Source organism: Salvelinus sp. IW2-2015, linkage group LG15 (assembly GCF_002910315.2).
Source record: "Salvelinus sp. IW2-2015 linkage group LG15, ASM291031v2, whole genome shotgun sequence".
NCBI classification, from domain to species: Eukaryota; Metazoa; Chordata; class Actinopteri; order Salmoniformes; family Salmonidae; genus Salvelinus; species Salvelinus sp. IW2-2015.
The window spans coordinates 15804715-15862557 of NC_036855.1; the positions used below are offsets into that span (position 1 = coordinate 15804715).

General features: G+C 44.6%; 1 protein-coding gene across 1 annotated transcript; it reads left to right on the forward strand.

Moving 5' to 3' along the window:
* Positions 1-19488: 19488 nt before the first annotated feature.
* On the forward strand, positions 19489-42524 carry LOC111974285 (protein crumbs homolog 1-like). Its single transcript, XM_024001964.1, has 13 exons — positions 19489-19744; positions 25098-25793; positions 26035-26230; positions 26835-26974; positions 27582-27767; positions 27941-28054; positions 31481-32473; positions 32703-33262; positions 33444-33609; positions 34278-35139; positions 35251-35367; positions 40180-40306; positions 40561-42524. The coding sequence occupies exons 1-13, from the start codon at positions 19675-19677 to the stop codon at positions 40780-40782; spliced, it is 4449 nt and encodes a 1482-aa protein (XP_023857732.1). The 5' UTR covers positions 19489-19674; the 3' UTR covers positions 40783-42524.
* Positions 42525-57843: the final 15319 nt, after the last annotated feature.

A 57843-nucleotide genomic window follows, 5' to 3' on the forward strand; every position in this document is an offset into this window, starting at 1 on the left:
TTAAGGTGACTTAATAATCAATTGAGGTAGAGAAGCAAATGGAAAATTGCATGCTGCTATAACAGCCTCCACTCTTCTGGGAAGGCTTTCCACTAGATGTTGGAACATTGCTGTGGGGATTTGCACAAGAGCAATAGTGATGTCGGGCACTGATGTTGGGCATTTAGGCCTGGCTCGTAGTCGGCGTTCCAATTAATACCAAAGGTGTTTGATGGGGTTGAGGTCAGGGCTCTGTGCAGGCCAGTCAAGTTCTTCCAAACCGATCTCGACAAACCATTTCTGTATGTACCTCGCTTTGTGCACGGGGGCATTGTCATGCTGAAAAAGTAAAGGTCCTTCCCCAAACTGTTGCCACAAAGTTGGAAGCACAGAATCGTCTAGAATGTCATTGATGCTGTAATGTTAAGATTTCCTTCACTGGAACTAAGGGGCCTAACCCGAACCATGAAAAACAGCCCCAGACCATTATTCCTCCACCAAATACAGTTGGCACTATGCATTGGGGCAGGTAGCGTTTCCTGACATCCACTAAAACTCAGTTTAGTCTGTTGGACTGCCAGATGGTGAAGCGTCATTCATCACTAGAAAACACGTTTCCACTGCTCCAGAGTCCAATGGGGGCAAGCTTTACACCACTCCAGCCGATGCTTGGTTTGCGCATGGTGATCTTAGGCTTGTGTGCGGCTGCTCAGCCACAGAAACCCATTTCATGAAGCTCCAACAAGCAGTTATTGTGCTGACGTTGCTTCCAGAGCAGTTTGGAACTCAATAGTGAGTGTTGCAACCGATGACACGATTTTTAGTGCTATTGGTCAGTTCCAATGTTATGAGACTGATGGGTTCTGACACATATGATTTGTTTACATAGTAGGTGAGGTGAAATAGCGTGGCAGGTTACGGATGAAATAGCGTGGCAGGTTAGGATGGAAGATAGCGTGGCAGGTTAGGTGAAATAGCGTGGCAGGTGGTGAATGAGCGTGGCAGGTTAGGTGAAAGTAGCGTGGCAGGTTAGTGTGAATTAGCGTGGCAGGTTAGGTGAAATAGCGTGGCAGGTAGAGTGAAATAGCGTGGCAGGTTAGTGAGATAGCGTGGCAGGTAGTGAATAAGTGGCAGGTTAGGTGAATTAGCGTGGCAGGTTAGGTGAATAGCTGGCAGGTTAGGTGAATAGCGTGGCAGGTTAGGTAATTAGCGGTGGCAGGTTAGGTGAAATTGAGTGTGCCAGGTTAGGTGAAATAGCGTGGCAGGTTGGTGAATTAGAGGTGGCAGGTTAGGTGAATAGCGTGGCAGGTTACGTGAAATTAGCGTGGCAGGTTAGGTGAAATAGCAGTGGGCAGGTTAGGTGAATTAGCGTGGCAGGTTAGGTGAAATGCGTGGCAGGTATAGCGTGAATAGCGTGGCAGGTTAGGTGAAATAGCGTGGCAGTTAGGTGAATAGCGTGCAGGTTAGGGTGAAATAGCGTGGCAGGTTAGTGAAATAGCGTGGCAGTTAGTGTGAAATAGCGTGGCAGGTTAGGTGGAAATAGCGTGGCAGGTTAGGTGAATAAGCGTGGCAGGTTAGGTGAATAGCGTGGCAGGTTAGGTGAAATAGCGTGGCAGGTTAGGTGTAATATAGCGTGCAGGTTTAGGTGGAATAGCGTGGCAGGTTAGGTGAAATAGCGTGGGCAGGTTAGGTGAATAGCGTGGCAGGTTAGGTGAAATAGTGGCAGGTTAGGTGACAATAGCGTGGCAGGTTAGGTGAAATAGCGTGGCAGGTTAGGTGAAATAGCGTTGCAGGTTAGGTGAATGGCGTGGCAGGTTAGGTGAAATAGCGTGCGTTGTGAATAGCGTGGCAGGTTAGGTGAAATAGCGTGCAGGTTAGGTGAAATAGCCGTGGCAGGTTAGGTGAAATGGTGGCAGGTTGAGTGAGAATAGCGTGGCAGGTTGAGGTGAATAGCTTGGCAGTTAGGTGAAATAGCGTGGCAGGTTTAGAATGAAATAGCTGGCAGGTTCGGAGACTGAGTTAGGTTAAGAAAAGGTTTAGGGTTATTATCACAAAAAACAAGCGTATCTCTGTGAAATTCAACGGAGCACTGAGTTACCTACCTCATCACCTTACTGTTTTTATTTATTTACTTTTCTGCTCTTTTGCACACCAGTATCTCTACTTGCACATGATCATCTGATGATTTATCACTCCAGTGTTAATCTGCTAAATTGTAATTATTGCTCCTATGGCCTATTTTATTGCCTACCTCCTCATGCCTTTTGCACACAATGTATATAGACTTATTTTTTCCCCCCTACTGTGTTATTGACTTGTTTATTGTTTACTCCATGTGTAACTCTGTGTTGTTGTCTGTTCACACTGCTATGCCTTATCTTGGCCAGGTTCGCAGTTGTAATGAGAACTTTCTCAACTAGCCTACCTGGTTAAATAAAGGGTGAAATAAAAAAAAAATAAAAAAATAAAAGTGTATACAAGCTTTTTATTTTCAAAGCCTTTTACATGTAATTCTGCTCGTGTGTCATGTTCACTTTAGCTTTTTGCAACCCGCAACAACTTTGAAGAGGACAACCACGAAAATGTAAAATCCTCAAAAGTTGTTATGAGAAACCAGCACCGCTTATTGTCAGCAGAATTCTGTGCTTGCTATGTCTAGGTTACGACATCGATCTTTTGATATAATGTTACAATGATAGTGTTAGAAAAAGACCCCACTGAACGATTCAGAACACAAATAAATCATATTTGTCTCGATAAAATGTATTTTATAACATAGAATTGAAATGTCATCTTCTGTGTGGACACCCTAATCAGAGGCTCAATACTCTGTGAGGTGGCAGCACTGCAACTACTGAAGTAACTTAGGAGAAGAAAATACGATTTTAATGGCGAGAAAAACATTCTCCTTCTTCAAAGTGTAGCTGCTGTGGATGTAATCAGATTAATGTGAGACAACAAAGGTAATGTTGGATTATATATCCAATGGGGTCTGAATGCCCTCCAGTCTTCTGCTGTTCCTGCATTCTTCTGTGTTAAAATGAAAAAGAGGAAACTATGAGCCAGTGGAGCTGAGGGTCACAAGGCGTACGGACCTCTTTGAGATGTCAAAATTTGTTTAGGTCAGGCTTGAATTGAAGTTCAGCAACTTTTCTAAGGTCTTCCATGTGAATATGTTGTGTGTGTGTGTCTGCGTGCACGTGTGTGTTTAGGAGAGGACAGTGCAGAGTGTGTGATTGAGCAGGCAGATTAAGCCCAGACTGGGCCTTTATAAGAAGTCTCATAAATCCTGGGGGTTCCCCATCTCTAAGAAAGGTGGGCAGTGTCAGATGGCACTTGGTCTTGAAAGCTCAGCCCCAGAGGCCATCACTCTTTTTCTCTCAGCATCACTCATGCATGCTCTATTCCGCTCTCAATGGCAGTAAAAGTGTAGTAAAAGTGTTAATAAATTCAGTGGCATGAGATCATAGCAGAGGGAAGTCGGGGTGCTGAAAATCTGATTTTGATTTTTTAAAATTAATAATAAATAAATACATACCACAAAAGTAGTGCACTGGGCATTTTAATTAGTCCTGTCATTAGTGTTATTAGCAGACCGATATGCTTTCTGCAGTCTGCCCCCCCCCCGCCCCCCCCCCAAAAAAAACTACTTTCCATGGCTATGCATGAGATACGCAGCAATTAAACCTGTATTATTGCTTAATGACGGAATTAGCTTAGTTGGTCATCACCTCCCCATACTCATCCTCCACCCCCTGTAAACGACCCCCACTGTTAAAAACCTGCTTGTTATAACAGCAAGCCAGAATTCAGTCACTGGTCTTCCTGTAGCGATTCTCTCAATATTACGGTGCCAGTGCCACCATATCACAGACAGCAGCCTATAAACAGGAAGCCGTCATTGATTCACAACATTTCCATACAATGCTGCTGTAAGTCAGAGGTGCTTTGGGCTTCCCTGTCACAAATGGTAATCTCAGAGGCACAGGAGCAGAGGGGATGTCATGCGTATGCCGTGTCACACGGCATGTGTGTGTTTAATCAAAGTCTAATGGTCATGTTTGTTTGCTCACAGACCACCTAGTTTAAAAAAAGGGTTTTCTCTCTAAAGCCTCTTCTCGATCACAGCCCAGCAGCCCAGCCCAGCAGCCCTATGGTATATGCGACTGGTAAACTGGAAACTCCATAGTGGCAGACACAGATTTGTTGTGCTGCCCAGCACTAATCTGGTAGTATACTGTTTTATGGTGTAGGATACTACCCTTATCATGGTTACCCCAAAATTTCCTGGTGGGACTGGGCATTAGTGCAGTATAGCTTTTCCGTAAGTACATCACTTCTCTGCAGTAGATCTTGTTTCACTAGTTTATTTTTAGCAGGCTAAAACACTGATAAGCTCCTGACTTATCATGTCACACTAATTAAGCTGTTTATATTGATCCAATAACCAACATTTAGACCCTATGTGGAACCAATGTTTATAGACTTCAGATAATAACTTCATCGCCTTTATTATTAAATTATATAACACGTGTTCCCCGGATTTCAGCAGTTTTATTAAATTCCTGTCTTTTTACTCAGAGACTAGGAAGGCACATCTACCTCATCAATCACGTCTGCCCACAGGACCCTTCACCACATATAAAAACAGTGTCTGGGGTGTGGTCTATCGACTGAGGAGGACCTACCAGGCACAGCTATAAATCTAAGATAAAGCATTTTGGCCAGGGGTCCTACAATTAACAAACATCCTCTTAGATAAGGCGTTTCACACTAACCTGAAGATTAAACATAAGTAACACAAGTAATTTAAATAAAGTTTTCAAATGTTCCAATTACCATAAGAACTATTTTTAAAAAACGATAATTTTTCGAGATCTAAAGGGACAACTAGTCTATGATCTTGAGAATGTTTCTAACTTTAAAACATCCACTCTAACAGACCAAACATTTCAGAATGCTTAAATGCTTCTTCTTCATGATTTCTTCCATCTGCGCTTGGCTCATTACTGAGTTGGGCCGAACAACTGACAAACTGGGACTGTCTTTGAGTCCCTCTCTCTTTTGTCTTGGTGCTGATGAAAGCTGCAAGACGTGCACTGTGATCCTGCCAGGCAGTAATGGCTGAGATTGTGCTGTCTTGCAGTGACCCTGGTCTGTCACTCTGTCACTCTTCAGGCTCCCATACTGCAGGTTGGTGGTTGCGTGTCGCTGGGATGAATGGAGCTAGACTTATCTCTGGCCTGCTCTGTGGCCAAGTGTTTAATTAAACTCTGTGTCATTCCAATCCCAGTATTGCTGTAGTTAAGCCTGGCCTGGGCTTAGGACGCTCTGGGGTGTGGAGGGGCTACCCAGCTGCCATGTGGGGCCTGGCTCTGTCCCGCTAGGTGTTTGAGAGCGCGGTGGGATAAGAGCCCCACTCACAAAGGCAGCCGGCTAGCCATTGATGGACCCCTCCGAGTTACTCATTAAACCTGGACTGACCTCTCTCCACTCCAGAGACTGTTGTAAGGCTAGTGCAGGAGGCCTAATAGTGACATTAAGGTCTGGCTTAACACATTTATAAAAGAGGCAGCGGGATACTTTTGAGAGAAAAATCTTGTTAAAGTGGGTTCAGTTATCATGGTCTACTTTGATTCATAAACAGGAGCAGGTGCATGTTGTTGTTGGTCCACACTGCCATAAAACTACACTGAACAAAAAATCTAAACACAAAGTGTAAGTGTTGGTCCCATGTTTCATGAGCTGAAGTAAAAATATCCCAGGAATTGTGCCATATGCACAAAAATCTAATTTTTCTCTCAAATGTTACAATCACTGTTAGTGAGCCTTTCTAATTTGCCCATGATAATCCATCCACCTAACAGGTGTGGCACATCAGAATCTGATTAAACAGCATAACCATTACACAGGTGCACCTTGTGCTGGGGACAATTAAAAGGGCCTCTCTAATATGTGCATTTTGTCACACAGCACAGTGCCACAGTAGCGTCTAAGTGTTCAGGGAGCATGCAATTGGCATGCGACTGCAGGATGTCCACTAGAGCTGTTGCCAGAAAATGTAAAGTTTATTTCCATACCACGAGCTCTAACGTGTTTAGTTTAGAGAATTTGTGCAGTACGGTCCAACGGCGCTCCAACCGCAGACCACGGTATGGCATTTGTGTAGGCGAGCGGTTGTGCTGATGTCAGAGTGTTGTGACATGAGTGGCCTGAGGGTGGGTTGATGGTTATGGCAGGCATCAAGCTACAGGCAACAAACACAAGACGCAATTTATGATGGCGATTTTGATTGGATTGTGCAGTTGAATGCACAAATAAATACCAATGACAGAGATCCTGAGCGCCCATTGTGAGGCCCATTTTCCTGTATTGTAGTCGCTGTGACAACAGATGCATCCATCTGATTTAGAGGCCCAAATGATTTATTCTCCTCAACTTATGAAACTGTACTCAGGTGCAAATCAAATTTGAAATTGTTCATGTTGCGTTTTGTTTGTTTCAGGAAAGTCTGATTTTAATTAAACAGTGGGAGAGAGGAATGAAGAGAGAGGAGGAAAGGAGGACAAAGGGCGGTGATGGAGTAGAAAGAGAGAGTGCTATAGAGAGGAGAAAAACGAGTCCATGTCAGTGGGAATCCAGGCCAAGTTTTCTTTTGCCTCTCTTGCGGGGTTTTTTTTACGGGTGTTACTCTGCCATGTAGCGTCTAAGCCAGCAAGCTCTATCCCCAGAGAGCTCACACAACACACACTCACCGGACTACTGACTAGACTACCAATGCAGTGGAGAACGGCCAGCACGAATTCCAGCTAGACTTCTATTAGAGCAGGAGAGTGTGGATCGGGCAGTGGACCAGGCTTATGCTGGGCGGGGACCCTGTGGAGGAGTGACAGGCAGCAGTTTCTCAGGCTGGACGTTACGGAACCCAGTGGGTCCCATTCACTGCCATGAGTTTGGGAGGTTTCTTTTCAGTCCCACAAGAACTTTTGCTGCTCAGCATGATAATGTTCAAACTGGGTAGGACTGTTGATCAACTACGAGGTGTAATGGTTACTACATTATTCGGGCGTGTGGTTTTGTGGAGTGTGATAGTTGAGAAGTTGTGTGATTCACTGTGTCATGTGTGGAGTATTAATTCGGGAAAGTAGTGAATGGTGAAAAATGTGGGGGTGCGGTGATGTGGTGTGGGTGTATCTGTGTGTAGGAGGATTAGGACAGGGCTGTAATAGGGCCGATAGGCGGGGTGGGAAGATGTTGACAGGGAGGACAAAGGTTGGTTAGAGGGCCAGCCGGGCAGGAACAGGTTGTGAGTTGATGTTAAGCTGATTGCAGTCTCCCTTTTCAATAGTTATTTTTCTTTTAATTATTAGTACGGGTGGGTCCATATTATATCCTATGGGTATAACATCTCTTTAAGGAACCAAGATAGACTTTGCACCCAGAGCACGAGGCTATCAAACAGTGTTGTAACATAGCATTACATAAAACAAGAATTTGTTGGTAAAAACGTATGTCCACTATAATTTACATCCATTACTATGTAAGACGATTGAAGATATAGATTCGTTCTGAGCCTGTATCATTGAATTGAATTCGTCGGGTTCGACAATGGCGAGACTAACACGGGTTGAGATAATTGGCTTTTGTTTAATTTAATCTCTGATTAACCCATGTCTGGTCTGATGATAGAAGCATTAAGATAGTAGAGAGATGAAGACGAGGAGGGATTGGTGGAGGTGGGAATTGGGGGTGCCGGTTGGGGTGGAGGAATATTTTGAACCCCACGTAATGATTTGCGGTTGGGGTGACCCCATTTTTGCCTGCGGCCCTGTGGTGAAGCGTCGTGAAAACCTCGTTTAGAATTTGGACCAGAGACTGACAGGACGGACGGGCTAGAGCAGGATTGCATGCAAGGGCATTGTTACCCATCACCATCGTGACGGCGTTAAGAGTCTGCACCACTTTTTTTGTCTAAACTATAATGGAGACGAGCAGGCAATCTTCGGAGAGTGTGTGGAAAAACAAACAGATATATTTAGATTTCGGTATGGCTGATGGAAAAGTATCTACAATATTGAATCAACAATTGTTTCATATTAAAATACTATCTTGACGACAATATGGGCTCCTTTAATGTTTAACCACACAAAACCACAAAACCGGGTTACAAATCTCTGACTGACATCCACAGGATAACTGTGACTAAACGTTGAGGAATTTGTGCTTTTAAAGCGAAAGTGATTCACCACAGTGTAGCCTTTTGAGAGTGGATGGAATACAGTTTAGGAGGAAGAAGCTCAACACTGGCATTGGCTTGGCTAAGCAGTCCCCGTGTGGTGACCAAATAGATTCCTCAACTAGAACTTGTGTGTAGAGCAGGAAGCGTCCGGCTCACATTGAGTCATGCATCATTGGTCCATATCCACAGGTGGTGGGTTTCGAGATTGGACATTTGACTTTGGAGTATATGTATGGTGGTAGTGTATGTTATGTTGGCCTGATAGACTGACTTGTTTGGTAACTGTCACGGGGCGGGAAAGAAGTTCTCTTGATTATTTCATGAAACTATTAATCAGTCTATTATCTTCTGCTGCGTTCGGTCCCACACTGTGTAAGGGAATGCTCTGACAGACTTCACTCTTAGAGTTGGGGCGGATCCATCTCTGCAGCAGCACAGGTGACGAAACTCTCTGTTCTTTTACTCTACCTTGGCGTACCTAAGTTAGGATGTTCCCATGAAAGTAACTGGCTCTGCTCTGTGTTTATCTGCATTCCTGGGAGTCAAGTGCTCTCGTGCAGTGCAAGTGCAGGTGAACAGCGCCGTAACTGACCATAACCATGATTTTATGAACTGTTTCATGACGACGGAGCGCAATGACATCAACCATCTGGAATGTTTCAGCGAGATGACTGGTCTGGCGTACAGGATAGACCAGTCAGGAGACCCGCCCACTGTTCACTAAAACCATTCACCCCCCCACACTAGCTACTAGTCTTGACTATGGGGTGAGGGGGGGTTGGTTTTCCCCCCATATTGGATGGGGTGTACCAGCATACACTACACGTACTTAAGCATCTTTAGTCTGGTGATAAAGGCGCGCTTATATACATCTGAGTGCACAAAACGATTAGGAAAAACCTTTCCTGATATTGAGTCAGAACAGCCTCAATTCGTATCGGAGGGGCATTGGACTCTACAAGGTGTTGAAAACTTTTATTCACAGTGAGTACTGGCCCATGTTGACTCCAATGCTTTCCACAGTTGTGTCAAGTTGGCTGGATAGTCTTTGGTTCATAATGTTTTGTATATCAGGGTGTATAGTACAGATATTACCCTGTTCTGACATACTGCTCTTCCCCCAGGATATCACTACGGGCAGCCGTTTGGGAGGAGCATGCTTCTGGCGGAGTACGACTGGGCTACCACTCGCTGAGTATTTTGCCCTCTGTGACGGAGTACGCTGTTCCTAATGTTTTGTACATCAGTGGGAAAATCTGTTGCATTATTGATTTAGGTCTGGAGATGAGAGTGTTAGACATGTGTGCATGTTAAACACACTTCTCTTAATATAAAAGGGGAACACCATGAGTTAAGGGAAAGACTATGTGGGTTGAGGTTGGAGTAGGAGACACTGATTAAACTGGGGCTGAAACCAACATCTCCAGGTGTCCTTGGGGTAATCAGTGCATTAGTAGAGAACAGGGAGGTGTTTCGCAGACAGATTTACAGCAGCGGTAAGCAGGACTGACTGACAGCAAGTAGACTGTGACACATTGCCTACAGTAGGACATATCAGTGGGTCAGTGGTCTCCAACACTTGTCATGGAGAGCCAACAAGGTTTTGTGCTGGGCTTTTGCCAATAACACCAAACTTGATCACACCACAACTAATCTTGTGTTTGATGAAAGTTGATTCATTGAAATCAGGTGCTGAACTCGATCAAAAAGCCGCCACCCTGCAGCTCCCAGCACTATGGGTGGTTCCATTATAGTAACAGATAGTGTTAGGGGTGACACAGGAATGTATGGAGATTGTGCTAAATGGGTATGGGGATGGCAGGTAGCCCTAATGAGTATAGAGATGTCTGGGACGTCTGTAAGATCGAATCCCCGAGCTGACAAGGTAAAAAACAGCTCGTTCTTTCCCCTGGAACAACGGCAGTTAACCCACTGTTCCTTAGTGCCGTTCATTTTGAAATATTGAATTTGCTTCTAACTACTTGCCTGGTATAATAAATGCGTGTAGGTTTTACTGATGGTAGGGATAGGTGTTTTATAAAGGAGGGGTGACTTAACAACCCACTGGCATACGACTGGTTGTTTCAACGTCATTTAAATTAAATTACGTTCAACCAATGTTGGAATTAGACAATGAATTTGACGTCTGTTGCCCAGTGGGAAGGGACGAGAAGATAAGCTTGGTGACGGAAACAACTCTCATGTAAACATATGTTAAAAATCCCTTCTAATACTTTGTTAAATAACAAATTAAACAATACCAGTATACTTGAATAACTTCTGATAAGCCAGTTCGATTTACTTTAGTAATCATTAATCAAATCAGGATTTAAGGACAACATACACATTCCATTAAACGTAAAGTTTTTATGGGGAAACACATTATCAGAACTCACAACAGCAAAATTACATTTGACATTTTAGTCATTTAGCAGTCACTTTATCCAAAAGCAATCACCTTATCAATCTAGATAAATACATCTTACAGTTAGTGCATTTATCTTAAGATAGATTAGATAGATGAGACCAACCACATAAGGATGATAGATGATAGATAGATATAGATGAGACAACACTAGTATAGATTAGATGATAGATAGATAGATTTGAGACAACCCATGAAAGATAGATAGGATGATAGATAGATTAGATGAAAGACAACCACATAGATAGATAGATGATAGATAATAGATGAGACAACCACATAAGATAGATAGATGAGCATAGATAAGATGAGACAACCACATAAATTAGATAGTGATAGATAGATAGATGAACAACCACATAAGATAGATAGATATATGGATAGATAGATGAGAAGCAACCACATAAAATAGATAGATGATAGATAGATAGATGAGAAACCACATAAGATCCCACGTACGATGATAGATAGTAGATGAGACAACCAACATAGTACATGTTTCTTCAATGAAGCAGCTAACAGCAGAAGTCACTACTCTTTTGAAGAGTGTGTTTCAGATGTTTTCGGAAGATGGGAAGGGTATTCTAGCTCAGGGGAAGCTGGTTCAGCCCATAGGGTGCCAGGACAGAGAAGAGGTTTGACTGGGCTGAGCGGGAGGGGTAGGAGGGCCAAGAGACCAGGGAGTACTTGGGTTGGGATGTAGGGTTTGAGTAATAAGCCTGAAGGTAGGAGGGGCAGTCTCCCAGTTGTCCTCTTCATATTCAAATAATTTTAGACACTGTAAGCTTTATTCTTTCATAAAGGAAATTCTTGCAAAGATAGTGGTTTGCTATGTCCTCGAACAAACTATTGCGGGAAATCGAAACCAGGGTCAAACAGTCTGTGATTATTAAACTAAAGTGAATCCGACAACCTGATGCTTGTGTTATTGACGAGGCCACCTGCGGTCTGAACCAAGTTAGAGAAGTATGTCAGAGTGGAAGGGAACTAAATGATGAAGTCTCAAGTAAGACAGCTGCTGTTTACAGATGATTGTGTAATGAAGTTACTCCTAACACCATCTGCCTGTGTTTTCACTGTAGAGATATGAGACGAGAGGGGAGTGGGGCTTTTTACTCTTATTTGGCTCATCATATTATGAAGTAGAATTGTCTTACTTTCTCAAAGCGCGCTTCTCTCTGATATAACTGAAGGGACCAAAGGGTATGCTGATAGGTAAGGATGCTCACAAAAAAGTTACGTGTATAGCTGGAGCAGGTGTATCAGTCTATAATGAGCTTGTAGGATAGTCACAGCCTATAAAGAACTTAAGTTTAAAGGGGTCTGGCTCATTACTAGTGCTTATCTCGATTTCGGTAATAGTCTACTGTGCAATATATCAACCTGTTCAGGCCTCCAAAGAAAAATGAAACTATAACTGTGTCATTCTCTGAGAAATTTGACACAGGTACTGCTGGAGCGCAAGCAGAGGCATGCAAATCTGTTGTCAGTTTATCATCTGTGAGACCTGTCTGTGCACGGTTTCAAATATAATTCTAGATGAAATCGTCTTTGGAGGCTAGGTATCACCTGGCTTTAGGCTATATGTGGTACTATCATGTAAGCCTCTGTTTTCATAATGTTAGCCTATTCAGAGTGGCCTACTATCCAAAAATCAATAGTTCTATCATTCAGACACATACGGAGTAGCAGCAATGTGGTGTTCAATGTAGCCTTACAATTTCCGTGGAGACCTTTTGAAAAAATATTGCAGAGGCTTGACATTAACCTCTGTTTATCCACTATGTCCTTCAGACAAGGACGGTGACTGCCAACATGTTGTTTGATAGCAAGAAACCACTTTACAAAATCAAAGTCCTATTTATGTTGATCAAGTTCTACCTACATTGAGGAGAAATCAAATATTAGAATACGATAGTGGCACGACAATACTGCTAGGGTGAACTGACAGCTGGCCGATGCGATGATGTGTGACGGTTATAGTAGTCCACTACACTTGTTTATGGAAGTACAGGGTGAAGTCATGCCTGTCCAATAATCAAATAGAATTCCTACTTGATTGCTTTCTAGACCTACAGATAAATATATCTTGTTATAGTTAGTTTTCACACCTAAGTACTTGCATAGGTTTCGTTTTTTTTGGTTTTCAGTAGTTGCATTGAAATGTGGGCTAAACTTATTGTCTTATTCCCACTGTAGAGGGATAATGCTTGAATAGTGTCTAGACTAAAGGAGGAAAATTAGAAAGTTGAGCGATGTAGTTCAATCTCGTGCTTCTCTGCTGGCGGCTGGAGTGTTTCTCTGCACGTGCACTGTTGCAGTCCCAGGGAGCTGTGTGACCCACAAGGTGCACAGTGTAACCGTTTACCAGACTTACCCACTGATTTTCTCACAAGTGTGGGGATTTGCCACAAGAGCAATAGTGATGTCGGGCACTGATGTTGGGCATTTAGGCCTGGCTCGTAGTCGGCGTTCCAATTAATACCAAAGGTGTTTGATGGGGTTGAGGTCAGGGCTCTGTGCAGGCCAGTCAAGTTCTTCCAAACCGATCTCGACAAACCATTTCTGTATGTACCTCGCTTTGTGCACGGGGGCATTGTCATGCTGAAAAAGTAAAGGTCCTTCCCCAAACTGTTGCCACAAAGTTGGAAGCACAGAATCGTCTAGAATGTCATTGTATGCTGTAATGTTAAGATTTCCCTTCACTGGAACTAAGGGGCCTAACCCGAACCATGAAAAACAGCCCCAGACCATTATTCCTCCACCAAAATGTACAGTTGGCACTATGCATTGGGGCAGGTAGCGTTTTCCTGACATCCACTAAACTCAACCATCTGGCAGTCTGTTGGACTGCCAGATGGTGAAGCGTCATTCATCACTAGAGAACACGTTTCCACTGCTCCAGAGTCCAATGGTGGCAAGCTTTACACCACTCCAGCCGATGCTTGGTTTGCGCATGGTGATCTTAGGCTTGTGTGCGGCTGCTGAGGCCACAGAAACCCATTTCATGAAGCTCCCAACAAGCAGTTATTGTGCTGACGTTGCTTCCAGAGGCAGTTTGGAACTCAATAGTGAGTGTTGCAACCGATGACACGATTTTTACGTGCTATTGGTCAGTTCCAATGTTATGAGACTGATGGGTTCTCGACACATATGATTTGTTTACATAGTAGGTTAGGTGAAATAGCGTGGCAGGTTACGGTGAAAATAGCTTGGCAGGTTAGGATCGAAATAGCGTGGCAGGTTAGGTGAAATAGGCGTGGCAGGTTGAGGTGAAATAGCGTGGCAGGTTAGGAGTGGAGGAGATGTAGCGTGGCAGGTTAGGTAGGAATAGCGTGGGGCAGGTTAGGTGAAATAGCGTGGCAGGTTAGGTTGAAATAGGCGTGGCAGGTTAGGTGAATTAGCGTGGCAGGTTAGGCTGACAGTAGCGTGGGGGGCAGGTTAGGGTGAATTAGCGTGGCAGGTTAGGTGAAATAGCTGGCAGTTAGGTGAAATAGGCGTGCAAGGTTAGTGTAATTAGCGTGGCAGGTTAGGTGAAATTAGTGTGCAGGTTAGGGTGAATAGCGTGGCAGGTTAGGTGAATTAGAGTGTGGCAGGTTAGGTGAATAGCGTGGCAGGTTAGGTGAAAATTAGCGTGGCAGGTTAGGTGAAATTCTAGCAGTGGGCAGGTTAGGGAATAGCGTGGCAGGTTAGGTGAAATGCGTGGCAGGTTAGCGTGAAGTAGCGTGGCAGGTTAGGTGAAATAGCGTGGCAGTTAGGTGAATTAGCGTGCAGGTTAGGGTGAAATAGCGTGGCAGGTTAGGTGAAATAGCGTGGCAGGTTAGGTGTGAAAATAGCGTGGCAGGTTAGGTGAAATAGCGTGGCAGGTTAGGTGAATAAGCGTGGCAGGTTAGGTGAATAGCGTGGCAGGTTAGGTGAAATAGCGTGGCAGGTTAGGTGTAATTAGCGTGGCAGGTTGGTAGGTGTGAATAGCGTGGCAGGTTAGGTGAAATAGCGTGGCAGGTTAGGTGAAATAGCGTGGCAGGTTAGGTGAAATAGTGGCAGGTTAGGTGAGGAATAGCGTTGGCAGGTTTAGGTGATAGCGTGCAGGTTAGGTGAAATAGCGTTGCAGGTTAGGTGAATTAGAGCGTGGCAGGTTAGGTGAAATAGCGTGGCAGGTTAGGTGAAATAGCGTGGCAGGTTAGGTGAAATAGCGTGGCAGGTTAGGTGAAATAGCGTGGTAGGTTAGATGAAATAGCGTGGCAGGTTCGGAGATTGAGGTTTAGGTTAAGAAAAGGTTTAGGGTTATTATCACAAAAACAAGCGTATCTCTGTGAAATGTCAACGGAGCACTGAGTTACCTACCTCATCACCTTACTGTTTTTATTTATTTACTTTTCTGCTCTTTTGCACACCAGTATCTCTACTTGCACATGATCATCTGATGATTTATCACTCCAGTGTTAATCTGCTAAATTGTAATTATTYGCTCCTATGGCCTATTTATTGCCTACCTCCTCATGCCTTTTGCACACAATGTATATAGACTYATTTTTTCCCCCTACTGTGTTATTGACTTGTTTAYTGTTTACTCCATGTGTAACTCTGTGTTGTTGTCTGTTCACACTGCTATGCCTTATCTTGGCCAGGTCGCAGTTGYAAATGAGAACTTGTTCTCAACTAGCCTACCTGGTTAAATAAAGGTGAAATAAAAAAAATAAAAAAAATAAAAGTGTATATCAAGCTTTTTATTTTCAAAGCCTTTTACATGTAATTCTGCTCGTGTCATGTTCATTTAGCTTTTTGCAACCCGCAAACAACTTTGAAGAGGACAACCACGRAAATGTAAAATCCTCAAAAGTTGTTATGAGAAACCAGCACCGCTATGTCAGCAGAATTCTGTGCTTGCTATGTCTTAGGTTACRACATCCGACTTTTTTGATATAATGTTAATGATATGTTAGAAAAAGACCCCACTGAACGATTCAGAACACAAATAATCATATTTGTCTCGRTAAAATGTATTTTATAACATAAGGAATTGAAATGTCATCTTCTGTGTGGACACCCTAATCAGAGGCTCAATACTCTGTGAGGTGGCAGCACTGCAACTACTGAAGTAACTTAGGAGAAGAAAATACGATTTTAATGGCGAGAAAACATTCTCCTTCTTCAAAGTGTAGCTGCTGTGGATGTAATCAGATTAATGTGAGACAACAAAGGTAATGTTGGATTATATATCCAATGGGGTCTGAATGCCCTCCAGTCTTCTGCTGTTCCTGCATTCTCTGTTGTTAAAATGAAAAAGAGGAAACTATGAGCCAGTGGAGCTGAGGGTCACAAGGCGTACGGACCTCTTTGAGATGTCAAAATTGTTTAGGGTCAGGCTTGAATTGAAGTTCAGCAACTTTTCTAAGGTCTCCATGTGAATATGTGTGTGTGTGTGTGTCTGCGTGCACGTGTGTGGTTTAGGGAGGACAGTGCAGAGTGTGTGATTGAGCAGGCAGATTAAGCTCCAGTCTGGGCCTTTATAAGAAGTCTCATAAATCCTGGGGGTTCCCCATCTCTAAGAAAGGTGGGCAGTGTCAGATGGCACTTGGTCTGTGAAAGCTCAGCCCCAGAGGCCATCACTCTTTCTCTCAGCATCACTCATGCATGCTCTATTCCCTCTCAATGGCAGTAAAAGTGTAGTAAAAGTGTTAATAAATTCAGTGGCATGAGATCATAGCAGAGGGAAGTCGGGGTGCTGAAAAATCTGATTTGATTTTTAAAATTAATAATAAATAAATACATACCACAAAAGTAGTGCACTGGGCATTTAATAGTTCTGTATTAGTGTTATTAGCAGACCGATATAGCTTTCTGCAGTCTGCCCCCCCCCCCCCCAAAAAAAAAAACTACTTTCCATGGCTATGCATGAGATACGCAGCAATAAACCTGTATTATTGCTTAATGACAGAATTAGCATTAGTTGGTCATCACCTCCCCATACTCATCCTTCCACCCCCTGTAAACGACCCACTGTTAAAACCTGCTTGTTATAACAGCAAGCCAGAATTCAGTCACTGGTCTTCCTGTAGATTCTCAATATTACGGTGCCAGTGCCACCCATATCAAGGAACAGCACCTATAAACAGGAAGCCGTCATTGATTCACAACATTTCCATACAATGCTGCTGTAAAGTCAGAGGTGCTTTGKGCTTCCTGTCACAATGGTAATCTCAGAGGCACAGAGCAGAGGGGATGTCATGGTATGCCGTGTCACACGGCATGTGTGTGTTTTAATCAAAGTCTAATGGTCATGTTTGTTTGCTCACAGACCACCTAGTTTAAAAAAGGGGTTTTCTCTCTAAAGCCTCTTCTCGATCACTAGCCCAGCAGCCCAGCCCAGCAGCCCGTATGGTATATGACTGGTAAACTGGAAACTCCATAGTGGGCAGACAGATTTGTTGTGCTGCCAGCACTAATCTGGGTAGTATACTGTTTTATGGTGTAGGATAACTACCCTTATCATGGTTACCCAAATTCCTGGTGGGACTGGGATTAGTGCATATAGCTTTTCCGTAGTACATCACTTCTCTGCAGTAGATCTTGTTTCACTAGTTTATTTTTAGCAGGCTAAACACTGATAAGCTCCTGACTTATCATTCACATAATAAGCTGTTTATGTTGATCAATAACAACATTTAGACCCTATGTATGACCAATTGTTATAGACTTCAGATAATAACTTCATCGACTTTATATAATTATTATAAACACGTTTCCCGGATTTCAGCAGTTTTATTAAAATTCCTGTCTTTTTACTCAGACTAGGGAAGAAGATTACCTCATCAATCACGTCTGCCCACAGACCCTTGACCACATATAACAAACATTGGTCTGGGGGTGTGTCTATGACTGAGGAGGACCTACCCAGGCACAGCTATAAATCTAATGATAAAGCATTTGGCCAGGGTCCTACAATAACAAACATCCTCTTAGATAAGGCGTTTCACACTAACCTGAAGATTAAACATAAGTAACACAAGTAATTTAAAATAAAGTTTTCAAATGTTCCAATTACCATAAGAACTATTTTAAAAAACGATAATTTTTCAGATCTAAAGGGACAACTAGTCTAGTGATCTTGAAATTGTTTCTACTTTACAACATCCACTCTAACAGACCAACTATTCAAATGCTTAAATGCTTCTTCTCATGATTTCTTCATCTGCCTGTGCTCATTACTGAGTTGGCCGAACAACTGACAAACTGGGACTGTCTTTAGGTCCTTCTCTCTCTTTTGTCTTGGTGCTTAATGAAAGCTGCAAGACGTCACTGTGATCCTGCCAGGCAGTAATGCTGAGAGGTGCTCTGCTCTGCAGTGACCCTGTCTGTCACTCTGTCACTCTCAGGCTCCCATACTGCAGGTTGGGTTTGCGTGTCGCTGGGATGAATGGAGCTAGACTTATCTCTGGCCTGCTCTGGTGCCAAGTGTTTAATTAAACTCTGTGTCATTCCAATCCCAGTATGCTGTAGTTAAGCCTGGCCTGGGCTTAGGACTGCTCTGGGGTGTGGAGGGGCTACCCAGCTGCCATGGGGGCCTGCTCTGTCCCGCTAGGTGTTAGAGCGCGGTGGGATAAGCCCCCCACTCACAAAGGACCCGGCTAGCCATTGATGGACCCCTCGTATACTCATTAAACCTGGACTGGACCTCTCTCCACTCCAGAGACTGTTGTAAGGCTAGTGCAGGAGGCTATAGTGACATTAAGGTCTGGCTTAACACATTTATAAAAGAGGCAGGGATACTTTTGAGAGAAAAATCTTGTTAAAGTGGGTTCAGTATCATGGTCTACTTTGATTCATATCAACAGGTGCATTTGTTGTTGGTCCACACTGCCATAAAACTACACTGAACAAAAATCTAAACACAACATGTAAAGTGTTGGTCCCATGTTTCATGAGCTGAAGTAAAATATCCCAGAAATGTTCCATATGCACAAAAAGCTTATTTCTCTCAAATTTGTTTACATCACTGTTAGTGAGCATTTCTAATTTGCCATGATAATCCATCCACCTGACAGGTGTGGCACATCAAGAATCTGATTAAACAGCATAACCATTACACAGGTGCACCTTGTGCTGGGGACAATTAAAGGCCTCTCTAATATGTGCAATTTTGTCACACAGCACAGTGCCACAGACGTCTAAAGTGTTGAGGGAGCATGCAATTGGCATGCTGACTGCAGGAATGTCCACTAGAGCTGTTGCCAGAAAATGTAAAGTTAATTTCCATACCAACAGCCTCAACGTCGTTTTAGAGAATTTGTCAGTACGTCCAACCGGCCTCCCAACCGCAGACCACGTATGGCATTGTGTGGGCGAGCGGTTTGCTGATGTCAATGTTGTGAACATAGTGGCGTGGGGTTATGGTATGGGCAGGCATAAGCTACAGGCAACAAACACAAGACCATTTTATGGATGGCGATTTGAATTGATTTGCAAGTTGAATGCACAAAAATACCATGACGAGATCCTGAGGCCCATTGTGAGGCCCATTTTCTGTATGTGTCTGTGACCAACAGATGCATATCTGATTAGGGCCAAATGAATTATTCTCCTCATATGAACTGTAACTCAGTCAAATCAATGAAATTGTTGCATGTTGCGTTTATGTTTTGTTTCAGAAAGTGAAATAAAGTGGGAGAGAGGAATGAAGAGAGAGGAGGAAAGAGGACAAAGGGGTGTAGTAGAAAGAGAGAGTGCTAGAGAGAGAAACAGTCCATGTCAGTGAATCCAGGCCATGTTTTCTTTGGCCTCTCTCTGCAGGGTGATTACTCTGCCTTACTCTAGCCAGCCAAGCTCTATCCCCAGAGAGCTCACACACACACACTCACACTACTGACTACTGACCAAGCATGGAGAGGCTGCAGCACACTTCCAGCTAACTTCTATTAGAGCAGAGAGTTGATCGGCTGGACCAGTATGCTGGGCGGGGACCCTGTGGAGGAGTGACAGGCAGCAGTTCTCAGGCTGGACGTTACGGAACCCAGTGGGTCCCATCACTGCCATGGAGTTTGGGAGGTTTCTTTTCAAGTCCCAAAGAACTTTGCTGCTCAGCATGATAATGTTCAAACTGGGTAGGACTGTTGATCAACTACTAGGTGTATGAATACTACAATATTCCATGTGTTGTTGTGAGTGTGAATAGTGAGAAGTGTGTGTGCACTTGTATGTGTGAGTATTAATGGGGAAAGTAGTGATGTGAAAATGTGTGTGTGTGTGTGTATCTGTGTGTAGGAGATAGGGACAGGGCTGTAATAGGGCATTAACAAGGTGGGAAGATGTTACAGGAGGACAAGTGGTTAGAGGCCAGCTGGCAGACAGGTTGTTGTAGTTGATGTTAAGCTGATTGCAGTCTCCCTTCAATAAGTTATTTATTCTTTAATTATACGGCTGGTCCTATTTATCCTATTTATACATCTCTTTAAGAGAACCAAGATAGACTTGCCCCAAGAAGAGAGCTATCAAACATTTGTAACATAGCATACATAAAACAAGAATTGTGGTAAAACGTATGTCACTATAATTTATCATCCATTACTATGTAAGACGATTGAAGATATAATTGTCTTGAGCCCTTATCATTAATTAATTCGTCGTTCACAATCAACTAACACGGTGAGATAATTGGCTTTTGTTATTAATCTCTGATAACCCATGTCTTCTATGATAGAAGCATTAAGATTAGTAGAGAGATGAAGACAGGAGGGATTGTGGGGTGGGATTGGGGTGCCGTTGGGTGGAGGATATTTTGAACCCCACCTAATGATGCGTTGACCCATTTTTCCTGCGGCCCTGTGGGAAGCGTCTGAACCTCGTTAAATTGGACAGACTGACAGGACGGGACGGCTAGAGCGGATTGCATGCAGGGGCCATTGTTACCCATCACCATGGTGACGGGTTAAGAGTCTGCACCACTTTTTGTCTAAACTATGAATGGAGAGAGAGGCAATCTTCKGAGAAGTGTGGAAAAACAAACAGTATATTTAGATTTTATGGCTGATGGAAAAGTATCTACAATATTGAATCAACAATTGTTCATATAAAATACTATCTTGACGACAATATGGCTCCTTTAATGTTAAACCCACACGAAACACAAACCTTTAAATCTCTGACTGACATCACAGGATAACTGTGACTAAACGTTTGAGAATTTGTGCTTTTTAAAGCGAAGTGAATCACCACAGTGTAGCCTTTTGAGTATGAATACAGTTTAGGAGAAAKCTCAACACTGGCATGGCTTGGCTAGCAGTCCCCTGTGGTGACCAAATAGAATTCCTCTAACTAGAACTTGTGTTAGAGCCAGGAGCGTCCTCTCACATTAGTCATGGCATCATTGGTCCATATCTCACAGTGTGGGTTTCAATTGACATTTGACTTGGAGTATATGTATGTTATGTATGTTATGTTGGCTAACTATTGTTGGTAACTGTTATCACGGGGCAGGGGAAAGAAGTTCTCTTATATTATAACTATTAATCATCTATTATCTTCCTGCTGCGTTCTCCCACACTGTTAGAGGGATGCTCTGACAGACTCACTCTAGAGTTGGGGCTGGGATCCATCTCTGCACAGACAGCTGACAACTCTCTGTTCTTTTACTCTACCTGCGTACTAAGTTAGGATGGTCCCATGACAAGTAACTGGCTCTGCTCTGTGTTTATCTTCATTCCTGGGGTCAAGTGCTTGGTGCAGTGCAGTGCCAGAGAACAGCGCCGTAATCTGCCCATAACCATGATTTATGAACTGTTTCATGACACGGGAGGCAGCAATGACATCAACACATTGGAATGTTTCAGGGATGACTGGTCTGGCTGTAGCAGGATAGACCAGTCAGAGACCCCCACTGTCTAAACCATTCACCACCCCCCACACTACTACTAGTCTGATATGGGGTCCATGTGTACCAGCTACACTACACTACTTAAGCATCTTTAGGTCTTATAAAAGCGCTATATACACTGAGTGCACAAAACATTAGGAAAACCTTCCTGATATTGAGTCAGAACAGCCTCAATTCGTCAGGGGCATGGACTCTACAAGGTGTTGAAACTATTCCACAGTGATACTGGCCCATGTTGACTCCAATGCTTTCCACAGTTGTGTCAAGTTGGCTGGATGTCCTTTGTTCTTAATGTTTTGTATACTCAGTGTATATACGATATTACCTTACTGACATACTGCTCTTCCCCCAGATATCACTAACGGCACCTTTGAGAGCAATGCTCTGCAGTACACTGCTAACCRCTCGCTATTTGCCTCTGTGACCAGTACCTGTTCCTAATGTTTTGTACACTCAGTGTAAATCCTATGCATTATGATTATGTCTGGAGGATGAGAGTGTTAACATGTGTGCATGTTAAACACACTCTCTAATATAAAGGGAACACCATGAGTTAAGGGAAGCTTGTGGGTTGATGGGTTGAGAGTAGGAGAAACTGATTAAACTGGGGGCTGAAACCAACATTCCAGTGTGTCTGGGGTATCAGGGCATTAGTAGAGAACAGGGAAGGTGTTTCGAACAGACAGATTACAGCAGGGGAAGCAGACTGACTGACAGCAAGTAGACTGTGACACATTGCCTTACAGTAGGACATTATCAGTGGTCAGTGGTCTCCAACACTTGTCATGGAGAGCAACAAGTTGTGCTGGCTTTTGCCAATAATCACAAACCTGATCACACACAACTAATCTGTGTGATGATAAGTTGATTCATTGAATCAGGTGCTGAACTCGATCAAAAGCCTGCCCACCCTGCAGCTCTTCAGCACTATGGGTGGTCACATTATAGTAACAGATAGGTGTTAGGGGTGACACAGGAACTGTATGTAGATGTGCTAAATGGTATGGGGTGGCAGGTAGCCTAATGGTTAGAGTGTTGGAACGTTGTAAGATCGAATCCCCGAGCTGACAAGGTAAAAAAAATCAGTCGTTCTTCCCCTGAACAAGGCAGTTAACCCACTGTTCCTAGGCCGTCATTGAAAATATGAATTTGTTCTTAACTGACTTGCCTGGATAAATAAATGGCAGTCGTAGGTGTTACTATGGATAGAGGGATAGGTGTTTTATAAGGAGGGGTGACTAACAACCCACTGGCATACACTGGTTGTTTCCACGTCATTTAAATTAAATTACGTTCAACCAATGTGGAATAGACAATGAATTGACGTCTGTGCCCAGTGGGAAGGGACAGAGAAGATAAGCTGTGAGTGACGGAAACAACTCTCATGTAAACATATGTTAAAAATCCCTTCTAATGAACTTTGTTAAATACAATATAAACAATACCAGTATATTGAATAACTCTGATAAGCCAGTCGATACTTTAGTAATCTAATCAAATCAGGATTTAAGACAACATACACATTCCATAAACGTAAAGTTTTATGAGGAACACATTATCAGAACTCACACAGCATTTACATTTGACATTTTAGTCATTTAGCAGTCACTTTTATCCAAAGCAATCACCTATCAATCTTAAGATAAATGCACATCTTACAGTTAGTGCATTTATCTTAAGATAGATAGATAGATGAGACAACCACATAAGATAGATAGATGATAGATAGATAGATGAGACAACCACATAAGATAGATAGATGATAGATAGATAGATGAGACAACCACATAAGATAGATAGATGATAGATAGATAGATGAGACAACCACATAGGATAGATAGATAGATGAGACAACCACATAAGATAGATAGATGATAGATAGATAGATGAGACAACCACATAAGATAGATAGATGATAGATAGATAGATGAGACAACCACATAAGTACATGTTTCTTCAATGAAGCAGCTAACAGCAAAGTCATACTCTTTGAAGAGGTAGTGTTTCAGATGTTTTCGGAAGATGGGAAGGGATTCTAGCTTCAGGGGGAAGCTGGTTCCACCATAGGGGTGCCAGGACAGAGAAGAGGTTTGACTGGGCTGAGCGGGAGGGGTAGGAGGGCCAAGAGACCAGAGGAGTACTTGGGTTGGGGTGTAGGGTTTGAGTATAGCCTGAAGGTAGGGAGGGGCAGTTCCACAGTTTTGTCCTCTTCATATTCAAATATTTTAGCACTGTAAGCTTATTCTTTTCCATAAAGGAAATTCTGCAAAGATAGTGTTTGCTATGTCCTCAACAACTATTGCGGGAAATCGAACCAGGGTCAAACAGTCTGTGATTATTAAACTAGTGAATGACAACCTGATGCATTGTGTATGACGATGGGCCATGCGGTCTGAACCAAGTTAGAGAAGTAGTGGTCAGAGTGAAGGGAACTAAATTGATGAAGTCTCAGGTAACAGCTGCTTTTACAATGATTGTGTAATGAAGTTACTCCTAACACCATCTGCTGTGTTCACTGTAGAGACTAGAGAGAGAGGGAAGTGGGGCTTTTTACTCTTCATTAATAAGASAGTGCTCTGTAAGCGCCTCAAAATCAGAGACAAAGGGAGAGGTCAAAGGTACTGTAGCTGGTGTATYAGTCTACTAATGAGCTTGTAGGATGTCACGCCTATAAGAACTCTCAGTGCTACTACTTGGTAATCTCATTGGCAATGTTCCCTCCAAAAAATGTAGGCACTGAGCAAATTTCAGGTCTGCTGAGCGCAAACTTGAACCTTCTGTGCGACTTCTGGCACGGGTTTATTGTGAACACTGAGGCTGTACCCGCTTTAGGCTACTGTGGCTATTTGATCATAATGTAGGCCTATCAGAGTGGCCTACTATCAAAATCAATAGTTCTATCATTCAGCCTACAGTAGCAGCCAATGTGTGTTGTTCAATGTAGGCCTACATTCCGTGAGACCTTTTGAAAAAATATGCAGGGCTTGACATTAACCTGTTTATCCACTTGTCCTTCAGACAAGGAGGTGACTGACAACATGTTGTTTGATGCAAGAAACCACTTTACAAAATAAAGTCCATTATTATCAGATCCACATAGGACAATTTGGACATTTGCATATAGGGATACTGCAGYTCTGATTGGTTATGTCACACTTGTCTTTGGAGTACRGGCTGAGTCATGCCTGTCAATTCAATAGAATCCTACTTTGGTGCTTTCTGCCTACAATAAAATATCTTGTATAGTTAGTTTTGCAACACTAAGTCTTGCATAGTTCGTTTTGTTTCAGTATGTTGCATTGAAAGTGGCTAATATTGTCTATTCCCACTGTAGAGGGAAATGTTGATAGTGTTAACTAAAGGGGAAAACTAGAAAGTTGAGTGTAGTTCAATCTCGTGCTTCTCTGCTGKGGCTGATGTTTCTTCTGCACTGCAGTCCCAGGGGAGCTGTGTGCCCACAAGTGCACAGCTTACCAGACTTTACCAGTGATTTTCTCACAGCAGTTTCCTCAAGTCAAACTTTGGAGCTTGATAAGGTCTACTCATTCATGTTAAATACTGAGTCTTTTATTTCTTGCAAACAGGTATACTGTGCACAGCAGCAGACCAGTGTCTGTCATCCCCGTGTCAGAATGGAGGTACGTGTTTGGACTATATGGGTAACTACACGTGTCTCTGCCCCAGATGGCCAGTCCACTACACGGGGAAGGAGTGTAAGGAGCTGTACGACCCCTGTGTCTACGATGCCCCTTGCACCAACTGTACCAGCACACTGGGCACAGGGRTCTACACCTGCCACTGCCTTGTCGGCTTCGCAGGGACCAACTGCACACTCAACATCAGCAGGTGTTTGAGCAACCCATGTAAAGGGGATGTCAGGTCTCACTGTGTGSACAGGGTGGACGGCTACACCTGCCACTGTCCCCCTGGCTATGGAGGAGAAGAGTGCCAGGAGAGGATCAGGGACTGCTCTGAGGAGCCGTGCCATAACGATGCCACCTGTGTTGGCACACCGGATGGGTACGTGTGCCAGTGTGGCCCGGGTTTCCAGGGGAGSGACTGTGAGGAGAACATAGATGACTGTAAGTCACTCCCCTGTCAGAACGGAGCCATCTGTAAAGACGGCGTCAACGGATACCAGTGCTTCTGTGTGCCTGGTTTCCAAGGCTACCACTGCGACCTGGACATTAACGAGTGTGCGTCACGGCCGTGTGAGAACAACGGGACCTGTGCCAATGAGGTGGACCACTATGAGTGCAACTGTCTTCTTGGATTCAAAGGTGAGACGGTCTCTGTTTAGGTCAGTGCAATACATCCTGCTGTCTTAGAGAGTTAGGGAACTACCCTTTCTTCTTAATTCAGTGCCTTTAGTTAAGAGTTCACTACTAAACCAACCTCATATAGAAACTACACACGTTTGATACACCATGGTTAGTGTTGCTCCATTAGACCTCAGAGCTCAGTTGTTTTCCTCATGGGGAAACACATCATATGAAGCTGTGTCTGTGCTGTGTGTGGCAGGGGTGAACTGTGAAGTGGAGATAGATGACTGTGAGGAGCAGCCCTGCCAGAATGGTGCCAGCTGCCATGACCATGTGGGTCTGTACACATGTGAGTGTGTGTCCGGGTACGAGGGCCATGAATGTGAGCTGGACATTGATGAGTGTGCCAGCGGACCCTGTCTCAACGAGGGCAACTGCACTGACCTGGTGAACAGGTAAGGCGGCTCCTACTCTTTCTCCTCTTATAGGCTGAATCAGCTGCTTAACCCCAATGTGTCGGTGAGCAGTATGTCAGCCGAGGGATTCCTTCCAGACAGTAAAGTTTAACAGGGCAAGGATAAGGATCAATCCGCTTATTCGGATGGTAATTAATCATGAGGTTGGGAAGTTAGGAAAACCTGATAGAGCTTCATCAGACCTGGGTTGATAAGACAGAAATACGTTAGATTGAACCAATTACATTTGTTAGTCAAAAAATGCCCTAAAGGTGGTCTAAGGAGTTGTAGTGGTCTAAGCTGTTTAGGATCATGCCCATTGCTGTTTCAACATAATCTCACCTCTATATTTCCTTTCTACCTTTGTCTTGTCCAATAAAACTAAATAACGCAAGAAGTGGGACTGCCCCACAAAAAAAAACTACTTGAGGGTGGAAAGCCTGTAGCTCAGAAATCATATACTAGACTAGAAACTTCACAGCTAGGGCTGTTTAATATCTCTACTGGCTGCGCTGAGACCCCACCGCATTTTTATACATCAAAGCTGTCCCAGTTTCACTGAAATAAGATGGATCTAATTTGCCTCTGTAACTTTCCTCCTCAGCTATGAGTGTGACTGCACTGGGACAGGCTTTACAGGAGAGCAATGTGAAGTGGACATCCCAGAGTGTGCTTCTGACCCCTGCCAGAATGGAGCTACCTGCGTAGAGGGAATCAACCAATATGGCTGTGTCTGCTGGCCAGGTACACACACCAAATACTCCCGCTGTGTACCCACTTCTCACCAAATGAGGGAGTAGTAACATGTCTGCATAGCTTTCGCTACACTACAGGAAGTACTACACATGCAGGTGTTATTGGACAAGACAATTTGATCTGCTATCTGACACTAAAACAGCGAGTATATGGGAACATCCTAAGTGTCAGGAGTATGTTGAAATGAGACACTCCAGGCGCAGTCTTTTAGAGACATTTGAAACCCTCTTCTTGGTAAGATTGGGTTATTGGAGTTTCCCAGACGTAAATCAATGAGAGAAAGGGTAAAAGGTATGTAGTTTAGAGGACAAGAAGGGGGAGTGGTATGAGACATAGCGAAAAACCTATAATAGTCTGTAATAGTGTAGTACTGTGGTGTTACACCACAGTGTCATCTAGTGCAGAACTGGTGCAGCTGCAGGGCCATGAGCAGTAGGAAAACAAAGATGATCCTCAATAATATATCATAATATGGGAGAACACATCATATTGTTTTGTTTTGATGCATAAAGACATGCTGATAGATACTGTATGTGTGTATTGAACAAGGTGGTACTGTGTGGTCCTGTTTTAATAATGGCTGTGTGTAATGCAGGTTATGAAGGGAAGAACTGCCAGGTGGATATAGACGAGTGTGAGCTGGAGCCCTGTGAGAATGGAGGAGAGTGTTTCCAGCGCTCACAGTTGCTGTACTATGGGGTGCTGTCTGGACTGGAAGACAGGGAGTTCAACTATGAGGATGCAGCTGGGTTCCTCTGCCACTGTCAACCTGGGTTTGCTGGTAAGGCAAAAGACTCATATTCATACTTGGTGACCTCATGATCATTGAATAGGAACAGGATCCTTTAAGAATAAGATCTGGTTGAATTGGAATCCTTTGATATTGTAGTGGATGTTAATTTGAGTTGAGGGTGAGTTATTGAGTCAGTAAGTAATGCGTCCTGTCTCTTGCAGGAGAGAGCTGTGAAGTGAATGTGGACGAGTGTGAGTCCGCCCCGTGTCAGAACGGAGGGAGCTGTGAGGACCTGGTCAACTCATATTGGTGTGTCTGTCTACCTGGGTTTACAGGTAAGACTGTCTCTCTTTTTCACTGTGTAATAATACAGCTCTTTAWGTGCAAAGAACCCCTGACCTGCTCTTAATATATTTCAGTTTACAAAGAAAATGAATCCCCCTTGACGGTAGAGAGAAACATGTTTGTTTTAAAGTTAATTTCCTGCAATTCTACAAATTTTGCCAAGGGGCAGAGAGAACACTTTTCTAGTTTTACAGCTAATTTCCTACAATTCTGCACATTTTGTAATGACTTATGCCATCTTAATATGATGTGTGTGTGAGAATGACTAACACAATCAATGGGGGCTCCCTGAAGATCAGGGCCCCTGGGMATGTGCCCTGAGTGCCCGTTCGGTATTTGGCCATGATTACTACAAGTTTCGATAGCTGGCTAGACTAACTACCAATCTAATGCACAACCAAAATTCGAAATTAAACCTGGTTTATTCTACTATTCTTACTCTCAATAGTAAGTTGAGGGGTCCTAATTGACCGGTTATTGCACTTATGCCTAAACCCGGCCCCGGAAATCCCATAGTGATATCTCTTTGGAGATGCTTGCTGAGCAGTGAGAAAAACAATAATTGGTTAATCCTGCCACTGCTGATCATTCCGGCTGGAACTGGTCTGCTTGGGCATTAGAAAACTTTAATACCACCATCAGTCAAAACAGAGATAAAACCACGCTGAAAGTTTGACCTTGAGTTTAGTACAAGTGAAGGTGGGAAGGAAAACCACCCATGAATAACTCTGAATATAAAACAAAGTATATATCCAGTTTCTTGGGTGACCTGCCGTGTACAGGGGTTTGACAGGGCGGGTATTTGAAGCTACTCTTCCTGGTGTCCTCAAAATAACTTTACAAAACAAACACTGATACACTAATAGACATGGATAGTCACAAAGTGAAAATGCAACGATACACAAACAATACAACTAAAAAACAATGTGTGTGTTAGAGTGTGTCTTTGTGTGTGTGTGTCCCCTCACTGTCCCCGCCGTTCCATGAGATGTTGTTAAATCCGTTTTGAAAGGTGATTTTGCTGTTTGCTTGAGTAATTGGAGATGGAAGGGAGTTCCATGCGATCATGGCTCTGTATAATACTGTGCGTTGCCGTGAATTCGTTTTGGACTTGCGGACTGTGAAGAGGGGAGTCCATATGGAGGGGCAAGGCAGTAGAAGAACAACAAAGCCCGTAAAACCTGCTGCCATATGTCAGTAGTCCTGGCTGTGCATTAAACATAGGTCTTTCCTCTAGTTTACCAGGGGAGAGAGAGATTACCACAAAGCTGCTTAAGCCTTATCAACTGCTAATGAATGAAAGCAGGCACGAAGACCCTCTCATCACAAAACAAAACCTGTTACCAATTAGTACAGAATGCATTGTGATACTCCTAGTCCTAGGCTATTTGCAAGGGTAAGCATACTTCCATATATTGTAACCAGGCATCAGCAAAATAGAGGGGACATAACACACACGTGCACAACAAGATCATATGACTGCATATTATCTGTGATTCCATGAGTTTCCTTTGCACGTGCAGATATAATACTCAGGAACTGGATACACAAATGACATAGAGCCCCCCTCATCCCAGCCCACCTTGACCCTCCTTTCCCCCTATGTTATACTGAGCTAAAAAAAACTGTTAGTCATTTACCAGAAGCTCTTATCGAGAGCGACTTACAGTAAGTAGTGAGTGCATACATTTTCATCTATTTTTTTTAATAAATTTTTTTCGTTAGTCAAGCTCAGCCCCTCTACTCACAAGCCCATCTCTTGTGATTAAAATGTCATCTGCCATGAGTGGGCATCCATAACATCAATCAGGAGGGACTGCAGCCCAACATTCCTGTTGTCAGCACTGACAGAAGCCAGCTGGGTGGGAGGCTTAGAGCCCTGGCTGGGCTGCGCTGCCGAGGGAAGGAGGCATGCAGGCAAAAGGGAGGGAGAGAAGGAGGGTGGGCTAGGCTCGTGTAATCACTTCTGCCTGCCTGGTACAGAGGGGAGTGTATGGACTGTGTGTATGTGTGTGTGAGTGTGTGTGTGAGAGAGAGGGAGAGAAGGGGCACGAGTTGGATCTCTTCTGTTAAGCTATATGTGTGTGTTTACTGCTCTGGGAGAATGAGGGGGCTACTGCTACTACTGCTGCTGGCTGTGTGGTGTGGGTCATGGGGACAGACAGGTAAACACCTCCGATTTACAGTACAGGGAAGGGCTGCTAGGACAGGCTGTGTGTTTATGTGGGGGAGGTATGGGGCTGGAGGAGGGCGCATGGAGCATTGTTATTGTTTTTACTTGTGTGGAGAGGAGTTTTAGTAGGTTTTGCTGATGCATAAWCTTTCTGGGCTCATTTCTTACTAAGTGTATTAAAGTCCCATTGATTTACTATATATAGACTGTAAATAATCTAGCACTATTCTTCACAGCAAGTGTTTTTTTACTGTGATTTGGCTGGAATGCAGAAAGAAAAGGAGCAACTGGGCTCACATCCCTACCGATATTTCAACTGTCAGATCAATTCAATTAACGTCCCAGTCATTACTTTAATTGTGTAAGGTTACCTTCATCAGTCATTTCATCATTAGTAAACTGTCATAGTCTAATCAAGTGCTTCCTGGAAAGTCTCATGCGTGCCAGTGTACTTAGTTCCATATCTGATTAACTCATTTGGTTTGGTTAGGGAGACTCTGATTAACATATTGGTTTGGTTAGGGAGACTCTGATTAACTCATTTGGTTTGGTTAGGGAGACTCTGATTAACTTATTTGGTTTGGTTAGGGAGACTCTGATTAACTTATTTGGTTTGGGTTAGGAGACTCTGATTAACTTATTGGTTTGGTAGGGAGACTCTGATTAACTTAGTTGGTTGGTTAGGGAGACTCTGATTAACTTATTGGTTTGGTTAGGGAGACTCTGATTAACTCATGGGTTTGGTTAGGGAGACTGATTAACTTCATTTGGTTTGGTTAGGGAGACTCTGATTAACTCATTTGGTTTGGTTAGGGAGACTCTGATTAACTTATTGTGGTTGGTTATGGGAGACTCTGGATTAACTTAATTTGGTTTGGTTAGGGGACTCGATTGAACTTATTTGTGTGGTTAGGGAGACTCTGATTAACTTATTGGTTTGTTCAGGGAGACTCTGATTAACTTATTGTTTGGTTAGGGAGACCTGATTAACTTATTGGTTTGGTTAGGGAAGACTCTGATTAACTTATTGGTTTGGTTAGGGAGACTCTGATTAACTTATTGGTTTGGTTAGGGAGACTCTGATTAACTTATTGGTTTGGTTAGGGAGACCCTTATGCTCCTGTTGAATCTGTCTGTGTGGCTGAGGGACAGTGCTGTTTGGCAGAGAACGACATGACAAAACCCTTCAGCCAGATACATGTATAACATGAAGAACTAGTGGTGTGTTATGTTTTCGTTCCAGGTGTGCACTGCGAGGTAGACATCGACGAGTGTGAGAGCGAGCCTTGTCAGAACGGAGGGTCCTGCCACGACGACGCCAACGCCTACACCTGCCACTGTGTGGAGGCGGAGCCAGGGGAGGAGCCGTGGGGCGGCCATAACTGTGACGTCCGTCTGATTGGCTGCAGGGAACACCTGTGTGAGAACGGAGCCCCCTGTGTGCCTATCCTAAGCCAAGAAGAGGATGGTAATGAGGACAGTGATGGGGATGGGGATGAACAAGAGCATGGCCACACCTGCCTTTGTCCCCCGGGCTTCACTGGGAAGCACTGYGGCATCCCCACCACCTTCTCCTTCAACACAGAGGGCTATATCCTCATTCAGCTCCCTCCTACAGCTAACAGGAGCAGGGCAGAAGTAGAACCCCATCACCACCACGTCCAGCTGCGCTTCAGGACCACTCTGCCTGACATGCTTCTGTTCTACGGAGGGGCTGAGCACTACTTTGTGTCCCTGGAGATCGTGGGGAGCCTCCTCAAGGCTAGAGCTGGATCAGGGAAGGAGCTACAGGCCACCTACCATCTCCCAGTCAACGACGGAGACTGGCATGAGGCCAAAGTGACCATGGATGAGAAGCTGGTACTGATGGTCAAAGGACCAGTCTGTGACAATGACGAGGGATGCACGGTGGAGAACGAAGGACACAACCAACTGGTCTTCTTCCAACATGGATCATTCCCAGAAGTCTATGTGGGGGGGGCCCCCCAGAAGTATCTGGACAACACAGAGATTAGGAAGGGTTTCATTGGCTGCATGGAGGATCTACAGGTTGACCACCAGCGTGTTCTGCCACAGGATTTCTCTCTAGAGCACGTCCAAGACATGGAGCTGGGCTGCAACAAGACTGACTGGTGTCATCCTGACCCCTGCCATCATCGTGGGCAGTGTATTGACCTGTGGACTAGCTTCAGCTGTGAGTGTCATCGACCCTATCATGGCTCCCTATGTGAAGAAGGTAAGAACTGTTATAGCTTTAAAAAAATTACTACTTTACTTTTTAGTTTTCAAATATTGCTTTTAAAATTATGTAAAAACTATACAATAAACTGTAAACACCAGGCGTTGACACTATACGGTCATTTAAAGAGGGTTACTCAACTTACAACCAGTTTCCTTCAACAACACTGGTTTGTACAGGTTTTGTCATTCACACTGAAAGCATTGCTTTTTGTTGCTTGCCTCAGAATACCCCTCATGGACATTCAGTAATGAAGAAACAGTGAGCTATGCTGCCTTCAACATCAACACAACTGATGGTGAGAACTTCAACATCTCCTTCTTCCTCCGCTCTCTGAATCCCAGCGGCCTGCTCCTCCARCTGCGGAGAGGGAGGAGGGCCTACCTCATCCTGTACCTGCGGGAGGGAACCCTGGTCTTCAACAGCCCYCCCACCACTCTGTTCTCTAACAATACCTACTTCACCAGCGGACAGAGGGAGCTGGTTACTGTGACGATACGCCAGGGTCAGGTAGGGTTCAGCCAGGCTGGTACACAGCTCTCCCTGGGGAGGGTGAGGATGGAACGGGGGGATGTGGTGTACATCGGGGGTCTGCCACCGGGGGAGTCCACTGCCCCCTGGGGAGGTCACTTCAAAGGCTGCCTGCAGGACATCACTMTGGACCACATGCAGCTGTATCCCAACCACACAAAGGAGGAGTGCCACACCCACAAAGCGTACCAGTGCTACTTCCCAAMCAAAGCTGAGAATGTGTTGGATGGCTGTGTCAGTGATGAGGCATGCAAGGTACAGTAACATCAATGGCAACTTTAATCTTTAGAGATGTATTACTGTAACTGCAGGAAGTGGGTGTAACTGTTCAAGGATACTTGGTACAAGAGCTGACTCGATTTGTCAGGTTAGGGTCCTGATAAAGACTTTTGAGTTCAGTCTTTGTAACAGACACTAATTTCTAAGTTCTCCTCAGACTGGTCCCTGTCAGAATGGAGGAACGTGCAGGGTCACCTGGAATGAATTTGAGTGCACCTGTCCCATGAACTTCTCTGGCAGGCGATGTGATACACGCGTGTGGTGTGTCAGTGACCCCTGTGTCATGGGCAGCCAGTGTGTGGATCTAGTTGACGGTTATGAGTGTAAGTGGACATTTTTGATACATTATCTCACTCCCTCACTCCCTTTCTGACAGTCTCAGTCTCTTGCTCTCTTTCAGCCATAAACATGCACACAAAATAACAAATACCAGATAATACTGAATATTACATATTGAAAGGTATGACTAAGAAGACCTTCCTAATATGGAGTTGCACCCTCTTTTGCCCTCAGAACAGCTTCAATTCGTCAGGGCATGGACACTACAAGGTGTCGAAAGCGTTCCACAGGGATGCTGGCCCATGTTGACTCCAATGCTTCCGACACTTGTGTCAAGTTGGCTGGATGTCCTTTGGGTGGTGGACCATTCTTGATACACATGGGAAACTGTTGAAAAACCCAGCAGCGTTGCGGTTCTTGACACAAACCGGTGCGCCTGACACCTACTACCATACCCGTTCAAAGGCACTTAAATATTTTGTCTTACCAATTCACCCTCTGAATGGCACACACACAATCCATGTCTCAATTGTCTCAAGGCTTAAAAATACTTATTTATCCTGTCTCCTCCCCTTCATCCATTTAACAAGTGACATCAATAAGGGATCATAGCTTTCACCTGGATTCACCTGGCCAGTCTGTGACATGGAAAGAGCAGGTGTTCTTAATGTTTTGTATACTCAGTATATATACGATACTTCTCTTCCCCCAGGTCTCACTAATGCCACCTTTGAGAGCAACGCTCTGCAGTTCACTGCTAACGGCTCGCTAGTCGCCTCRGTGACCAGTGTCTCCGTGGACATACGTACGCGGAAGGAGAACGGCGTGCTACTGCGGGCCACTAACGGAGCTGAGGTCTTCTGTCTGGGTCTGCTCAACTCCTCCCTGCTAGTCAAACTACTGAGCGGCAACAGCCTGGAGTTGCAGGCATTCACCAGTGACCTGCCCATCTCAGATGGGGCCTGGCACCATCTCCACCTTGCCATGGCCGACCCCTTGCAACCTGTGTCCCGCTGGCGCCTCACTGTGGACGGGCGCAGGGTGGGCAGCACCATGGGCACAGCTGGGAATCTCAACTTCCTCAACGACACCACTGTGTGGATGGCAGAGAACTACACAGGCTGTCTGGGGGAGTTGAGGGTGGGAGGAGTCTACCTACCCCTGGTGGACGACCAGGATTCCCCCCAGGCAGCCCGGTTTATCAGGCAGGGAGGCCAGGAGCCCAAGATGGGGTGTGTTGGTGCCGATGTGTGCCAGTCCCAGCCTTGCCTCAACCAGGGCTTCTGCCAGGACCTCTGGAACCTGTTAAACTGCAGCTGTGCCCCAGGCTGGGAAGGACAGTTCTGCCAGAGGGACACAGATGAGTGTGCCTCAGGCCTCTGTGCCCATGGCACCTGCACAGACCTGCTGGCAGACTACCGGTGTGAGTGTCACAAAGGCTGGGGGGGCAGAGACTGTGATGAGGAGGTGGATGACTGCCTGGAACACAGCTGTTTGAACGGGGGCTCCTGTCTGGACGGGACGAGCAACTACCACTGCGTCTGCCTCCCTGGATACAGCGGCCGCCGCTGTCAGTGAGTACCACAAACTTGTGCATGCTTCTGACTGGAAAAATCACAACACTGTGTGTGTGTGTTTAGTTTGTGTAGAAGTTGTAATGACTCTATAATGTGTGTGTTCGGTAGGCGGAGATTCCCTCCACAGCAGTGTGATGAGGATACGCAGTGTGACAACGGTGGAGTCTGCATGGATGGGATCTGGGGTGCCAACTGCACCTGCAAGCCTGGATACACTGGGGACTGGTGAGATCCCAAACCTATCATTTCATGCATTTCACATTTTCGTGGACTTAAAGGCWTGCTCAATGGACTAGGCTTAAAGGTAAACTGCCTCTTAGAACCAACTTCTCTAGTTTTAAACGGCCTATGTGGCATCGATATGAGTCAGAAACATTAATTTTAGTGACAAAATTGAATACAAAGTGTAAATAGGATAATTTTGGCCATAAWGTCACGTCCAATAAAGTCTCATCCAAAACTGAGTTTTGTAAGTGAGTTCGTCACAACTTACTGGAGGGTTGAGTATGGATAATGATCATGCCCACTTGCCTAGTGCCCATTAACATGAGAGAAGCATGGCATGGTGATTGAATGTGGCAGCTGGTGTGGCCATGAGGTGGGGGTAAGATGGCGGACAGGAAAAAAATAAGAAAAATGTAACATATTATAAGTAAATATGGAATGGGGAATGCACAAGCCTTCTGGAAGATCTGATGAAGGAGAAGATGGCGGASAGGAGAAAAYGAAAAGGAGAAAAGTGGAACATGTTTTGAGTGAATATGGAATGGTGGATCACACAGAACTTTTGGAAGAGCTACAGAAAGAAATTGAATGTGAAAAGAGTGAGGATGAATTAACTGCGGTGGCAGATGAGGTAAAAAGCGCCTAGTTTGAGCCTTGTCCTGATGATGATAAAGATGATTCTGGCCCAGTGGRAGTGAGATTTTTGGAGAGGCTGGATTCTTGCCTTCTGGCAGATCCATATGTGGTGTCAGGTTGGGTGGAGAAGAGGTTGGGGACTGTTGAATTGGTGAAAGTAACTCGAAGTGGACTCGTGATGATTTTTTGCGTTTCTTCTGTCCAGCGGGAGCGAGCGTTCCAGACCACACAACTAGGGACAAGAGCTGTGACTTGCTTTGCTCTCTGGAGCAAGGCGCTGTTGAAAGGAGTGGTAACGGGGGTGGCGTTAAGTGTGGAGGAGGATCAACTGAAATGCAAGATTCCCGGTGTCTGTGACTCCTGCCATTTGGTGCGACACAGATCCGGTGAAGAGTGTGGTGAAACAGAGAGGATACTGTATTTCCTGCAGAGTTTCCTGCTGAGTCTTTCCCGACAAGGTCAAGTTAGGATGTATAATTTATCCCATGAGAGATTTTGTCCCAAACCCATTACAGTGTTTTAGGTGCCAAGCTTATGGTCATGTTGCAGCAGTGTGTAGGAGGGAGATTCCTAGATGTGAGAAGTCTGCAGGAGGGCATGAGACAAAGGAATGTGTAGTATCGGTGGAAAGAGTTGTGTGTGTTAACTGTGGGGGTGCCCATGGTGCTGGAGATCGGAGGTGTTTGCGGACCGTCATAATACGATAGAAGAAGAAGAAGACAGTGAAACAAACCTGCCCATTATGCAGCGCCTCAGACTTGTTTCCATAAGACAACACATCGCCAATGTTATGTTGAAATAACCCTTGGCCCTAAGCCTTTTATGGAGTTTGCTGTAATATACAGTACCAGTCAAAAGTTTGGACACACCTACTCATTCAAGGGTTTTTCTATATTTTTACTACTTTCTACATTTTAGAATAATAGTGAAGACATCAAACTATGAAATAACACATATGGAATCATGTAGTAACCAAAAAAGTGTTAAACAAATCMAAATATATTTTATATTTGAGATTCTTCGAAGTAGCCACCCTTTGCCATGATGACAGCTTTGCACACTCTTGGCATTCTCTCAAACAGCTTGATGACAAATGTGTAACAATTGCTTAACACTATGGGCACTATGTTTAAGCTTAAACTCTATTGGACCAGTTAGGTTCGCTACTGGAGCAGTAGGGAGAAATGAAAACCACATAACTGAATCATTTAGGAAAAGAATGCCGGCTTGTATTTTGTAAATAAAAAATACTTACAAAAACTGAATCACCTTGAGTAAATATTAATATGTGAAATTTGTACAATGAGCTCAATATGAATGAAATACATCAATAGTACAATAGACTTAGATTTCGGCCATATATCCTGCCTATAGTTTACTAGGGTTCACCCAACTCTATTTTAATCTGAAGGTMTCTCAGATTTCAATGTTCAAAGTTCAATAGCAATACAAAAAACATGAATCCACAGAAAACACAAACCAATTCACAAATACTGACTTATAAAACACTAAGACATGGAATCAAATGTGAGTGACTGTGCCTATCAATAAACACTGTAAGGTGTTTAWGTGTAGCATGTGCTTATAATAACAATCCCACTGCAATGAATGATGCAATGATGTTTTGCAAGAAATATCCTACCACACCGTAGTATGGCAGTGCAAATTCGGTGTTCTCCAAGGAAATTAAATCTTTGCATGCAAATCTTCTTATCAATGTCCTGGGTTCGGGCTGCTCGCCATCCTTGGTGGAACTGAAACCATACTCAAAAAACCTGACCTGTTTTACAAACAGGATCACACAATATATACACCATGAGTACTTTCATATAACCATTAATATAGTGCTTAGCTTTAATCTCTTACAGGACTAAGAAAATAAAACTTAGTCAAAATGCTTTACACTTTCACTACTGCACTAGGCTCACGTGGACTGAACAATAGACAAGTCCGGGCAAATGAAAAGTACTAGTGCTTACACCTACACGTCATTTCTTATAAAGTCATCTAAAACATAACAGTGTACCAAMATGGATTATGATACTAGCTAATCACATTTTATAAAAGTATGAAAACTAAAATAGTTGGCCATGCATGATTAGCATGATCACTAACGTTTGCTATTTCAATTGATTGATAACTGAGCTAGCCTAAATGTTAACGGCTTGTGCGTATGCTTGGTTCAGTATGAACACACACAAAATGCTAGCAATAGCTTAGCTACACTAAATGCTAGCAGCTCGTTCTCCATACAAAAACTCAACAAATCTTGGCGTCAATCTTTCCCTCAATCCCTTCACAGCATGTTTGTATAGATAAGTGAATGTTAACATCCAGTTCTCTCTTCTTAGTTCAGTTTTATACAACTTCTCAACATTTTGAAACATAGTTTTTCTTCCATGGAATGGCGGTAGCTTTTCACGTTCCGTTCTAGCTCTTTKTTAGCATGTTGGCGCCAACTGGTGTATAACGTGAAGTTAGGAGAGGGACTAAGAGATTATTGAGTTTTGATTGGCTCAAAATAAACTGCTCRTCATGCAGCTTCTGACAGCTGATTTGTAATAGCTGTCACATTAAACATATCAATAGCAATATATGATTGGTTACTGGAATCTCACTAGTAACGATAAGTATTCAACATTAGTTGACCTGCGTTACAAATGCTTTTCCAAAAGTCTTGAAGGAGTTCCCACATATGCTGAGCACTTGTTGGCTGCTTTTCCTTCACTCTGCGGTCCAATTTATCCCAAACCATCTCAATTGGGTTGAGGTCGGGTGATTGTGGTTGTTTAACACTTTTTTGGTTACTATATGATTCCATATGTCTTATTTCATAGATGTCTTCACTATTACTGCACAATTTAGAAAATAGAAAAAACTAAGAAAAACCCTTGAATGTGTAGGTGTGTCCAAACTTTTGACTGGTACTGTATATAAATTCAATCAAATAGTTTAGTACACACACCAAAACTTTTCAAATGTTCAAATCAAAAGGCTATTGTACGGAAAAACGTGGACAGTCGTGTGCATCGCAAATTCAGAACCGCTGGACAGCAACATAATAAACTAAAACCTTGATCATTGGGAAAGAAATAAGAATGACTGCTAAGGCTTGATCCAAAAATGTAATAATTAAATAGGTAGCCTACAAAACTAAAACAATATATATGTTCAAATCAAAAGGCCTAAATAACATGACATCATTAAAGCAGCCACATCCTGAGTCTGCCGACACATTCAGAAATAAAAAGATGTTTGTGTATTTAGTTTTAAAGCTCTGACGAAGGCCAAGAGAACGAGAAACACTTTTCAATGAGAGAGAACAAGTAACACTTTTCAATGAGAAAACAGAAATCCACTTTGGGTAAAAGTCAATACTGGTGATCATTTTAATTAAGGAGAACAAAAACTACTTAGCCTACATTTGAACACCACCGCAGAAGCTTCGTTATTCGGCATCTTCATAATAGTTTTGTTGTTTGGCTACTTGAAGAGAACTAGGGCCTATCACTCGCAGCCCACCTCTTTGTAGAAAAGTGTGCAGCGAATTCTACTAAATGAAGAGAGGAAATGAGTATAACATCCTGGCYTTTAAACCATCCGATTTTTCGAAAATTCCTATTCATATGTAAACCTTTTTTTTTCACATACTGAGATTGCATTGTTTCCCACTATTGTTGATTCGGTAGCACATCCCCAATATCTAATTGATCAGCTGCCAGAAGGAGAATGACATCCTGGCATTTAAAGTATACTAGATTTTTTAAATGTGGCATATTATTAAACTTACTCAAACGGCCTACAATTTAGGATGCAAGTGTGGGTAATCGGACACAGTTCGAACTTAGCTAGCTAGCAAGTGATTTGGGGCACTGACAAACAATGTAAAATTGTGTGACTAAGACCTCCCACATCAAACCACACTCCCAAGACAACTCTCATTTGGCTTCAGTCATGGCCGCTAGCATTTCTTAATGAGCAATCTTCAAAACGAGGCCAAAATAGGAAGTGCAGTCACCATTTAACCTGTGTCCAGTAAACCAGCCCTATATGTCTAAGGTTAAAATGCTGTCTATGTCAATGGGTGGACAGTGCAAGGTTCCTGTTGTAATTACAGCGAGCTGTGGGACTGCTGGTGTGTCAGTGTTGTGTTGAACCCCTGAAGTTCTTTCCCAGGTGTGAGGCAGAGACAGATGAGTGTGAGTCCAGTCCCTGTCTCAACGGTGCTACCTGCCTGGACCGACTCAACAGCTTCCAGTGTATGTGTATGCCGGGCTTCAGCGGCACACAGTGTGAAAACAATGTAGGTGACCACATACTGTATCTCCCCATATCGCACTCAGTAACTGACAGTCTGCATGTAACCAGTACATAGTGTAGGTGTATATGTTACAGTAGTCTAGTATGTAATGCTAATGTGTGTTGAGTATCAAAAGCTTATACATAGACCAGATTGGATCAAAAGAGCTGATGTATTAAACTATTTAAACTGTAGTTCCTCTAATCTCAGTTTGAGTGAGAAGTAAGGCCTGTTGTCCTGCTCTGTCCCCTCTGTAGAGACAGGAGCAGAGGGAGCGTGTGCCCTGGCTAGTGGTGGCCATCCCTCTGGCCAGCCTGTGTGTGCTGCTGGCTGTGGTGGCCCTGGTCTTCATGGTGCTGACCGCCCGCAAGAAGCGCCAGTCAGAGGGCACCTATAGTCCCAGTGCCCAGGAGGTGGCAGGGGCACGGCTGGAGATGGGTAGCGTGCTCAAAGTGCCCCCTGAGGAGAGGCTCATATGAGCCCTACACACAACAGAAACACACACTTCCTTTGCTTGGCTGCATACACCTACACTCTCTGGTTCAGACACACAAACAGACAGGCGAGGACTGGTCAGACTCATTAAGAGGTGTCCGAGGGGTGAAAGGCCACCAGTGGTGTGGACATATGCCCTTACAGTGGTGCCCCCGCCACACTGCTGCTGCTGGGTCATGGTGGTGGGGGTGGTTAAACCCAGAGCTCATCCCTCTATGGAAAGAAGTGACATGATCTGTCAGAGCCTCAGAGAAAGACAGGATAGAGACGGTCTTCTTCCCAAGACTCGAGAAATGCTGTCGGGTTGAGTCTCCTCAGCTAATCCCTTCTCTGGAGTGATGAACCATACTTGATTCCAGTGTCTTTCTACAAAATACCTACCTGTGAACATTCTGTACCCCACAATGATTATGTGTGAGTTCACACGAATGACGACTTTGATRGTAAAACATTGTATTTTTCTCGGGATGTGCACTATGTAAGTTAACAGGCTACACCAACAATGTAAATAATTATCTATTTCTAAATATTTTATGTGTTTTTGTTCATGTCACTGTCTTATGCAAATGTGTGAGGTGCTCCTAAAACTCCTAGAAAGTGGATTGAGACCATGTTAATGTTATCAGCTAACTTCAACTCTGATGCCACAGTCTTCAGACAGGTTGCTTTTACCCAAACCTACACTCCTGTCTCTTAGTCTTTGCTCACCAGTGCCACTAACTTAACCAGCCAAGTGATCGATGGATGTTTTCGCTCTCTGTAACTATGGATGTTGTACCACATTTATACTGTAACTGAGCTGAATGAAAATAAGGCACTATATTTTTCTATCAAATTAGCTAGATATGAAGATCATGCAGACCCTACTAAAGGCAAATAATTGAAAGATAAGTATTTGTTATGAATTTACTTCTAAATTACTTTATGAATGAGTTGTTTGTATGTGCCTTCCTAACAGAATGGATGGAATGCTGACAAACCCAACATTTTACTCCTGTATATTGTATCTATATGTTCGATGGAGCCATGTATTGTCTCAAAGGGAAACTCACTGTGATGATTTTATTGATGTCTTTGTGGAATGCTGTAGAGCAGTATGACAGACAGATAGACAAAGCATGCTGCCTGTTCCAGCTCTGTTGGGCCTCCTCCTCTTATTCCTGCATGGCTGGATGATATTTTACTGGGAGACATGTTACTGTGTATACATTGACATCATCTCTGCTCCAGTGCTGGATTTCACAGAATACATGCCAGGGTTGGGTTCAATTCARTTTTCAATAAAGTCAATTCAGGAAGTGAACATAGCCCATTGCTTTCTATGGGGATTTTTCAATTCACAAAGTCAATTGTCAATTGAAAACTGATTTGACCCCAATCCTGGTACACCCTGGATTAATCTACAACAGGGGATAGACTGGACTGACCTGTATTTCAGCACTGAACAGTATGGTAGGAGCCTTCACTGGACGCATCTCTACTCACGCAGTACAAAGTACAGTGTACTCAACAGTATGGGATGCTGGGTAGGCTACACTGGTATATACAAGGAGTATTCTGTGATTCTGTAAAATGTGATTGGATAGTAACACTGTAACATGATGTAATTGTATATAATGTGATTTATTCAAAACGTAAACGTTTCTGTTGGATTTCAACAGTTAAACTGCTGCAAAAGAGCTCATATAAAAGAAGGATAATAAAAACAACATCATGAAGTAATGGACCTGCTGTGTACGTTTCTGTTTGTAACGATCTTATAAGTCAACAGTTATCCTATAAGGCACGTGTCAAACTCATTCCACGGAGGGACGGATGTCTGCAGGTTTTTGCTCCACCCTTGTACTTGATTGATGAATTAAGGTCACTGATTAGTAAGGAACTCCCCTCACCTGGTTGTCTAGGTCTTAATTGAAAGTAAAAATCAAAAACCTGCAGACACTCGGCCCTCCGTGGAATGAGTTTGACATCCCTGCTATAAGGGTTTGACTATCTATTTGTTAAATAGAATTTGCAATTCAGTGCCTATGGTTTGTGTCTTTTAAATGAATGCAATGCTCCTGAATGGATCCCCTCTCTCAGTGCTGTAGCAAAATAAGGGAATCAGGGAGGGAGTAGAGCGGCACAGTGCATGTTTGTAACGCCTAATAACGCCTTCATTGAAAAATAAATGATATAGAAATACAGTCTCTCACAAGCACAGGTCTGTTTCTTCTCATAAAGTAACACATTTACCGCCTGGAAATTGTCTGTAAAAACAAAGTAAGAAAGGACCCTTCAGACACGACACAGAAATCTTCTCTCGCTCATCCCAAATGAAACGAAGAGTATGATTCCAGATTTAAAATTAGCTCACTGATCCAAGAGAATGGGAACTGGCCTATGATTTTGAAATGGAGGGGCCCATCCGGTCCAAGAAAATAATTCTAAATTAAATCTTCTCTGCTGACATAATATGAGAACAACTGAGGGAACTACAATGATTTCACTCAAGTAAACCAAGAGGGAGAGGGACACAGCCAGGATAAGGGCCAGACAGAGATGTGAAGCCTGATCCACACAAGCAAGAGGAACCCACAGGAGGGAGTGCTGAGCTTAGAAGAAACATTTGGGAAGGACTATTATTACAGTTTACAGTAATGCTGACAAAGGTGCTTACATTTAAAGGTTATGATATGTGAAAAAGTTAGAACAATGATGGTGGCTGAATATCCTGAGGGATCATTCAATTTATAGAAAAATCCTTTAACATCACAGTCTCCATCTTATCTCCTCCTCTTTCTCTCTCTTTCTCTTTCTCTCTCCTCTCACTCTGCACCATCCCTCCTTCCTCACTCTCTGGCCTCTTTGAAGAGCTCATGGTGAATTCCTTTGTGTCTTTATCATAACTTCCACCCTCAGAGCAGTGCAGTGGTGGTCAGTGCTTCTCTCCCTCCCTAATGAACAGAACTGTAGAGGAAAGGATCGCTGGCTGGCTTCTTCCCTGATCCACAGCGTGGGGGCGGAGGAGGCAGGAATGCTGGGCTGGAATCTACACACCCACGTATACACACACACACACACACACACACACTGGGCATCTCAAATTCCGATACCCCTCCCAGCCATAAAAGAAGGTATAAAATATTCCTTACCTAGATATGATGTAATCTACTGTACAATGTAGAACATATTTACTTTTCTATTACTTTACTATCTTACCACAACCTTCCAGGTATCTGACACCTTACAGTAGATATATCATAAAAACTTTCACAGACTCCAACACAATTTATACACAATGTTCTCAGCTTAGGTAAGCCTGATGAAGACAATTTAAAGCTGTGAATGCTACACTATTTTTGTGAAAAAAAGATGATTGGTCTCATCTAATAAACTACATTTTCCTTGATCTGGGTACTCAGACTACACTAAGTATAGATAGGGAGGGAGGAAGGGAGATAAATAAAGATAGACACAGTCAATAGAAAACTAGGACAAAGACAATCCAGCACCCAGCCTTGCACTGATCTCCAACACCCCTCCTCCCTCCCCCTTCTCCTCCTGAGCCCTGAGAGATGGGTGCCTGGTGTGCAGGGGCCCGCTCCCCCAGCGCTGTTGTGTGACAGCCCTGACAGACGAGGGCTGTTCCTGGGTAAGTATCATGTCAGGAGGAGGTGGCGCTCGCCAGTGTCAGCCATCATGATGCCAGCTCTCGCTCTAATGAGGGAGACGGCCGTCTCCTGCTCTCTCCCACGTGTCAGGAATCGCCGACAAAATCAGAGGAGCGTCACGCCGGCCACAAATGATACGTTGACAAATGCAGATATTTCACTTTTAATTGACACTAAGAGATGGAGATGATCCCGCTGCCAGGACTTCTGAGGAGACAATGACACGGAGAGAGAGGGAGGAAGAGAGAGAGGGAAGGGGGGGAAGAGTGAGAGAGGAAATAAAAAATAGGGGAAAGCAGAGATGTAAAAAGCTCCAGAGAAGAAATGATGTATGAATACGCTGGAAGGATGTTTAATATTTGTACAGCATGTCATTCTCCCTGTATTCTCCACACCTGTGGTTGAGGACGAGATTAAAAGCAGGCTAAGATTAGATGTGTGTTTCTGAGGCTTGTCAGCCCGCCGTGACAGCCTTGCGTGGGGAACGTCTGCGCTGCATTGATACAGCAGCATTGAGGTTTACAGCTGATGGACTGTACTGTCACTGTACCAAACCCTGCCAATCATGAACTAGTCACTAGTTAGCCAGGTGTGCCTTAAGTACACACATGTCACAAAGCTCTGGCAGACACAGGGTGAATTATGGATTCACTTGATATGGTAATAACTGCCTKTGTTTACACTCATAATAGACTCAACAAACATTTGGCTCTTCAGCCGGTAATAACAGGTGCACAATACTACAGAAATCATGCATTTGATTTCCAGACTTATTGCCTGAGATGTCTTTAATTGAGCAGTATAGCTGTAAATTMAGATCATTGTGCAGAATTACACAATTAAATCCCATTTGGTCTAATTGTTTGCAACAGACAGATTTCTCAACTCATATCTATGACCCTGGCCTGCTGGGTCAGTTTATTCATGAGCTGCAATTCCCTTTTTTCACCATTAGAGAGCAAGAGCGAGCTGCAGGCCTGTACTGAGGAGGAGGGGGGCAGGAGGAGATAAGAATTAATGTGTTTATTCCACATTTTGGGGTTTGTTCATCAGATCCGTTTAAATGGAGAAACCTCAATATCCTCGCCAGTTCTCCTGAATAAAGCTGTGGCCCAGAGTGCAGCTCACCCTGTCTCTGGCACCATGAAGACTCCCAGTGTCTCTGAAGCTCCACACGCACGCACACACACACGCACGCACGCACGCACGCACGCACGCACGCACGCACGCACGCACACACACACACACACACACACACACACACACACACAGTAGTCTCCCCTCCAGTGCTAATAGTTAATTACTGGTCACTATTGAACATAATTACATATATAGCTGTCATGCAGACTCTTGGATATGAAATTGGACTAATGGGTGTGAACTATACAGCCGAATAATGCATACTGTGTGTTCTGTGAAAACCTTGTTCCTTCTCACCTTAAAGTGTCTATTAAAATTGAAGCAACCAATACCTCCGAATTCCTTCGAGTTCAGCCTGAATCGCTTGACTTGAGGGTCTTTTTCTCACGGAAGCAGGAGGAGTTTAAGAGGACTAAGTTTCATGCAGCGGCTTGGGTGTATATTTACTCTGCTGATGAGTATGTCTTAATTGTTAGCGTTGATGTAGCACAATGTGAATGGAATGTTAATGTGTACCCTAGGGTAGGGCTGATAGAGAGGGAAACATAGCTCATTACTGAGAGCATCCCCCGAACAGCCCAGGAACAGCTCCAGCAACATTATTTTTCTCTCTAAATCATTATACACCTTATGCATTGCCTAACCACCGCTAAAACATTGCATCCCAATCGCCCTAAAGTGCCTGAAGGGTACATATCACTCACGCTACATTGTCCAAAATCCCCTTTTCTTCCACATCACTCTGAGGTTCACAGCTCAAAGGCAGAGATCATTGTGGCAGCCAGAGTGCCTGGTGGTGATTGGGTTAAGTTGTAGTACCAGACCAGACCCAGAGTGGTAGACAGACCAGAGGTCAGGGGTCACAGCCTCCACACAGAGGTCATCACCAGGGGTCACATCTGGGCCATGGTGGGCCCTAGACCTGTGGCTGGAGGGGTGGGGGAGGTGGGGGAAGTGGGATTAAAGCCTGGTGCTGTTTGTCTGAACTTGAAACAGGGGGATCTTGGAAGGAGGAGAACAACACAGCTAATTAGGAGAAAGAAGAGGAGAGGAGCTGACAGAGCCCAGCCAAATGGCTTGGTGCCAGCAAACAAAGGCAGCAGCGTGGCGTGGCATGGCATGGCGTGGCGTGGCATGGCCGCGATGGATGGGGGAGAGCGCTTCATTGAATTCCGACAGGAGCTGAGGAAGGGAGGAATAGAAGGAGGGAGGGAGGAAGGGAGGGAGGAAGGGAGGGAGGGTGTAAGGGAAGGAGGAAGGAGGAAGTAAGCGATGTAAAGTGGAAGGAAGTAGAGAAGGAGACAGAGAGAGTGGGAGGAAGGGAGACAGGCAGAAAGGGAGAGAGACAGGGAAAGACAGGCAGAGTGGGAGGGAGGAGGGAGGGTGGAGAGTGGGGGTAGAGTAGAAGGGACACATGCAGGAGGACAAAATGAAAGGTGGTTTAATTAAACTGAGGCTGGAGGGCCAGTTGAACCAGTCTGTCAGTGTGCTGTGAATACTTCTCTGGAGTGACCGTAAAAAAAGAACATTCCACCAGCCAGCCCCATCTGAACGGACTACTGTGTGTGGTGTGCTTTACATGCATGTGTTATGACTGTAATCAGTCTGGTATTTACAAGGCTAGCAGTACATATCTTGTATGCAGAAACCTGTTAATTTAGTGACCACATTGACCAGAGCTTTGTATCTGATGGCACCTTCATCATTTAAGATTACCCTCATGCTCAGTCTTGGGGGAATTTTTCATAGTGCAAAAACAATGTGCTGTGCAAAAGTTACTGTAAACTTCATTATAATCTGGTAGCATGTTAGAGCATTCTGCTGGATGGCCTACAGGTTAAGTCATAATGAGGTTTACAGTAACTTTTGCACTTTATATATCATACCTAATCTGTAGGCCATCCAGCAGGACACTGTCTGTTTCCTTCCTTCCTCCTTCCTTCCTTCCTTCCTTTCCTTCCTTCCTTCCTTCCTTCCTTCTTCCTTCCTTCCTTCCTTCCTTCCTTCCTTCCTTCCTTCCTTCCTTCCTTCCTTCCCTTCCTTTCCCTTCCTTCCTTCCTTCCTTCTTCCTCCTTCCCTTCCTTCCTTCCTTCCTTCCTTCCTTCCTTCCTTCCTTCCTTCTCCTTCCTTCCTTCCTTTCCTTCTCCTTCCTTCCTTCCTCCTTCCTTCTCTTCCTTTCCTTCCTTCCTCCGTGCTTCCTCCCTCCCTCCCTCTCTCCCTCTTTCTCTCCCTCTCTCCCTCTTTCTCTCCCTCTCTCTCTCTGACTCTGTGAAAGTGCTCCTTCCTCCTCTCCTCTCACCTGCTGAGGCAGACAAAGAGCCAGTGCTCTGAACATGAAAGGGTTCATACATATTGAAACCACAGCAGGTCTGTTTCTGCCCTCATTCATAATCCATATTCCCCAAGAGCTCCTAGAACAAAATGCCTATTAGAGTTTTGCCTTTTATTTTAATTACAATGCATATTCTGCCGAGCCTGGTCCATACAACGTACCGGAATAGAGCAATGACTATTGCCACCCATTAACTATGGGAATAATCAAATGAACTTCTATAAATTGGAGGTAATGCATCTAGCCTCCAGGGAAGCTTTGGGTCAGTGAATCACTCTCCACCATGCAGACAAAGGAGAGGGACTTCAATGTGAATAGCAAGGTGTGATCCAACACAACTGTTTTTTTCATATCCTTCTTATGAGGAACGAAGAAAGACAAGAGTTTTAGCAATCAGGCTTTCCCATAACGATATATCCAATAAAAATATCCAATAAAATGTTATTTGTCACATACTTCGTAAACAACAGGTGTAGACCAACAGTGAAATGCTTTTCCAACAATGCAGAGTTAAACATAAAAATATATAAATAGTGAATAAAATACACAGTGAATAACGAATACAAAAATAATGAGTAAAAATAACATGGCAATACACAGGGAGCAGGGGAGGCTGCTGAGGGGAGGRCGGCTCATAATAACGTCTGGAAAGGAGCGAACGGAATGGCATAAAACACATGGAACCCATGTTTGATGTATTTGATATCATTACACTATTCCGCTCCAGCCATTACCACAAGCCTGTTCTCCCCAATTAAGGTGCCATCAACCTCCTGTGACAGGGAGTAACAGTACCCAGTTGATGTGCAGGTGTACGTGGTAATTAAGGTAGCCATGCACATATACAGTGCTTTCAGAAAGTATTCACACCCCTTGACTTATTCCACATTTTGTCGTGTTACAGACAGAATTAAAAATGTATTAAATAAAAAAATGTGTGACTGGCGGACACACAATACCGCATAATGTCAAAATTAAATGTTGTTTTTTAAAATGTTTACAAATTAATAAAAAATGAAAAGCTGAAATGTCTTTAGTCAATAAGTATTCAACCCCTTTGTTATGGAAAGCCTAAATAAGTTCAGGAGTAAAAATGTGCTTAACTAGTCACATAATTGTCACGTCCACTCCCGCTCCCCAACTCCGGCGTTCAACATCACCGGTCTACTAACCACCAGTCCTGGCAACCCATCTTAATGCACACCTGGCAACCATCATTACGTACACCTGCTTCTCAGCATCAGTCACACCTGGACATCATTACTCCCTTGATTACCTACCCTTTATATAGCACTCTTTACCCTCTTGCTCTTTTGCACCCCAGTATCACTACTTGCACATCATCATCTGCACATCTATCACTCCAGTGTTAATGCTAAATTGCAATTATTTCACCTCTGTGGCCWATTTATTGCCTTACCTCCCTACCCTTCTACATTTGTACACACTGTACATAGATTTTTCTATTGTGTTTTCGACTGTACGTCTGTTTATGTGTAATTCTGTGTTGTTGTTTTTGTCGCACTGCTTTGCTTTATCTTGGCCAGGTCGAAGTTGTAAATGAGAACTTGCTCTCAACTGGCCTACCTGGTTAAATAAGGTGAAAAAAAAAACGAGTTGTCAGTCATCAGGTAGTATTGTTTGTTTCCATGTCAGATGCTTATAGAGACAAGTAGAGTCACAATTCAACGGCTCAGACACAAGAGGTATGTGTCATGGTCTACAGTCAATCACGGATTACAAAAAGAAAACCAGCCCCGTCGCGGACCAGGATGTCTTGCTCCCAGACAGACTAAACAAATTCTTTGCTCGCTTTGAGGACAATACAGTGCCACTGACATGGCCCGCTACCAACACCTGTGGACTCTCCTTCACTGCGGTCGACGTGAGTAAAACATTTAAATGTGTTAACCCTCGCAAGGCTGCAGGCCCAGACGGCATCCCCAGCCRCGTCCTCAGAGCATGAGCAGACCAGCTGACTGGTGTGTTTACGGACATATTCAATCAATTCTTATCCCAGTCTGCTGTTCTCACATGCTTCAAGAGGGCCACCATTGTTCCTGTTCSCAAGAAAGCTAAGGTAACTGAGCTAAACGACTACCGCCCCGTAGCACTCACTTCCGTCATCATGAAGTGCTTTGAGAGACTAGTCAAGGACCATATCACCTCCACCCTACCKGACACCCTAGACCCACTCCAATTTGCTTACCGCCCCAATAGGTTCACAGACAACGCAAGCGCAACCACACTGCACAGTGCCCTAACTCATCTGGACAAGAGGAATACCTATGTGAGAATGCTGTTCATCGACTACAGCTCAGCATTTAACACCATAGTACCCTCCAAACTCGTCATCAAGCTCGAGACCCTGGGTCTCGACCCCGCCCTGTGCAACAGGGTACTGGACTTCCTGACGGCCCGCCCCCAGGTGGTGAGAGTAGGTAACAACATCTCCACCCCGCTGATCCTCAACACTGGGGCCCCACAAGGGTGCGTTCTGAGCCCTCTCCTGTACTCCCTGTTCAYCCACGACTGCGTGGCCATGCACGCCTCCAACTCAATCATCAAGTTTGCAGACAACACTACAGTGGTAGGCTTGATTACCAACAACGATGAGACTGCCTACAGGGAGGAGGTGAGGGCCCTCGGAGTGTGGTGTCAGGAAAATAACCTCACACTCAACGTCAACAAAACAAAGGAGATGATCGTGGACTTCAGGAAACAGCAGAGGGAGCACCCCCCTATCCACATCGACGGGACAGTAGTGGGGAGGGTAGAAAGTTTTAAGTTCCTCGGCGTACACATCACGGACAAACTGAATTGGTCCACCCACACAGCAGCATGGTGAAGAAGGCGCAGCAGCGCCTCTTCAACCTCAGGAGGCTGAAGAAATTTGGCTTGTCACCAAAAGCACTCACAAACTTTTACAGATGCACAATCGAGACGATCCTGTCGGGCTGTATCACCGCCTGGTACGGCAACTGCTCGCCCACAAACCGTAAGGCTCTCCAGAGGTGTAGTAGGTCTGCACAGCGCATCACCGGGGGCAAACTACCTGCCCTCCAGGACACCTACACCACCCGATGTCACAGGAAGGCCATAAAGACCATCAAGGACAACAACCACCCGAACCACTGCCTGTTCACCCCACTATCATCCAGAAGGTGAGGTCAGTACAGGTGCATCAAAGCAGGGACCGAGAGACTGAAAAACAGCTTCTATCTCAAGGCCATCAGACTGTTAAACAGCCACCACTAACATTGAGTGGCTGCTGCCAACATACTGACTCAACTCCAGCCACTTTAATAATGGAAAAATGTATATAAAGAATTTATCACTAGCCACTTTAAACAATGCCACTTAATATAATGTTTACATACCCTACATTACTCATCTTATATGTATATACTGTACTCTATACCATCTACACTTGTGTGTATAAGGTAGTTGTTGTGAAATTGTTAGGTTAGATTACTCATTGGTTATTACTGCATTGTCGGAACTAGAAGCACAAGCATTTCGCTACACTCGCATTAACATCTGCTAACCATGTGTATGTGACAAATACAATTTGATTTGATTTGATTTGTTTTGTATCGGTCGTTAAACGCACTAACTGCACCTGTTTCCTGACTCCTTGCGTCTATGTTACGATAATAAGTTGCCTAGACTCACTCTGTGTGCAATAAAAGTGTTTAACATGATTTTTGAATGTTTAACTCATCTCTGTACCCCACACATACAATTATCTGTAAGAGAGAGGACTAAGCACACACCCCTGAGGGGCCCCGTGTTGATGGTCAACGAGGCACATGTGTTGTTGCCTACCCTCATCACCTGGGGTTGGCCCATCAGAAAGTCCAGTTGCAGAGGGAGATGTTCAATCCCAGGGTCCTGAGCTTGAGCTGTAGTCAATGAAGAGCATTCTCACATAGGTCTTGGTCACTGAAACAGAGGCAAAGGCTGTGATACTATCTTATCCTACAATTTAATCATGTTTTCCAGTATTTATTTATTAATTTAACCTTTATTTAACTAGGCAAGTCAGTTAAGAACAAATTATTATTTACAATGACAGCCTACCGGGGAACAGTGGGTTAACTGCCTTGTTCAGGGGCAGAACGACAGATTTTTACTTTGTCAACTCAGGGACTCAATCCAGCAACCTTTCGGATACTGGCCCAACACTCTAACCACTAGGCTACATGCCACCCCGAAATTGTAGAAAAGAAGTGTCAGAACTTGAATGATTGAACAATGCCATAGATCAATGGCATCTACAGGAGAATTACAGTGTACGCTTCTAACTTCTGTAAGAGACATAAAGTCACAAGCAAACAGAGGAGAAAAGGAGAAGGAGGAAAAAGGAGCTCACAGAAGAGAAAGGATTAAAGAGACAGGCCCGAGGCATCACCCCCCCTTCCCTCTCTCCTCCATCTCTCTTCCCCACTCTCTATCCCTCCTCCCCTCTCTCTCCCCTTTTCTCTCAACCACTCTCTCTCTCCCCCTCTCCACCACCTACTCGCTATGTAGAATCTGTCAGGTTTGGGAGAGGAGACGTCTCAGGACAGCTGTGTGTGTGTGTGTGTGTGTGTGCGTGTGATGGGGAGCTGATTAACAGAGCAGCGCGGCGAGGAGAGGAGTGCGGAACGAGATGCATGCAGCCCAAACAGAAACACACTCCATGCAAATGTGCTTGTCACTCTGACAGTATGTCTCAATTAAGGCCCAGAGCCGAGCTGAAAGTCCCTCCTCACCAAGGCTTCTGTCTGCGAGCTGCCTGCTTCACTGACCCCCCCCCTACTCACACTCACTTCCTTTAAGGGTGGAGAACAAATGAAAAGAACAAAGAAGAAAGGGAAGAATAGAAAGAAAGGAGAAGAAAATCTTTCAACCGCCTGACAGCAGGAGAAATTCTTGAGAAGCGCTAGAAAATTGACAACTCCTGTAACACTGAGGTAAGACAGTAATGATAAGAGTGGTCAGAGCAACGCGGCGATGCTAGCTTTAGCTATAATGACAACAACGATGGCAAAACAATCAAACTAAATCCCAGATAAACCCCCACTGTCATCACCCACTCTGGAGACTGCTGCTGCTGCGTTTGACGTCTGCTGTGGCAGATTTCGCTACCGGAGCGGGATTTGCCCAGGAGAGAGAGAGAGAGAGATAGAGATTAGAAGAGGAGACCACACACACGCACACACACACACACACACACCACACACAACCACACACACACACACACACACACACACACACAACACACACACACCAACACACACACACACACACAACCACACACACACACACACACCACACACACACACACCACACACACACACACACACCATTTTTAGCAGGGCTGGAGGTAGATTTGGGCAGGGCGTTGATGGGTGATGTGGCGTGGCTGCCTGCTGGTACAGGTGTTTAATTAATCTCCAGACATGTCAGAGGGAGAGGGGACAGCTGAGTTGAGTGGGCTCCCCACGGCAGGCAGACAGGCAGCGAGAGGGAGTGGGACAGAGATGCTATCGCGGACTGCAGGGGTTGTCTGTGTAGCACCCAGAGGACAGAAATGACACCTCATGTGATCTCCACACAGTAGGACTCCGGTAAGCCTGTTACACGCCTATCAGACAGGCCCTATAGGGTGAGCACAGTGAAGACTCACATGTTCTCATAGGGTATGTGTTGTGTTGTATATGTGGGAGGAGGGCTGGGGGATGAGAATGGGTTTTTAGGAGCTGGAGGTGTATGGGGAGGAGGGGTGGTTGAGTTTGCTGTCTAGTCTCTGTGTGGGTGGTTTCACCATGTTGCTCAGAGCTCAAGTGGTAGTCCTGTCAGAAGCAGAGTGGTAACTGGAATAGAGACCTCACCTGCTGTCTCACCTGCTGCAAACCTCTGTGTCAAAAACCTCTGTGCCAAAACCTCTGTGGCAAAGCCTCCCTGTCTCAACTTCCCTGTCTCCACCGCCCGTTTCCACCTCCCTGTCGTCACTCCCTGTCTCCACCTTCCTGTCTCACCTCCCTGTCTCCACCTCCCTGTCTCCACCCGCCCTGTTTACACCTCCCTGTCTCCACCACCCTGTCTTCACCTCCCTGTCTCCACCTTCCTGTCTCCACCTTCCTGTCTCCACCTTCCTGTCTCCACCTCCCTGTCTCCACCAACCCTGTCTTCAACCTCCCTGTCTCCACCTTCCTGTCTCCACCTACCTGTCTACACCGCCCTGTCTACACCTCCCTGTCTCCACCTTCCTGTCTCCACCTACCTGTCTCCACCTCCCTGTCTCCACCTCCCTGTCTCCACCGCCCTGTCTACACCTCCCTGTCTCCACCTACCTGTCTCCACCTACCTGTCTCCACCGCCCTGTCTCACGCCCTGTCTCCACCGCCCTGTCTCCACCGCCCTGTCTCCACCGCCCTGTCTACACCTCCCTGTCTCCACCTACCTGTCTCCACCACCCTGTCTCCACCTCCCTGTCTCCACCTACCTGTCTCCACCTACCTGTCTCCACCGCCCTGTCTCCACCGCCCTGTCTCCACGCCCTGTCTACACCGCCCTGTCTCCACCGCCCCTGTCTCCACCTCCCTGTCTCCCCCTCCCTGTCTCCACCTCCCTGTCTCCACCTCCCTGTTCCCCTCTGTCTCCACCACCCCTGTCTCCATCTCCCTGTCTCCACCTCCCTGTCTCCACCACTCCTGTCTCCACCTTCCTGTCTCCACCTCCCTGTCCTCCACCGCCCTGTCTCCACCGCCTGTCTCCACCTCCCCTGTCTCCACCTCCCTGTCTCCATCTTCCTGTCTCCACCACCACCCTGTCTTCACCTCCCTGTCTCCACCGCCCTGTCTCCACCGCCCTGTCTCCACCACCCTTGTCTCCACCTCCCTGTCTCTACCTTCCTGTCTCTACCTCTCTGTCTCTACCTACCTGTCCCACCGCCGTCTCCACCGCCGTCTCCACCCCTGTCTCCACCTCCCTGTCTCCACCTTCCTGTCTCCACCTCCCTGTCTCCACCACCCTGTCTCCACCGCCCTGTCTCCACCTCCCTGGTCTCCACCACCCTGCTCTACACCTCCCTGTCTCCACCTCCCTGTCTCCACCACCCTGTCTCCACCTCCCTGTCTCCACCTCCCTGTCTCCCACTCCCTGTCTCCACCTCCCTGTCTCCACCTTCATGTCTCCACCTCCCTGTCTCCACCTTCCTGTCTCCACCTACCTGTCTCCACCTCCCTGTCTCCACCTCCCTGTCTCCACCTCCCTGTCTCTACCTCCCTGTCTCCATCTTCCTGTCTCCACCACCACCCTGTCTTCACCTCCCTGTCTCCATCTCTCTGTCTCCACCACCTTCCTGTATCCACCTCCCTTTCTGCACCTCCCTGTCCGCACCTCCCTGTCTGCATCTCCCTCTATGGGGGGATTCTATAGCTTAGACCTCACACACACTGCACAACAGCACAGAACGGATGTATTGCAGACTAAAATACAAATGGAAGCCACAGCCATGACCAAGGACAAAGACAGAAAAGCAGCCTTTACCTTTATGATCCTCAGACACACACACATCTCAGCTAACCTGTTAAGGGCAATAGACTGCAACAAGGCTCAAGATTCAAGGCCTGGTTATTTCTGCATGTTCATGAATGTTGCATTTTACCATCCTCCTGTTCATTTGACCTAATGAAACCCATAGCGGGTGGTAGCTGAAACAAAAGGCCTACACATTTAAGAGATTACATGTTACCCCAGGATACCCATTACGGTTGATAACTGTAAAAAGTCTATACTTTACCCCAGGAAACCCATTACGGTTGATAACTGTAATAAGTCTATACTTTACCCCAGGATACCCATTACGGGCGGTAACTATAGAAACAAGATTGCTATTCTCAGGTAAAGGGAATTTAGTGGAAAGTGTTTGCAACGCACCTCTTTGTTATTGCGTTTCCATTTTCGTTTTCATGTTTTAGTCTTGCATTCAGTAGTGTCTATGAATCACATGGTTATGAAAGTATAAATGTATGAAAGCGTGTATTCTTATTTGAAGTTTGGCCACACTTACGAATTCAAGGTTTTTTCCTTATTTTTACTATTTTACTAAAAAATATAAAGACAAACCCTTGAATGAGTAGATTTGTCCAAACTGTTGACTGGTACTGTACATAGATATACATTTATTTACAGTATAAATCATACTTGATTGTTAGTATATAAAACATGCCCATGGCACTGGTCTCTCCCTCCTCAGAGTACAGGGCGAACCATAGAGATACAGCCGACACAAATAAACCCAGTGATGATGTCTTCTGCCATTAGATATTCACACACACGTTCACACACTTCTCCAGTAATCTGCTTCCCCCAACAGTGTGTTGTGGTAACCGGGCAGCTGCGGCAGTCGATTGATTGAGTGAAGAGAAGGAGAGAAGGAGGAGGAGGAGAAGGAGCCGCAGGCCATGCACAGCTGAGGAGGAGACCTATCGGAAATCACTGGATTCTGAACAGGGCTGCCCCAGCTGGGCACACACGCGCCCAGGCACCCGCTATTCTCAGCCAGATACAAACAGTTAGCCAGAAACAGCCAGCCCGCTTCCACACTGAGGCTGGGAAGTACACTGTTTAGTACACTCCAAGGCAGCAGAGTGAGTGTATATCAGTCCACACAGCTTTTCTTAACAACATGCTAGCAGTACTGTGAGTCCATAATATACAGCAGCCCAGAGTCCATGCGCAGAGTAGGATGATGTGTCAGTAGCAGGGCAGCACTGGGACTGTATATGCTACAAAACAGCAGCACTGGGACTATATATGCTAAAAAACAGCAGCACTGGGACTGTATATGCTAAAAAAGAGCAGCACTGGGACTATATATGCTATAAAACAGCAGTACTGGGACTGTATATGTTACAAAACAGCAGAAATGGGACTGTATATGTTACATAACAGCAGCACTGGGATTGTATATGCTACAAAACAGTAGCACTTGGACTATATATGCTATAAACCAGCAGCACTGGGACTGTATATGTTACATAACAGCAGCACTGGGACTGTATATGCTACATAACAGCAGCACTGAGACTGTATATGCTACAAAACAGCAGCACTGGGACAATATATATAAAAAAATAGCAGCACTGGGACTGTATGTCCTACAAAACAGCAGCACTGGGATTGTATATGCTAAAAAAGAGCAGCAATGGGACTATAAATGCTATAAAACAGCAGCACTTGGACTGTATATGCTACAAAACAGCAGCACTGGGACTGTTTATGCTACAAAACAGCAGCACTGGGACTAAAATGGGACTATATATGCTACAAAACAGGCAGCACTGGGACTATATATGCTATAAAAACAGCAGCACTGGTGTATATGTTACAAACAACGCAGAGGCACTGGGTCTGTATTATGTTACAAAACAGCAGCACTGGGACTGTATATTTACAAAACAGCAGCACTGGGACTGTATATGCTATAAAACAGCAGCACTGGACTGTATATGTTACAAAACAGCAGCACTGGGACTGTATATGCTTAAAACAGCAGCACTGGACTGTATATGCTACAAAACAGCAGACTGGGACTGTATATGTTAATTAACAGCAGCACTGGGACTGTATATGCTATTAAACAGCAGCACTGAGACGTATATTGCTACATAACAGCAGCACTGGACTGTATATGCTACAAAACAGCAGCACTGGGACGTATATGTTACATTAACAGCTGCACTGGGACTGTATATGTATAAACAGCTGCACTGGGACTGTATATGTTTAATAACAGCAGGCACTGGGACTGTATATGTATACATAAAACAGCTGCACTGGGACTGTATATGTTAATACCAGCAGCACTGGGACTGTAATATGTTCAATTAACAGCAGCACTGGACTTTATATGTTACATAACAGCT